The sequence below is a fragment of the Triticum dicoccoides genome, chromosome 5A (assembly GCF_002162155.2).
Source record: "Triticum dicoccoides isolate Atlit2015 ecotype Zavitan chromosome 5A, WEW_v2.0, whole genome shotgun sequence".
Lineage (NCBI taxonomy): Eukaryota > Viridiplantae > Streptophyta > Magnoliopsida > Poales > Poaceae > Triticum > Triticum dicoccoides.
In genome coordinates this window covers 104,023,662-104,092,677 of record NC_041388.1, presented here as the reverse complement: position 1 = coordinate 104,092,677, position 69,016 = coordinate 104,023,662, and the positions used below count along the sequence as shown (strand labels likewise).

At 43.0% G+C, this 69,016-nt stretch overlaps 1 protein-coding gene and 1 long non-coding RNA gene across 4 annotated transcripts; both read left to right on the top strand.

Moving 5' to 3' along the window:
- The first annotated feature begins 16,904 nt into the window (after positions 1 to 16,904).
- On the top strand, positions 16,905 to 21,124 carry LOC119299784. Of its 3 annotated transcripts, XR_005146267.1 has the most exons (6): positions 16,905 to 17,316; positions 17,681 to 17,728; positions 17,964 to 18,155; positions 18,273 to 18,387; positions 18,558 to 18,765; positions 20,784 to 21,124. It is a non-coding gene; the product is annotated as an uncharacterized LOC119299784 (long non-coding RNA). The 3 variants fall into 3 exon arrangements; XR_005146265.1 differs by lacking the exon at positions 17,681 to 17,728; XR_005146266.1 differs by having other exon boundaries at positions 17,681 to 18,155.
- Positions 21,125 to 48,113: 26,989 nt separating this feature from the next.
- Positions 48,114 to 53,253, top strand: LOC119299253. Its single transcript, XM_037576504.1, has 5 exons — positions 48,114 to 48,636; positions 48,759 to 48,822; positions 48,934 to 49,272; positions 53,002 to 53,090; positions 53,205 to 53,253. The coding sequence occupies exons 1-5, from the start codon at positions 48,233 to 48,235 to the stop codon at positions 53,251 to 53,253; spliced, it is 945 nt and encodes a 314-aa protein (XP_037432401.1). The 5' UTR covers positions 48,114 to 48,232.
- Positions 53,254 to 69,016: the final 15,763 nt, after the last annotated feature.

Genomic DNA, 69,016 nt, shown 5'->3' with positions numbered 1-69,016 from the left:
TTCATCCGGGGTGCGTATTCTCTGAATTTACCTTTGAGCTGTCACGATACGCTTCATCCTCGGAGTCATTTCTCCTCCAATGCATGCAAGATATGATGTGTACTAGTGTGAATGTGCTACGAGGGAGGAATCTACAGGGTTGCAAAACGGGCCACCGTCTGCACGTCTGAGCTGGTCAAGCGTGCACCGGCCGGGCTCCATGCATGGGGCGATCGATCAATGGCGCTGGCGCGCGCGCACATCTGCCGATCGACACACACAGTCACGCACGCTGCTGTGCCTTTTCGCTTTGCTGGTTCACTTTGTCGCGTTCAGCGGACCACAGGATCAGGTGTCAGGGCGGAGGGGACACAGGCTCTCTGCTACAGGAGTACGTACGTACGTTCGCAGGAGCCTTGGCCCGTCCGTCGCGTCTCGTCGGGGAGATCACAGAGGCAGAAATCACATATTTGACCTGAGGTCCAAATCATATCACAAATTGACCTCGTTCCAAAAAAAATTCACCTAACCCTTTGTGTGGCGCCCGACAGCTAGGCGCCACACACTACTATGCAGCGCCTCTCTATTGGGTGTCGCACCTCGTGCCAGTGTGGCAGCCCTGGTCAGTTGCGGCCCCACAGACAGCACTGCAGCGCCTCAGACTTAGGCGCCACACTTGTAATGTGCAGCGCCTAGCTCTTGGGCGCTGCACAGTCTGTGTTCCACTTAGACTGGCCCCACCCTCTCTCTCATCCCACCCCCACCCCACACACCCCATCCCACACAAACCCTTAGCCTTGCGCCTCTCCTCTCTTCCCCTTTCCCCCTCTCAAATCCTTCTCAAATCTTGCAAATCCGAAGTATTTGACCGTGGATTTCGAAGCCAACCCCTCCCTTAGGGAGGTAATCTCCTTCGAACCCCTCGTTTTCATCCATAGGAATTGTCACATTTGCTCAAATATTGCTACTTTGAGGAAACCCTAGTTTTGGCTTGGATTTGCAAATTTGTATTGAATCATGTTATGTTTTTTTGCTAATTTGGGTTGGTTAGGCTTTCATAGTATGCTAGGGTTAGAGTTATGTGTGTTTCATGTTGGTGTTAGGGTTATGCTATGGTTAGGGTTGTGGTTATTGTTAAGTGGGGGTTAGGGTTATTAATTCATATATATGTTATGGCATATGTATTTTGTGCAAATATTTTTTGTTAAGTACTTACTTGATATATGTGTGCTTTTTATTATTGTAGGGATGGGGAGAACATGTGTTTATGTTCATCATGTGGATAAAGAGGCTTTTTTGAAAGGCAATGTTGAGCCGGACCCGGATGAGCTTGACATGGTGTTTGAGAGTAGTCCAAGCTATGCGGAGCTCTTGGACCAAGTGAGGAAGGATTTGAATTGGATGGACCCAAGTGACGTTGTTGAGTTCGTGGGAAGGCATAATGTTGGTTTTGGAATGCACATCCGTTGGAAGACAATGCGTGTGAACTCCGAGCAACGTTGGGTTGCATACAAGGAGACGGTTGCCGAATCTCTAGACAAGGCTCTTGAGTTATTTGCCTCCAAGAAGGTTGAGTCTACTTTGAATTTGGACTTGAACCGGAACCCCTCCCCGTTGGCTGCTAGCACTCCACCACCCATGAACCAAGATCAAATGAGTGAACCTCATTTCACGCAACAAGATTGGCCAACATTGAGCCCGACTCCAAACAACCAAAATGAAGGTTTTGAAGAGGAGAATGATGAGTACGAGGAGGATGACAACGAAGTTGATCTCCATGACAACAATGTGGGTGATCTCGACCAATATCATGTGCAAGAGACAATGGACCAATCCATCCCTTTTTCCCGTGCATATGCATCGGACTCGGATGACGATGGTCCCGATGAAGAAGTTGATGAGGAGGGGTTCACACCGAAGGAGGCCCACGCATTCAAGAAGGTATTCGGGTGGGATCACAAGACACCATTGTTCAAGGATCTTAGTCTCGCGGATGAAGCCGTTGTGGATGGTGGCAAATGCATATCTCTTGGAGCTAGGCCAAGTTCTCACCGTGATTTGGAAGACGGCAAGAATGGGATATATCCCGGTTGTGAGTTTCAATCCTTTTTGAAATTGAAGATGTGGCTCGACAACTACTCGGTTACGCATTATCGTCCACATAAAGTGGCCAACTCGGACGTCAATGTGCGTTACACGGTCAAATGTGAAGTGCCAAGTTGTCCATGGATTGTGCGTGCAAGGCCATGGAAAGGAGGTCCCACTTGGCGCACAGTGAGTTGTCTACCAAATCACATGTGCCGGCACAAGAATGCGGATGGCAAGCTTGTGTACCAACAACACAGACAACTCACGTCCGAGTTCATCGCTTATAGGCTTTCCAGCCAAATATCCACACTTCCAACAATGAGCATCAAGAGTGTCATTGACCTTGTGAAAGCCATCTTTCATTACAAGGTGAAGTACGGCAAGGCATGGAAGGCAAAGCAAGCCGCATTCAAGATGTTGTATGGCAATTGGGAGGAAGCATACAACCGACTCCCTAGGTTGTTGTTAGCTATGGCCACTACAAATCCAGGCATGGTTCACGTGGTTGAGCCTCATGGGCACCAAACATTGATTCACAACGGGAGGACCGTCCGAGTATTTGGCCGTGCATTTTGGGCCTTTGAGCAATGCATGAGGGCTTTTGAGCATTGTCGGCCCGTCATCGCCATTGATGGCACGTTCTTGACCGGACAATATAAGGGCACTTTATTGGTTGCAATAGCAAGTGATGCCAATAACCGGGTGTTGCCTTTGGCTTTCGCTTTGGTTGAGGTGGAGAACAATGATAACTGGGAGTGGTTCTTGCGTCAATTGAGAACAAGGGTATTACCGGCTGAAAGGGAAATTTGTGTCATATCGGATCGCCATCCAGAAATTCTCAATGCGGTGGTGGTTGACATTCCCGGACATAGAAAGTTGCACCATCGATGGTGCATGAGGCACTTTTATGCAAACTTCTATAGGCCATGTGGTATCAAGGAGTTGGCCGATGATCTTCAAGATTATTGTCTCGCTTTCACCAACAAGCGGTTTGCCACATTGTTCAATGCATTGCTCAGACACAAGAAACTTGACCCCGGTGGTCATGAATTTCTCAGTAAGAACATTATCGAAAGGAATATGTGGGCACGTGCTTTCGATGAAGATGGCCGGAGGTACGGTCAAATGACAAGCAATATGGCAGAATGCTTCAATAAGGTGCTCAAGGGTGTACGTGCATTACCTGTGACGGCAATAGTTCAATACACATTTGACAAGATGAATGGATACTTTTTGAAGTATTCAATGGAGACGGATAAGCAGATTGCTGGTGAGAACAAGGATAAGCACAAGTACTATTTCCCACCAAAGGTTGAAGAATGGTTGGACTTTCAATCACGAAAGGAAGACTCCCAAGAAGCTGTACTATATGACGATAACGAGTGGAAGTATGAGGTGAAAGAGCCTGGAGGAACCACAAATGATGGCCACCAACACGGATGCCGCGCTTTCAAGGTCTCCCTAACACGGTGTGATTGCAGCTGCATGAGGCCATCGTTGCTTCATCTCCCATGCTCGCACTTGTTAAATGCAGCCCGTGTTAGGAATGTGGACGTCAATCACCCTCTTACAGTGAGGGAGTCCGAGTTCTCAATCATGACGGTAAAGAATACATGGGCTCTCCGGTTTCAGCCATACTTGGACCAATCACAATGGCCGGAGTATCATGGAGTTCAACTATGGCCGGACCCGAAATTGAAGGTCGTTAGACGGGGAAGATGTAAGACAAAGCGTCTTAGAGGTGACATGGACGGATGGGGCCGTGGTGGCGGTGGAGAATACGGCACCGGCCAATTCCAAGAGCCTCGTGAGCAATCCCGTTGTGGGGACTGCAGTCATGGGGGACACAACACAAGAACTTGTCCCAAATCAAGAAAAAGATCAAAGAAAAATGATGCAAGCACAAGCCAAGCAAATGATAGCCAACCAAGTCAACCAAGGAGTAGCCAACCAAGTCAAACAAGCCAACAAGGCACTAGGCAACAAAGAGGTCGTGGTGGTGGTAGAGGTCGTGGTGGTGGTAGAGGCCGTGGTGATGGCCTAGGCCGTGGGGATGGTCTTGGCCGTGGTGAAGGCCTAGGCCGTGGTGATGGTCTAGGCCGTGGTGGTGGTGGTAGAGGCCGTGGTGAAGGCCTAGGCCGTGGTGATGGTCTTGGCCGTGGTGAAGGCCTAGGTCGTGGTGATGGTCTTGGCCGTGGTGGTGGCAGAGGCCGTGGTGGTGGTCTAGGCCATGGTGGCGGTAGAGGCCATGGTGGCGGTAGAGGCCATGGTGGCGGTAGAGGCCGTGGTGGTGGTCTAGGCCGTGGTGGTGATCTTGGCCTTGGCGGCGGCCGTGGTGGAGGAATGTTCACTTGGCTCAATGGACCATTGCCGTATGTGACTTACTATGATCTTGTTCTTTTGGATCAATGCTTGTGTTGTCATTTTGCATTGTGTGACTAACTATTATATTGACATTTTCATAGTATGGAAACAATGAAGGGGGTGGAGGACACGGAGGCGAAAGGTGAGCTCCCTTGGTGGCCGGAGGAGGGAGAAGAAGAAGAAGAAGAAGAAGAAGAAGAGAGGAAGAAGAAGGGACAAGGACCATGACCTTTTCTATGAACCAAAATGTGTGCTACTATGTGATATGAGACGTAAATGACTATGCCTTTTTGGCTAAATGTTTGTGTATGACTATCTGATTGGACAACTCTATTGCTATGTGTGTATGAGTATGTGATTTGGACTACTACATGTGATTTGGATATGATTATGTGCCATCTATGTGAATCACAAAACATAAAAATCACTTTGTATATGAAAACAGCAGATAGTGCAGCGCCTAAGGCCGAGGCGCTGCACATTACAGTGCAGCGCCCCTCCCTTAGGCGTTGCAGACTGACTTAGCAAATTTTCGGGTGCAAAAGCTCTTGGAATGCTTCTGTTGCTCTCTGGACTGGGATGTCCAGCCGTGCAGCGCCTAAGGGAGAGGCGCCACACACCATAGTGCAGCGCCTCTCCCTTAGGCGCTGCACTGCTGGACATCCCAGTCCAGAGAGCAACAAAAGCGTTCCAGGAGCTTTTGCACCCGAAAATTTGCTAAGTCAGTCTGCAGCGCCTAAGGGAGGGGCGCTGCACTGTAATATGCAACGCCTCACTCCTGGGCACTGCACAGTACAGAGCAGCGCCTATCCCTTGGGCGTTGCACACTCACTTAGCATTTTTTTGGGCAGAAAACATACTGGAAGCTTCTGTTGCTCTCTGGACTGGGATGTCCAGAAGTGCAGCGCCTAAAGAGTAGGCGCTGCACTATGGTGTGTGGCGCCTCTCCCTTAGGCGTTGCACGGCTGGACATCTATTTGCTGCACTCACCCCCCTCCCACCCATCCCCACCCCACACACCCCCACCCCCACACAAACCCGAAGCTCAGTGCCTCCCCTCTGCCCTCCTCTCTCCCCTTCTCAAATCCTCCTCAGATCCGGAGTATTTGACCGTGGATTTCGAAGCCAAACCCTCCCTTAAGGTAATCTCCTCCGTTCCCCTCGTTTTCATCCATAGGAATTGTCACATTTGCTCAAATCTTGCTACTTTGGGGAAACCCTAGTTTTGGCTTGGATTTGCAAATATTTGTTGAATGATGTTAAGTTTCTTTGCTAATTTGGGTTGGTTAGGCTTTCATGGTATGCTAGGGTTAGGGGTATGTGTGTTTGATGTTGGTGTTAGGGTTATGCTATGGTTAGGATTGTGTTATTGTTAAGTGGGGGTTAGGGTTAACCAAGAATTATCGGTTTTGTAGGCATGGCTTCATTCGGTTCCATGACGAGGCCACCGTGTGCTAACCAAGAAGACATGCCGAACAAGTGGGAGGACGCATCTTTGGACAAGGTGAAGGAGAAAGATGCCAACATCCCGCCATGTTGGTGTGGAGATGTTTGCAAGGTGAAGGTATCCACCGACCGAAATAAATCATGGACGGAAGGGCGGAGATATTTTGTATGCCCGAACTATGCTTATGATCGTGCACTTCCAACTAACGCCTATGACCAACCACCGGTAAGCTCAAGAAGTAAAATGTTACTATCAAATGTGTGTCAACACTAACAAAAATTTTGTATGCGGTCACCGCCTCCTCTATGCAAGTACTTCACGTGGATAGATCTTGAAGTGCCAGAAGATGTCAAAAAGGACCAATACCAAGATTGTCTTAGGCGGCAACGACGGTTCAAAGAATCGTTTTGAAGAGGCTTGGAGGAAGAGCGTCGTCAGAAGGAGAGGATGGAGCGGAAGAAACGAGACGAGGAGAGGGCACGCCAAGCGAAACTTGCTCATGAGGAGGAGAGGGCAAGAAAGCTTGCAAAGGCTCGCGAGGCGCAAGAGGAGGACTCGGCCCGTGGCAAGAAGGGGAAATGGCCTCGCTCTACTCAGTAGGGACTTCGGTTCGGTGCACTCGTCATGAACTTGTGAGGGCATGTAAGATGTTGGTGAACTATTTTCTAGGGCAAGCTACCGTTTGTCATTTGTAATGAATGTGTCGTGAACCATGTCGTAGTTCGAATTGTCTTAAGTTATGAACTCGTCGGCATAAAATTTTTGTTTGTTCAAATTGTTGTGATGATGCAGTCATTGTAAGTATTATGATGTTCCGGTGAAATGAATGTGCTGTCAACTCTGTTTTTGCAGTAAGGTGCAGCGCCTAGGCTTTAGGCGCTGCATAGTACAGTGCATCGCCTGACTGTCAGGCGCTGCAGTGTTGTTAACTGCCAAACTGCAGAAACATATTCCGTTTTGGCAAATACAAATACTGAACAATTCAACTGAACAAAGACAACATCATTTAGGACAAATACTGAACAAAGACAACTAATAATTTGAACATCACATCTTTTAGGACAACACAAATACCACAATAGTAAGAGTTCACCAACATATAACATAACCAAACAAGTTCATCAACCTAACGAAACGGCTACAAGAGAGCACTTCCATAGTAACAAACACTAATGCCTTCCGCGCGTGTTCCTGGTGCCACGCTTGTAGGCAATCTTCTTCTTCCTGGATGGACGAGCCTCCTCTTCCTGCACTTCCTCCTCCGCCTCATGATCCAAGCTAGCCATCTGCGAGGTCCCTACGACCACCTTTGGGTTGCCTCTGTTGTCAAAGTCGTTGGGCGTGTACCGGCGTCTGGGCTGCCTAGGGTTGAACACATATGGGGACCGGAGTTGAGCGTCCGCCAAAGTCATGTCATCATCAAGCTCATCGCCCTATCACACAATCAAACAATATGGTGAAGACCGACGTCGTAATCAAGTGAGAATCACATCTAAAGGATTAGTCATAACTCTTGGGTGACCGCACCCTCATCATCCTGATAAGCATATGAGGAACTCACATCGTCCCTCTGATGGTGAGATGAGGGGTCTGATGGTGTACCAGACCTAGAGGCAGATGGTTCATCAATTTCGGGATCACGGCAACCGAGAAGATTCAATAACCGCCTTAACTTCCTGGCCTGACGCTGTAACATGAATAAGTGTGGAAGATATGAAACTCCGCAACATAGACTACCTCTCATAGTGAATGCGATTTGTACCTTGAGGAATGCTCGTAGTGGACCATCATCATTGCCTTTTCCAACCAGTGTTTCCTCCAGAATAGACTGGCTCTCATCAGCTGCTTTCTTGATCTCGGTGCGCTGCGGATGAGAAAGAATGAAGATGTTAGCCATTCAAACATGTGTAATACGGCCAACGGGAAAGTAAAGAAGAAACACTTTACCACATAGTTAATCACTGGAACAGCAGGGACTCCGTGCCCTACCCTGACATCTCTGTTGTACTTCCCCTTTGATAGATCCTCAAAGTTTACGGGTTCTTCAAGAATATCCTCATTATATGCCGGCGGGCATATCTCAACTCGAGTATTTTCAAGAAGCCATCGTATGTAGTTATCAAAAGCAAGTGGACTATGCTCACGAAGCTTGGCGCGTGCACTGCTACGAGCTTCCTCCACACAAAGCTGGAAGCGGGTAACATACGAAGCATGATGCTTGTCCCAGTCCTTTATCTTCCGCTGCCTTCTCCTGTCCAACCTGCATGGTACAAAACCAAACATTAGCAAAATCAAGGAGTGACGATGCTTAGTCAATATGGTTCATGCTGTCTTACCTATGAAGTGCTTTGTCCGTATCCACCCATTCCGACGGGTGAGGCTGGAACAGACCAAACTGACGAGACACGCGATGTGGCAAATGAAACTCAACAGCCCAGTTGCATATCAGTGGGCACCGCATACGCCAGAGATCCCTATCCCGCAAGCACATCGGGTTGATGGTAAACTCCGGGGTGTACCCAAGTCTGTCATCGGCGCCATATGGCTGCCATTCCACCTATGAAATAGGGCAACAATGCAAAATTGGTGAATTTTTTTTAGGCAAACATGAGAAATGACTGAAGTAATGACCTCGTTACCTGCTCAGGCGTAATCGTGTCCAACTCGGCAACGTACTTCTGGTACATGAGATTGACATCGTTCGTCATCTCGGAAACCACATCCCACTTGTAAGCCCAAGTGGGGCGCCGTAATTCGTCATCTTCATCTTCATACCAAGGATTAAACCTGACGCTCTTCGGGCGTCCAACAGGCAGACGCTCCCAGCTCCATACAGAAAGTAGAAGCATATTACCACCAATGCCTGCACTATCTGTGATCCTGCAACACGCATCGTCCAGCTGCATATGAAAGAAAAACAATGTTAACTTGACAGCAAGCTTGCATTGCTAATGAAGAAATGAGTTGATCACAAAACAGACCAACTACCTGTCGGTACAAGTAGGCAAGAGTCGCTGAACCCCAGCTCCATTTGCTATCGAAGACGGTCAACGCCTTCAGCCACATCCATGGAGCGTTCTTGCCAGTGGAGTCAGGAAACAAAGTCCTCGACACAACATACCACATGTAGACACGAGCATGTGTCTGGATCACGTCATCAGTGGCATCCGGAGGGCACGTCGCAAAGTGAGTTTGAATCCACGTGAAAGCAGCTCCGGATGCTTTCCTTTCCTTCTTCTTCTTCTCTTCTCCCTCCTCTACATCAGCCTCAGCCTCGGTAGGAGCCATACCGATAAGAGCAATCATCTGCTCGCGCCACCCATCAGAATTGGTGCTCATACAGAGAGGCATCCCGTCGATAGCAAGACCGGTGATCAACGAGACATCCTCGAGCGTCACGGTCATCTCCCCAGTCCGAAGATGGAAACTATGCGTCTCCGGCCTCCACCGATCAGCAAGAGCGGACACCAGTGGAGCGTTCAGATTTGGTGTGGACCGGCTGACCAACTGAATCCACGGGAGTAGTCCTGCCTACTTGATGTACGGTGTGTACCGCTCATCGTAAGGCATGGCAGGACCAGAGACCCCGTGATACCGAATTTTCAAAGGTTCAAGCTTCTGCAAAAAACAAGTAATGACAAATCTTAGGGCATGTAAATTTCAACTTAAGGCAAAATATTTAGATTACTCGTTATTACCATCTCCTTCTCGCGCATCATGTAGGCCCGGTGTTTCGTGTCGTAGACATCGTCGAGAAGCCAAACCATCCTTACAAAGTTCAAACAATAAACATATATGAGTTCATCTTCATCTCAAATATCGGTATGCACTAAACATCTCAACATCTCCTTCTCACACAATGAATATGTCATATGTGTTCAAATAAACTCAACATCTAATATTTCAAATAAAATCAACATCTAATATATATCTAAAAAACAAATCATATATCTCTACAAAACTCAACATCTCATTGTTATCTATATAAATAGGCATCTCATATATATATATAAACAAAACAATCTAGGGTTTCACTAACAAGAACTATATATTGTGAACTAAGCAACAACACTACGGTACTACCACTATGACTACACATCCTAAATCAAGCAAATCAAGGGTTCCATCAAATCTTGGACAAATCTCTAAAATGGCAACAAATTTACGGAGGAAAAGAAAGGGAACGGAGGAGTTTACCTAGTAGGATGGATTGGAGATCGAATCCACGGATCAAATCTTCAGATCTGAGAGGGATGTGGGCGGGGGGATTCGATGGGGGCGCCGCCGCCGCTCTCTGTCCAGAAAGCGGAGAGGGGGAAGAACTGCCTGGCCGGGCTGGGCCGATGCGCTTGAACACAGACTGTGCAGCGCCCAAGAGCTAGGCGCTGCACATTACAAGTGTGGCATCTAAGTCTGAGGCGCTGCAGTGCTGTCTGTGGGGCCGCAACTGAACCAGGGCTGCCATGCTGGCACGAGGTGCGACGTCCAATAGAGAGGCGCTGCATAGTAGTGTGTGGCGCCTAGCTGTCGGACGCCACACAAAAGGGTCAGCAGAGTGAAAAATTTCGGAACGAAGTCAGTTTGTGATTTGATTTGGACCTCAGGTCAAATATGTGATTTCTGCCAATCACAGATCACCAATCCGCCCCGGGTGGTGGATGTATCTCATGTAGTATGCGCGCTCGCTCGCAAACGGGTGGGGCTGGGATGCGGGAGTAGCCCACGCGCCAGTGCCATGGGTAGGTTGGGAGAGGGGAGTCTGCGGCTCTGCGCTTGCGACTGCGAGCATATCCTCCTCGGTAGGCGCGCGGGGAGGATGATGCCGATGACGAAAGCCGGTCGTTGCTTTGGCTGGCAAGTTGGCAATGCATGACCGGGCTGGATGCATGCATGGACGGATGGATGGGTTTGATGGATCGATCGGGATCAATATGCTTCGAAGGTGATAATTCATGCATTCTTGTGTTTGATTTGAAGTACTACCGTTTGACAGTCACCTTTATTTTTATATTTTCCAAACTTACAGTGGAAACTAAGGGGCTGTTTGGTTCTAGGACTAGCATTGCCACACCTTATCACACATTTTTGTCAAGCTTGCCTAAGGTTAGTTCATCAAAATAAGAACCACAAGTTGGCAAGTCTAAGGGAATCTTACCACACTTTTTGTGTGTATGCCATATGGGGTCCAAATGTGGCTTGCCTAAGGTGTGGCATGAACCAACCACTCACCTAAGTTGGTTAAACTTGTCTAACCTTTATTGTGGCAATCTTTGGCTAAGTTAGTCACAAACCAAACAACCCCTAAATGCGCCTACATGTGGTATAAAAAGATGGATACGTCCGGTGGCGAGAATATGCAGAGGTGCCGAACAGTGCGTTCTAGCGAGGTACAGCTTGTACGATGCAAATTGATGGCCACCATGTTGTGGCCTCAATTATCCCTCCGCGACTCCATTTGCCTGGTAACGAATGAAAAGCTACGTACGCATGACTTGAAAAACATCACAAACAATTCTCAGTCGTTTCTCAAATCAAACGGCCATTCTGACCAAGATGCATGCCTGCCCTGGTAACCGTATACCTACGTACGTGCTCCAACCACCCAGCTGCAGCGCGCGTCCCTGGTTAAGGCTGCAGGTCCAGAGATTCCACTGCGGTGGCAGAGCTGCTGCGCGCGGATGCCGCCGCATGGCATGGCGCCAAAACGACCGGGCCGGGCTTGAGCGCGCGTGGATGCATGGACAGACCCATCCACGGTGCACGTCCGAACGTTGCACACGACCGCGGTGGTATCTTGTACGAGCAGGAGCAGCCATCATGCACGGAGCGATGCACTGCCAACGCATGCACTTCGAATTGCCAGCGTTCCTTCATGCATATACTGATTTTTGCCTCTTCATATTTACTACGCCTAGCAAGGTAAATACGTGTCTTGGATGTCCGTTTCTCACCCGACGACCACTACACTGGCCTTGTATCTTTGCCCATATGTACGTTGCTACTGGTATATGGATGATCTCTTGTACCTGCGAGCTCCTGCACATCCGAGACCGACCTGACCTGCCGTGGCACGGCATTGGCGTGCCTGAACTGGCAGACAAAACCTGCTCCTACCAAAGCCTGGACAGCCCAGCGCGACCTGCATGCACGCAATGCAAATGACGCCAGCAGGAGGGCACAAAGCAAGACAAGGGCATCGTGAGGCCATCAGCTCGCGCGCGCGATGGCCTCTTCCCTCTCAAAAGACAACGGGGATTATACCTGGCCAAACCTCGGGCCGGGCCGGGCCTAGCCAAGCCCGAAGCAAAAAACCTAGGCCCGGGCCCGGTCCAAACGCATAAAAGCGGGCCAGGCCCCTTCAGAAAAGCGCAAAAACGACGGGCCCGGGCCCGGCCTGGCCCGGCCATCACGCTCAAAATCTAGGCCCGAGCCCGGCCCGGGAGCAGCGTCATGTCGGGCTTCTCATGGCCAGGACTAGTGGGGACTACTACTAGTACTTTCGTAGTTCTACCCAATGATCGATCAGAATGTATAGGAGATTAGACATGCCTCAAAAAAAAAGGAGATTAGACATGCCTCTCCTAGCCGGAAAGTATGAGATGATACCAGTCCTTACATCCTACCATGATACCAACTTGTAAAATGCAAATTTAAACATATCAGAATTGTCTAGCCCGATAGAAAGACACCTCCTGTCTCCCCTGCCTCCCTGGTTGCACGTGCGTGAGACTCCGGAGGCCCCCCTAACCCTAGTTCAGCAGCCCCTAGATCCAATTCCCCGACCGATGGCGCTGGCGGTGGCAGCTGCACTCGGACGACGAAGACGGCGGGTGCTGGCTGCGTCCCACCGATAACCCCCCTTCATGCAGAGTGGGACTTCTCCGGGGTAGCCATGGTGGTGGGGAGGCAGTGGCGCCTTTCGGTTGGTGGTCACTGGAGGACAGTGGAGAGCGCGACGGAGCGGCGCATCCGGGCGAGGTGCGCAGCAGGGTGGTGGAGGTGGGTGGTGCGCCGGCTCTGATGGTGGCGGCGGCGCAAGCTCAGCAATGGAGGCGGCGACGCCGAGGAGATCCTGGCGGGCAGCGGGAGACTGGGCGCCTCCGTGGGAGGGGCGTGCGGTGATGCCTCGAAGGTGTTGGCGCGGGATTGATCGGAGGTGCAGGTCAGATCTGATCTGGTGGCAGTCCCCTGGTGCGGGTGAAGGCCGATCTGGTAGATCTGGCCTTGCACGACATGGTTGGATGTTGTCTACATCATGTCATTATTCTTATTGCATTACTCCGTTTCTCCATGAACTTAATACACTAGATGCATGCTGGGTAGCGGTCGATGTGTGGGGTAATAGTAGTAGATGCAGGCAGGAGTCGGTCTACTAATCTTGGACGTGATGCCTATATAATGATCATTGTCTGGATATCATCATGATTATTTGAAGTTCTATCAATTGCCCAACAGTAATTTGTTTACCCATTGTATGCTATTTTTTCCGAGAGAAGCCACTAGTGAAATCTACGGCCCCGGGTCTCTTCTTTATTATATTTGCCTTCATGATCTATTTTTATTTGCTTTTATTTTCAAATCTATTAATTCAAAAACAGAAAAATACCTTGCTGCAATTTTTATTTTATCTCGTGTTCCCGCGAGATCTATTTATCCAATCTACTACAATTTTACCTATCTTTTAACCCGTGAGGGATTGGCAACCCCTCTCTTACGTCGGGTTGTAAGTATTTGTTCTTTGTGTGCAGGAGTTGTTTACGTGGTGTTGCGTGGTTCTCCCACTGGTTCGATAATCTTGGTCTCATCACTGAGGGAAATACTTACCATAGCTGTGCTGCATCATCCCTTCCTCTTTGGGGAAATACCGACGTAGTTCAAGCCGCATCACCACTGCCAAGTGCCAGTTGTAGTTTTCTCCTTGTTTTTGGTTTTCTAAATTTTTTTATCAAATGGAGTTTAAACTCTACGAATATTTTTGACAATTTTTTCTGGACAAGAGAAACCCTACAAGCTTCAAGAGGAGACCAGACGAGAAGCGAGGAGATGGTAAGGCAACATGACACACCCAGGGGGTAGGCGCGCCTTGATGCCTTATGGGTCCCTCGTGGCTTCATCTGACATAATTCCACCTCTATAAATTCTCCAAAATCGAGAAACCAACACAGAGCCACCCCAAACACTTTTTTCACCGCTCCAAGTTTCTGTTCTTCCGCGATCCTATCCGGAGGCCTTTTTCGGTACTCTGCCGGAGGGGGAATCGATCACTGAGGGCTTCTACATCATCCTTGTTGCCTTCCGATGATGCGTGAGTAGTAGACCTACGGGTCCATAGATAGTAGCTAGATGGCTTCTTCTCTCTCTTTGATCTTCAATACAATGTTCTCTTTGATGTTCTTGGAGTTCTATTTGATGTAATCTTCTTTTGCGATGTGTTTTTGAGATCTGATGAATTGCGGGTTTATGATCATATTATTCATGAGTACTAATTGAGTCTTTTCTGAATTATTTCATGCATGATTATTATAGCTTTATATTTCTCTCCGGTCTATACGTTTGGTTTGGCCAACTAGATTGATTTATCTTGCAATGGGAGAGGTGTTTTGTGATGGGTTCAATCTTGCGGTGCTTAATCTCAGTGGCAGAAAGGGACATGACACATATTTGTATTGTTGCCATTATGGATAAAAAGATGAGGTTTATTCATATTGCTTGGATTTACTCTGTCTACAACATGTCATCTTGCTTAAGGCATTACTCTATTCTTATTAACTTAATTAATACCCTAGATGCATGCTGGATAGTGGTCAATGGGTGAAGTAATAGTAGTAGATGAAGGTAGGAGTCGGTCTACTTGTCTCGGACGTGATGCCTATATACATGATCATTTCCTTGAATATCGTCATAACTATGCGCTTTCCTATCAATTGCTCAACAGTAATTTGTTCACCACCGTATGTTATGTGCTCGGGAGAGAAGCCTCTAGTGAAAACTATGGCACCTGGGTATACTTTTATCATAAATAAAAGCATAAAAATACCTTGCTGCACTTCTATTTATTTTATTTTGTTTTGCAATTTATCTCTTTACGTGTCACTACGAGATTTGATCCTTGTAAATAACCGACGAGGGGATTGACAATCCCCTTGTTTGCATTGGGTGTAAGTATTTATTTTTGTGTGTGCAGGTCCTGCTAACGAGGTTTTGTGTGGTTCTCCTACTGGATTGATAATCTTGGTTCTTAACTAAGGAAAATACTTATCTCTACTATATTGATTCATTCTTTCCTCTTCGATGAAATCCCAACACAACTCAGAAGTATAACGTATTGATACACATCATTGACAATGCCCAAGAACTATACTTATTCATAAACACAGAAAATACCATCATACATAATTGCCTCTAGAGCATATCTCCAACACAGGCTACCCGTACGTTTGAGGCGAATATGTGGGATTTAGCTGTAGATGCTCTTACTCACTGTTGCTTGTATTTTGTGGATCAGAAGATGGAATTGTTGTTTAATATGTGTGTGTAACTCATGGGTTGTAGGTTTGCTTCTTGCTTGGTGGTGTAAGTTGAATACACATATTGGACTTCTAGTTGTAGAAAAAGAAAACTTATATGTGTATATGCCTCCAACCGTTGTAAATTTAATGATGTTAGGGTAACTTCAATGCCGCCCATTGAAACGGCCTGAAACGTCGGAACAACCTTGTTCAGAGGCTTTTTGCCATTCAACACCATGCATCAAATGTTAACGGCCGGCCTGAATTCCTAGGAAGCAAACTAGGGAAGTTTGGGATGTCTAGACGTGTGCTACGTTGGCGTCTGACTACAGTGTCCCAACCAAGGCCACTGTTGCATGTTCCGCTCCAAAACCCTCGCCAGACATTCATGACACTACGGAGCAGATGCATGATAACCCACAAGTATAGGGGATCGCAACAGTTTTCGAGGGTAGAGTATTCAACCCAAATTTATTGATTCAACACAAGGGAGCCAAAGAATATTCTCAAGTATTAGCAGCTGAGTTGTCAATTCAACCACCCCTGAAAACTTAATATCTGTAGCAAGGTATTTAGTAGCAAAGTAATATGATAATAGTGATAACGGTGGCAAAAGTAACGGTAGCAGTTTTGGTTTTATAATGATTGTAACAGTAGCAACGGAAAAGTAAATAAGCAAAGAACGATATATGAAAAACTCATAGGCAATGGATCAGTGATGGATAATTATGTCGGATGCAATCAATCATGCAACAGTTATAACATAGGCTGACACATAACTAACTCCAGTTCATCAATGTAATGTAGGCATGTATTCCGAATATAGTCATACGTGCTTATGGAAAATAACTTGCATGCCATCTTTTGTCCTACCCTCCCGTGGCAGCGGGGTTCTATTGGAAACTAAGGGATATTAAGGCCTTCTTTTAATAGAGTACCGGACCAAAGCATTAACACATAGTGAATACATGAACTCCTCAAACTACGGTCATCACCGGTAAGTATCCCGGTTATTGTAACTTCGGGGTTAACGGATCATAACACATAATATGTGACTATAGACTTGCAAGATAGGATCAAGAACTCACATATATTCATGAAAACATAATAGGTTCAGATCTAAAAATCATGGCACTCGGGCCCTAGTGACAAGCATTAAGCATAGCAAACACTACACCACGACACCACAACGGCGACATATCTGTTGGTATAGCTGCGCATTTCCGACGCATTGTGTGCCCAAAAGAATGCCGACACAAAAATCATTAAGGTTACTCAACATTTTCAATGATCAGTGTGTCGGTAATGTCTAACAGTTTATCAGTGTACTATGTGTCAGCATATGTTTTGATGGTCGTTGGATTATGTGTCGCTAATGCTTAACCACAGGAAAAGTGTCGGCGTAGTTCAAGACTGGCCCACTTATTTTCAGCTGCGCGGCACAGGCCCAAACTATCGAGCGGAAAGCGGCGCGAGAGAATGTGATGGCCGAAACATATTCCGGTAAATCTCATACCCCCACCCCCCACATCCCACTTCTCTCGCAGAGTCACGGCACACACATTCAACCTAAACCTAATTCACCGCCGCCGCCGCCACGGACCTGCCCGTCGATCTGCTCACGCCGTCGCTGGTTCCCGCGTCGCCGGCCTCCCTTCCAAAGTCGCTGCCCCCAACCAGCGCGCGCCCGCTGGTCCCCTGGCGCCTGGCCTCCCTTCTCTTATCCAGCAATCAAGGAGCAACAGCGCCGTCCGTCGCGCCGAGTAGCAGCAGCATCGTCCACCGGCAAGGAGCAGTAGCGTGCAGCGCCTTCCGGCATAAAGGATCCGCCGCGCCGACTGCTGCTTAGGTGCCACCGACTGTTCTTCTTCCTCCACGGAGACGCCTCTCCCGGTTGATTCCCCTTGCGCCGCCTCCAGATCTCAACAGGTAACTTCTTGTACATTTCTTTAGTGTTTAAAACCCAGTTAGATATGTGCTTTAAAAGCCTAAGCATTCAAAAGACTACAGAAAGAAAGATCTGTGTAGGGTGAAGCCTGAAACAACATCATTCTGCATTTATGAAATTGAAATATGAAGTTTCTCTGTAAAACTGATATTTGTACAAAAATATGGCCCTTTCCTTCATAAGACAGACATTGCCTATAACTACAGATATATGTTTTGCCTGGACACAATATTGCCAAGGTCTCGTCCAATATTAATTGATATCCTGAGCACAAATGTGTGTCAGCAAAACTAATAGATTCAAGTTAGCAGTTAATTGTTTCTCACCTCCTATATTTGGTTGCAGATGGATCTGTCAGTAAGTTGAAATTCAGTGGAGTTGGTTCGGTATTCGGTACTTTCAGTCAATTGCAAGTTGTAGTTATATATGTCAATTACATCCTGATGATAAAATAATAAAAGGACAATGTTTCATAAAGCAAGTGGGAATATGTAAACTGAATGTCGGGTTATCACTTGATCCGACCACTTTAATTAAGTTGCAAAAGCACTAGAATCTATCATAATTCCTAGTTGGATGTCATATTGTGCTGTCTATAATTATTTGATATGACTATTATTTGGAGCAGAAAATATGGCATGTAAAAGAGGAGGAAGAGAACTCCCTGCGTATTATGAACAATCGAGGTCCGCAAATATTGCAGAAAACGAGAGGAAGATGAGAGGTCTTATAAATCTGAAAAAGAATTTAGCATTGGGAGAAAACAGAAGGCAGATTGCGGAAGTAGGTAGCTTATCACAGCCACCCAAGAAAAAAAAAGGTACTATACTTTCCTTGTTTACATTTAACACTTCCTCTTAAAAGGGCGTGAAATAAGAAGGATTTTAGCATAGGGAGAAATACATCGTTTCACACATATTTCTGCTTTATTGTCTAGTCAATGAACTCCACATGTGAAGATAGAAATGGAGGACATAACCTGCGTTCAGACTACGAAGATGTTGAAGCTCCCAATTACGAACCCATACAGGATGGCTTGGAGGACAGTCAAGGTATTCTCAAATACTTCTGGAGTTTTAGAGCTCATATTCACATCTATATTTAGGCTCGCACGGCTAGAGGCAACAAAATAATTTAAAGTTGACAATGCTACCGGGTATAAATTGTTAGACTGCACCGTTGTCTGTTAAGCATCATGTTCAACAATATGTGTTATTTGCAGGTGAAAATATGAGGAGAACAAGGGGAGGAAGCAAGCTCCCTGCATATTACAAACAATTGAGGCATGCGAATATAGCAGAAAATAGGAGGAAGCTGGAAGCTCTTATAGAACTGAAAAGGAATTTAGCATTGGTAGAAAAGATGAGACATGTTGAGGAAGTAGGAAATTAGCTATGGGAGAAAACAAGAGTCATCATTGCAGAGTTTAGGTATTATTCTCGTCAACTTCCCCCATGAGATGCCAAACTTCTAATTTTTTTGGTGTGCCTCTAGTTTTGCATCAAAGAGATAAATATCAAATTGTGTTAATTTCTGTAGTGTTTGTTATGATAGGTAGCGGAAAAGAGTTGATTCATCAGTTCTGCAGTTGTTCCCTTTCACTACTATGTGTTGTTTCATGCTTGGTTTAAAATGAATGGGGTTTCAATGGGAAAACGGGTGCTTAGTTTGAACAAAACAGTATATAGTGTGTAGCAGCACCCACATTATCATGAAAATAGTATCAAGTTCAGAGCCTTAACCACAGAAACTAGAAAACCAAATTAATTCATCTTATGTTTTAGTACTCCCTCTGTTCAGTCTTGTAAGACGTTTAAGACAGCTGAAATTGAACTGTTTTGGTTGTTGTCTTATAAATGTCTAGAACGTCTTACAAAAGTGAACGGAGGGAGTACATGTTTTCTCATAAATGTATGCTATAGTACGTAAGCACATTCCTTTTAGAAATTATTCCAGCAAGATGGCTAGCTGCTAGTATCTGTTTGTTCTTGAGAGAAGCTTAATTCATTCAGTACCACAAAATAGGATTACACTTTGACTCATTGTTTACAGAAGCATAGGTGCTTTAGTATATTGAGTTGATGATATGGTGACTTTGAATCCTACAGCAAAATTAAAAAGAAGTCGATTTTTTGCAACTTCAGAGAAAAGACATAGGTCCCTCGAAGGCACATGGTACTTGACATCACTACCTTGGCAGACTTCTGAATGAACACTTTCAAATCACGCAATTTAGTACTGCGATATGGTGTAAGCTGGTCCTTGCACGGGGGAGGACTCAGATGTTTTTCCAATTAAGATAGAAAGCTTGTATTCTCATTTGTCCTGGAAAAGAAGGCATAATGAAAACGGAAGGAAAGAGAGATTTTATATTTATGCGTGGCTTAAAGTAACTAACGGAAGGATAGTACTAAGTTAGTGTAGAATCATAAAATATGTGACATAAGAAATTTGAAAATGATAGAGAGATTATCTCCAAGAGATTATCTCCATAACATGCAGAGCAAGTTTAATTTGCACATCTAGTTGAAGTTTTTATGCTACTCCCTGGAGCTACATCTTCCTTCCCATAAACATTAGTATCATCTTAGTTCCCAGGTTGCTTCACCTTTCCTGATTTAGTGTTTTGCAAAATAGAGTCAAATTTGTCTGTTTGCTCGCGATGGCTCTACCTTCCAGTTTGTTTTTAATGGTGGCATAAAACAAGGAATAATACATACTCCCCCCGTCCCAAAATAAGTGTATCAACTTTGTACTAGCGCTAGTACAAAGTTGTACCAAGGTTAAGACACTTATTTTGGGATGGAGGGAGTATAATGGAAGCTTTCTTAAATTAGTGTTGGTTTAATAGAACTATGTCATTCTGAAGTATGTAAATCTAGAAAAATGCCCACCTTGAGTGCTTTAATAGTTTCTGACTTTGCCATTCTTTTTTCGATCCAAACGGTTGTCACTTTTGGTGTAGATTTCTCTTCAGAAAAATGTCTACTTAATGACGGCAACAATGCCTAGTGTATTTATTTGGTAGTGATGACTGATGACTTCAACCATTTCAAGATAGAAATAATGGCCCACATATAATTGAACTGCCTATAGAACGACTGCCTAATTCAATTGCACAGGAGGTTCTGCTGCTGTAGTTCATTCCTTCTTTTATATTGTCGAAGTCAACAGTTCTATTATGCAAATCCATAAAACAATAAGAACCTTATTCATGATGCCTTAGAACAGATTTGATTTGTTATCGGTGAGTGCATAGATTTCTATAGTTGGCCATATGATATGCTAGGTGCTACCCAACTTCTGTTGATGTTTTGATAAGGATATCTTTTGTAACCTGTTTGCGGTACATCCTCTACTTTTCAGATCATTAGAATCAAGCGCAACTCACAAATTTGGACAAATTCTCATTTTCTAAGATTGCTCAAACGTGCAAGTTCTTTTGTAGGGACAAAGTGAAGAAAGTACCAACTCAACCAGTTGATCTAAGATGTTCCAGTGAGGCGGTGATCGCTCTTGTTCATAACATGGTTGACACATTTTGTTCATATGGAAGTTGATGTCAGCTTGGGATTGAAGACTTTGTCTCTTCCATAATATATTGTAGTAGTGTTCAAACATCTGGTGCGTTAGGAACTTGGCCATCATATTGTGCAACAGACCACTGCCTAAATGTTGACTTATGTATCTCCTTACTGGTTTTAACTTGAGTGAAGAAACTAGAATCTTCTATGTATGTTGAATAAATGCATTGATTAATGGTATCTTGTGATGAGTATAAGAATGCAATTGTTTGTATATGTATTGGGTACTGAACATGAAATGAATATTATGAATTTAATTTCATGTTGATATGGTAAATTCGTAATTGTGCTGAAATGTAGACCATGAGAGCAAGTCTGTCGCCAAAAGTTTGGACGTTGCATTGTGTGTCGGCGTAGCATAATGTCAGATGGACCGTCGGTATAGAATTGTCTGTCGGTGTAGAATGTCTGTCGGCATAGACCTAACCTATCCCATCATATTTTCTGTCGGAGTAGATTTGTCTGTCGGTGAAGACCTTTCCCGGCAGGACTATAGGCGACAACACCTTTCTGTCGGGAAAGGTCTTTGCCGACACAAAATGTGTCACCTTAGGTGACATATACCGACAGAATGTTTGACGCTTCTTTGAGTGTCGTGGTGTAGTGAAATTCATAGCAACATCAATCTCAGAACATAATGGATACTAGGTATGAAACCCTAACAAAACTAACTCGATTACATGATAAATCTCATCCAACCCATCACCGTCCAGCAAGCCTACGATGGAATTACTCACGCACGGCGGTGTGCGTCATGAAATTGGTGATGGAGGAAGGTTGATGATGACGATGGCGACGGATTCCCCTCTCCGGAGCCCCGAACGAACTCCAGATCAGCCCTCCCGAGAGAGTTTAGGGCTTGGCAGCGGCTCCGTATCGTAAAACACGATGAATCCTTCTCTCTGATTTTTTTCTCCCCGAACGTGAATATATGGAGTCAGGATGGACGTCGGTGGAGTATCAGGGGGCCCATGAGGCAGGGGCGCGCCCAGGGGGGTAGGTGTGCCCCCACCCTCGTGGATAGGGTGTGGGCCCCCTGACATTGATTCTTTTGCCAGTATTTTTTATATATATTCCAAAAATAATCTTCGTTGATTTTCAGGTCATTCCTAGAATTTTTATTTCTCCACAAAAACAACACCATGGCAATTTTGCTGAAAACAACGTCAGTCGGGTTAGTTCCATTCAAATCATGCAAGTTAGAGTCCAAAACAAGGGCAAAAGTGTTTGGAAAACTAGATACGACGGAGACGTATCAACTCCCCCAAGCTTAAACCTTTGCTTGTCCTCAAGCAATTCAGTAGACAAACTGAAAGTGATAAAGAAAAACTTTTACAAACTCTGTTTGCTCTTGTTGCTGTAAATATGTAAAGCCAACATTCAAGTTTTTAGCAAAGATTATGAACTAACCATATTCACAATAACATTTAGGTCTCATGTTACTCATATCAATGATATAATCAACTAGCGAGCAATAATAATAAATCTTGGATGACAACACTTTCTCAAAACAATTATAATATGATATAACAAGATGGTATCTCGCTAGCCCTTTCTGAGACCGCAAAACATAAATACAGAGCACCTTTAAAAATCAAGGGCTGACTGGAAATTGTAATTCATGGTAAAAGATATCCAGTCAAGTCGTACTCAATGTAAACTAACAATAATACATGCAAATGATAGCGGTGCTCTCCAACTGGTGCTTTTTAATAAGAGGATGATGACCCAGCATAAAAGTAAATAGATAGGCCCTTCATAGAGGGAAGAAGGGATTTGTAGAGGTGCTAGAGCTCGGATTTGAAATAGAGATGAATAATATTTTGAGCGGTATACTTTCATTGTCAACATAACAACCGAGAGATCTCGATATCTTCCATGCTACACACATTATAGGCGGTTCCCAAGCGGAATGGTAAAGTTTATACTCCCCCACCACCAACAAGCATCAATCCATGGCTTGCCCGAAACAACGGGTGCCTCCAACTAACAACGATCCTGGGGGAGTTTTGTTTGCAATTATTTTGATTTGATTTGAGCATGGGACTGGGCATCCCAGTGACTAGCCATTTTCTCGTGAGTGAGCAGCGGAGTCCACTCCTCTTGAGAATAACCCACCTAGCATGGAAGTTACAGACAACCCTAGTTGATACATGAGCTATTCGAGCATACAAAACCGAATTTTTGTTTGAAGGTTTAGAGTTTGGCACATACAACTTTACTTGGAACGGCGGGTAGATACTGTATATAGGAAGGTATAGTTGACTCATATGGAATAACTTTTGGGGTTTATGGAATTGGATGCAAAAGCAATATTCCCGCTTAGTACAAGTGAAGGCTAGAAAGAGACTGAGAAGCGACCAGCTAGAAAGCGACAACAGTCATGAACATGCATTAAAATTAATCAACACTGAATGCAAGCATGAGTAGGATATAATTCACCATGAACATAAATATCGTGGAGGCTATGTAGATTTTTTTTCAACTACATGCATGAACATTTGCCAAGTCAAGCCATTCGAATCGTTCAAAGGAGGATACCGCCCCATCATACCACATCACAACCATTTTAATAGCATGTTGGCACGCAAGGTAAATCATTATAAACTCCTAGCTAATTAAGAATGACATAAGCAACTATAATCTCTAATTTTTATTGCAAACATGTTTCATTCATAATAGGCTGAATCAGGAACGATAGACTAATCATATTTACAAAAAACAAAAGAGGTCGAGTTCATACCAGCTTTTCTCATCTCAACCACTTCATCATATATTGTCATTATTGCCTTTCACTTGCACAACCAAATAGTGTGGATAATAATAATAGTGCACATGCATTGGACTAAGCTGGAATCTGCAAGCATTCAATACATAGGAGAAGGCAAGGTAATATGGGCTCTTTGTTAGATCAATAATAATGCATATGAGAGCCACTCAACATTTTCATCATGGTCTTCTCCTCTCGACCCCCCAAAGGAAAGAAATAAACTATTTACACGGGAAAGCTCCCAACAAGCAAAAGAAGAACGAGAAATCTTTTTGGGTTTTCTTTTTAATTACTACTACTACATGCATGGAAAGTAAACTAGCTAAAAGCTACAACTAATTGTTTTTGATTTTTCTTAAGGTTTTTCAAACGCACAAGAAGAAAGCTTAAAAGGAAATTAGACTAGCATGGATGATACAATGAAAAAGTATGAGCACCGATAATTGGCATGAGTGTGTGAACATGAATGTAATGTCGGTGAGAAATACGTACTCCCCCAAGCTTAGACTTTTGGCCTAAGTTGGTCTATGCCCAGGGATCAAAGTGGCCCTCTCCGGTATATGGAGGAGTGTCCTCTGGGTGCCACTGGTTGGTGATCTCCTCCGGATCCCACTGATAAACAAACTGACGGTAAGGATCAAGTGGAGGCTCCGGCTCAGGCTCTGCAGCTGACATCTGGCCTCGGTACGCATGAATGGCCTCAGGCAAAATGAGGCGCGTGCCTGAAAATATGTTAAACAAAGAGGGCGCATGCAAGGTAATAATCTCACAATAATTTTTATCAAAAGTCAATTTATATTTAAGTATCTTCTTCTTATCCTTAACAATAAACTCATGTGCTACCATAATCTTATAATCTAAAACAATAGGAGGCAGCAACTTTTTTTCTTTCTCATAATGCCTGATAGGTATGTTAAAGTGTGCAGCAAGGCGCGAGGCAAAGATGCCTCTGAGGACGGGGCCCTTTGTATGGTTCAGATTTAACCGTTTAGCAACAATAGCGCCTAAACTGAAGGTAGTATCACGAAACAAGGCATGGCGCAAAATAACAATATCAGGAGCACTAAGGTTTCCATAGTTCCCACAACCAATTAAGCATCTACTAGCAAATATTGCAAAGTAACACAGAACAGGAAAATGAATGCTAGTGATTCTTACATCGGAAACTTTCCTCATTTCTCCTACAGCAATCATATCAATAAACCCTTCCACATCGTTACGATGCGGTTCCTCTACGCTGCCCACAAAGGGTATCATACAGACCCGGTAGAAATCAAATTGTGACATCTCCTTAAACTCATCATATAAATAAAAATCCACCGAAGGTGGCAATCTTCTAGCATGGAAATGAAATTTTTTCACAAAAATATTGGTGAGTAAGAGATACTGTTCACGTTGGTCGTGGAGGAAGTCGGTGAGGCCTGCATTCTCAGCCAAATAATAAAAATCTTCATAAAACCCGGCTTCTCTCAAGAACTCATCACAAGGCTATTCACACGGCCAAACTTCCACAGTACGAAGGAGATTATACTTGGGCTTCTTGTTCTCTTCACTTTGCTTATCCTTCGAGCTTCAGCTCGATGAGCCCCTCAAAAATCTCTTCATCTTTTTCTGATTTTTTTTGAAATTTTTAGTAACTTAAAATAAAAGTGAACCAAACTCAACAAGATTGATAGCAACTACTCCTACAAGTGCCTAGAGGCCATATCATGCATTAAAACTACTTTTGACCACATAAATTTGACATGCAAGCTCAAGAACAGGGTCACCTAAGCAGCAAAAATTTGCAATAAATAAAGCACTAGAACAAAAACTAATTGGACCATTAGAGGAGTCACATACCGAAGAACAATCCCCCAAAGCAGTTTTGTGAATGGAGCTTTGAGCAAGGAGATCGAAAATGGCAGCAAGATGAGCTAGAACTCGGGTTTGAGCTGGTGAGTGATTTTTTCTGGAGCAAGACGAAGTGTGTGGGTGCAAGGATAAGTGGAGGGGACCCACGTGGGGTCCACGAGGCAGGGGGGCGTGCCCAGGGGGGTAGGGCGCAGCCTCCACCCTCATGGGCACGTGGTGGGTCGCCCTGGTGTGTTCTCAGTGCCAGATATTCTCAAATATTCTAGAAAAAATCATATTAAATTTTCAAGGCATTTGGAGAACTTTTATTTTCGGGGTATTTTTTATTGCAAGGTTAATTCAGAAAACAGACAGAAAATACTATTTTTACTTTATTTAAACTAAATAATAGAAAGTAAAAAGAGGGTACAGAAGGTCGTGCTTTCTAAATTCATCCATCTCATGCTCATCAAAAGGAATCCACTAACAAGGTTGATCAAGTCTTGTTAACAAACTCTTTTCGAATAACATGAAATCGGAGAATTTTCGAATAACACTAGGTTACCTCAACGGGGATGTGCATGTCCCCAACAATAAGAATATCATACTTCTTCTTGATAGTAGGAAGAGGAAATTTAAAACCTCCAATAGTAATAGATGGAATTTTTCCAATAGAATTGATACTGTGGACTTGAGGTTGTTTCCTCGGAAAGTGTACTGTATGCTCATTACCATTAACATGAAAAGTGACATTGCCTTTGTTGCAATTAATAATAGCCCCTGCAGTATTCAAAAAGGGTCTTTCAAGAATAATGGAATCAAGAATAACAAAGGCCGTTAAAATAGTAACATTTGCAACCATTTGATTTATCAACCATTTGCAAAGATACTTTAGTACGTGTCAACTTATTCAAATCAAGTCTATGATATAAAGAGAGTGGCATAACACTAACACCGGCTCCAAGATCACATAAAGCAGTTTTAACATAGTTTCTTTTAATGGAGCATGGTATAGTTGGTACTCCTGGATCTCCAAGTTTCTTTGGTATTCCACCCTTAAAAGTATAATTAGCAAGCATGGTGGAAATTTCAGCTTCCGGTATCTTTCTTTTATTTGTAACAATATCTTTCATGTACTTAGCATAAGGATTCATTTTAAGCATACCAGTCAAACGCATACACAAAAAGATAGGTCTAATCATTTCAGCAAAGCGCTCAAAATCCTCGTCATCCTTTTTCTTGGATGGTTTAGGAGGAAAAGTCATGGGTTTCTGAACCCATGGTTCTCTTTCCTTATACTTTTATCATATATAAAAGCACAAAAATACCTTGCTGCATGATACGTCTCCAACGTATCTATAATTTTTGATTGCTCCATGCTATATTATCTACTGTTTTGGACATTATTGGGCTTTATTATCCACTTTTATATTATTTTTGGGACTAACCTATTAACCGAAGGCCGAGCCCAAAATTGTTGTTTTTTGCCTATTTCAGGGTTTCGAAGAAAAGGAATATCAAACGGGGTCCAAACGGAATGAAACCTTCGGGAACGTGATTTTGTCAACGAACAAGACCCAGGAGACTTGGACCCTACGTCAAGACACAAAAGAGGAGGCCACGAGGTAGGGGGCGCGCCTACCCCCCCAGGCGCGCCCTCCACCCTCGTGGGCCCCCTGTTGCTCCACTGATGTACTCCTTCCTCCTATATATACCTACGTACCCCCAAACGATCAGATACGGAGCCAAAACCCTAATTCCACCGCCGCAACTTTCTGTATCCACGAGATCCCATCTTGGGGCCTGTTCCGGAGCTCCGCCGGAGGGGGCATCGATCACGGAGGGCTTCTACATCAACACCATAGCCCCTTCGATGAAGTGTGAGTAGTTTACCTCAGACCTACGGGTCCATAGTTAGTAGCTAGATGACTTCTTCTCTCTTTTTGGATCTCAATACAATGTTCTCCCCCTCTCTTGTGGAGATCTATTCGATGTAATCTTCTTTTTGCGGCGTGTTTGTTGAGACCAATGAATTGTGGGTTTATGATCAAGTCTATCTATGAACAATATTTGAATCTTATCTAAATTCTTTTATGTATGATTGGTTATCTTTGCAAGTCTCTTCGAATTATCAGTATGGTTTGGCCTAGTAGATTGATCTTTCTTGCAATGGGAGAAGTGCTTAGCTTTGGGTTCAATCTTGCGGTGTCCTTTCCCAGTGATAGTAGGGGCAGCAAGGCACGTATTGTATTGTTGCCATCGAGGATAACAAGATGGGGTTTTCATCATATTGCATGAGTTTATCCCTCTATATCATGTCATCTTGCTTAAGGCGTTACTCTGTTTTCGTTAACTTAATACTCTAGATGCATGCTGGATAGCGGTCGATGAGTGGAGTAATAGTAGTAGATGTAGGCAGGAGTCGGTCTACTTGTCTCAGACGTGATGCCTATATACATGATCATACCTAGATATTCTCATAACTATGCTCAATTCTGTCAATTGCTCAACAGTAATTTGTTCGCCCACCGTAGAATACTTATGCTCTCGAGAGAAGCCACTAGTGAAACCTATGGCCCCCGGGTCTATCTTCATCATATTAATCTACCAATACTTAGTTATTTCCTTTTGCTTTTATTTTGCTTTTATTTTACTTTGCATCTTTATCACAAAAATACCAAAAATATTATCTTATCATATCTATCAGATCTCACTCTCGTAAGTGGTCGTGTAGGGATTGACAACCCCTTATCGTGTTGGTTGCGAGGATTTATTTGTTTTGTGCAGGTACGAGGGACTCCCGCGTAGCCTCCTACTGGATTGATACCTTGGATCTCAAAAACTGAGGGAAATACTTACGCTACTTTGCTGCATCATCCCTTCCTCTTCGGGGAAAACCAATGCAGTGCTCAAGAGGTAGCAATAAGGATTTCTGACGCCGTTGCCGGGGAGGTCTACGCAAAAGTCAATGTACCAAGTACCCATCACATACCCTTATCTCCCGCATTACATTATTTGCCATTTGCCTCTGGGTTTCCTCTCCCCCACTTCACCCTTGTCGGTTTATTCGCGCTCTCTCTCTATCCTCCTCTTTCCCATTTGCCTCTTTTTGCCCGCTTGCTTTTTGTTTGCTTGTGCGTTAGTTCGTTTGCTTGTCGTTGTGGCTAGTCCCTTATCTTCTCCGTTGTCCCCTGAGTTCGAAATCTTTCACTTCAAACAAAGACTAGGAGAAAACTTAAAAGATGCCTGGTTGAGAATAATGGAGTCTTATCGCAATTGTACCTCTGATATAAACCTGAGAATTTTGCTTCGCAATTTTTATGTTGGATTAAATATGTCTCATAGACAACTCTTGGATTGCGTTGCCAAAGGCAATTTTATTGAAATCGACCCCATATTGCGCTTGAAATTGTAGAAGGTATAGTGGGAACAATACCTCAACAAAAGGAGCCTCGTCCTACTCAGGAAGAGACACAAGTTTTGGAAAAAAATTGTGAAGTTACTAAAATCTTGCAGAAGTCTCTTGAACCTCTTAAGAACGTTAGTGGAAATATTCACCACATGAATATGTTGATTACCCTTTGCAATAAGCGGTTGGATTCGTTAGATCTAAAAATTTCAGAATATGAAGGGAAACGTAAAGAACCTCCTGGATTCGAGCTTGATTCTGCTAAAAAGTTTAAAACCAAAGATGGCAATACCTAGATCTATCATTGCTTGTTATGCCTAGCTAGGGCCGTTAAACGATAGCGCTTGTTGGGAGGCAACCCAATTTTATTTTTATTCCTTGATTTTTGCTCCTGTTTAGTAATAAATAATTTATCTAGCCTCTATTTTGGTTGTGTTTTTTGTGTTTAATTAGTGTTTGTGCCAAGTAGAACCGTTGGGAAGACTTGGGGAAAGTCTTGTTAAACTTGTTGTAAAAAACAGAAACTTTAGCGCTCACAAGAACTGCTGTCATTTTTATTTGGAAAGTGCTATTTAGTTAATTATTTTTGAAGATGATTAATAGATAAATTCCTCACGTCCAGCAATTTATTTTAGAATTTTTGGGGTTCCAGATATTGCGCTAGATACAGATTACTACAGACTGTTCTGTTTTTGACAGATTCTGTTTTTCGTGTGTTGTTGCTTATTTTGATGAATCTATGGCTAGTAAAATAGTTTATAAACCATAGAGACGTTGGAATACAGTAGGTTTAACACCAATATAAATAAAGAATGAGTTCATTAAAGTACCTTGAAGTGGTCTTTTGTTTTCTTTCGCTAACGGAGCTCACGAGATTTTCTACTTTGAGTTTTGTGTTGTGAAGTTTTCAAGTTTTGGGTAAAGATTTGATGGATTATGGAACAAGGAATGGCAAGAGTCTAAGCTTGGGGATGCCCATGGCACCCACAATATAATCTAAGGACACCTAAAATCCAAAGCTTGGGGATGCCCCGGAAGGCATCCCCTCTTTTGTCTACTTTTATCGGTAACTTTACTTGGAGCTATATTTTTATTCACCACATGATATGTGTTTTGCTTGGAGAGTCTTTGTATGATTTGAGTCTTTGCTTTTTATTTTACCACAATCATCCTTGCTGTACACACCTTTTGAGAGAGCCATACATGTTTTCGAATTTGTTAGTATACTCTATGTGCTTCGCTTATATCTTTTGAGTTATATAGTTTTGCTCTAGTACTTCACTTATATCTTTTAGAGCACGATGGTGGATTTGTTTTATAGAAACTATTGATCTCTCATGCTTCACTTAGATTATTTTGAGAGTCTTAATAGCATGGTAATTTTCTTAATATCCTAATATGCTAGGTATTCAAGATTAGTAAAATTTTCTTATGAGTGTTTTGAATACTAAGAGAAGTTTGATGCTTGATGATTGTTTTGAGATATGGAGGCACTAATATCAAAGTCGTGCTAGTTGAGTAGTTGTGAAATTGAGCAATACTTGTGTTGAAGTTTGCAAGTCCCGTAGCATGCACGTATGGTAAACATTATGTAACAAATTTGAAACATGAGGTGTTATTTGATTGTCTTCCTTATGAGTGGCGGTCGGGGACGAGCGATGGTCTTTTCCTACCAATCTATCCCCCTAGGAGCATGCGCGTAGTGCCGAGGTTTTTGATGACTTGTAGATTTTTGCAATAAGTATGTGAGTTCTTTATGACTAATGTTGAGTCCATGGATTATACGCACTCTCACCCTTCCATCCTTGGTAGCCTCTTCGGTACCGTGCATTTCCCTTTCTCACATTGAGAGTTGGCGCAAACTTCGCCGGTGCATCCAAACCCCGTGATATGATACACTCTTTCACACATAAACCTCCTTATATCTTCCTCAAAACAGCCACCATACCTACCTATTATAGCATTTCCATAGCCATTCCGAGATATATTGCCATGCAACTTTCCACCATTCCGTTTATCATGACACATTCATCATTGTCATATTGCTTAGCATGATCATGTAGTTGACATAGTATTTGTGGCAAAGCCACCATTCATAATTCTTTCATACATGTCACTCTTGGTCCATTGCATATCCCGGTACACCGCCGGAGGCATTCATATAGAGTCATCTTTTGTTCTAGTATCGAGTTGTAATCATTGAGTTGTAAATAAATAGAACTGTGATCATCATCATTTTCTAGAGCATTGTCCCAAGTGAGGAATTATTAAAAAAAAGAGAGAAAGGCCATATAAAAAAAGGAGAAAGGCCAAATAAAAAAATGAGAGAAAAAGAGAGAAGGGACAATGTTACTATCCTTCGCCACACTTGTGCTTCAAAGTAGCACCGTAATCTTCATGATAGAGAGTCTCTTGTTTAGTCACTTTCATACACTAGTGGGAATTCTTCATTATAGAACTTGGCTTGTATATTCCAACAATGGGCCTCCTCAAGTGCCCTAGGTCTTCGTGAGCAAGCAAGTTGGATGCACACCCACTTAGTTTCTTTTGTTGAGCTTTCATACATTTATAGCTCTAGTGCATCCATTGCATGGCAATCCCTACTCCTTGCATTAACATCAATCGATGAGCATCTCCATAGCCCATTGATTAGCCTCATTGATGTGAGACTTTCTCCTTTTTTGTCTTCTCCACATAACCCCCCTCATTATATTCTATTCCACCCATAGTGCTATGTCCATGGCTCGCGCTCATATATTGTGTGAAAGTTTATAGGTTTGAGATTACTAAAGTATGAAACAATTGCTTGGCTTGTCATCGGGGTTGTGCATGATGAGAGCATTCTTGTGTGACGAAAATGAAACATGACTAAACTATATGATTTTGTAGGGATGAGCTTTCTTTGGCCATGTTATTTTGAGAAGACATAATTGCTTTGTTAGTATGCATGAAGTATTATTATTTTTATGTCAATATGAACTTTTATCTTGAATATTTCGGATCTGAATATTCATGCCACAATTAAGAAGAATTACATTAAAATTATGCCAAGTAGCACTCCGCATCAAAAATTCTGTTTTTATCATTTACCTACTTGAGGACGAGCAGGAATTAAGCTTGGGGATGCTTGATACGTCTCCAATGTATCTATAATTTTTGATTGTTCCATGTTATAGTATCTACTGTTTTGGACATTATTGGGCTTTATTATCCACTTTTATATTATTTTTGGGACTAACCTATTAACCGGAGGCCCAACCCAGAATTGTTGTTTTTTTGCCTATTTCAGGGTTTCGAAGAAAAGGAATATCAAACGGAGTCCAAACAGAATGAAACCTTCGGGAACGTGATTTTCTCAACGAACAAGACCCAGGAGACTTGGACCCTACGTCAAGACACAAAAGAGGAGGCCACGAGGTAGGGGGTGCGCCTACCCCCCAGGCGCGCCCTCTACCCTCGTGGGCCCCATGTTGCTCCACAGACGCACTCCTTCCTCCTATATATACCTACATACCCCCAAACGATCAGATACGGAGCCAAAACCCTAATTCCACCGCCGCAAATTTCTGTATCCACGAGATCCCATCTTGGGGCCTGTTCTGGAGCTCCGCCGGAGGGGGCATCGATCATGGAGGGCTTCTACATCAACACCATAGCCCCTCCAATGAAGTGTGAGTAGTTTACCTCAGACCTACGGGTCCATAGTTAGTAGCTAGATGGCTTCTTCTCTCTTTTTTGATCTCAATACAATGTTCTCCCCCTCTCTTGTGGAGATCTATTCGATGTAATCTTGTTTTTGCGGTGTGTTTGTTGAGACCAATAAATTGTGGGTTTAAGATCAAGTCTATCTATGAACAATATTTGAATCTTATCTAAATTCTTTTATGTATGATTGGTTATCTTTGCAAGTCTCTTCGAATTATCAGTTTGGTTTGGCCTACTAGGTTGATCTTTCTTGCAATGGGAGAAGTGCTTAGCTTTGGGTTCAATCTTGCGGTGTCCTTTCCCAGTGACAGTAGGGGCAGCAAGGCACGTATTGTATTGTTGCCATCGAGGATAACAAAATGGGGTTTTCATCATATTGCATGAGTTTATCCCTCTACATCATGTCATCTTGCTTAAGGCGTTACTCTATTTTCATTAACTTAATACTCTAGATGCATGCTAGATAGCGGTCGATGAGTGGAGTAATAGTAGTAGATGCAGGCAGGAGTCGGTCTACTTGTCTCGGACGTGATGCCTATATACATGATCATACCTAGATATACTCATAACTATGCTCAATTCTGTCAATTGCTCAACAGTAATTTGTTCACCCACCGTAGAATACTTATGCTCTCGAGAGAAGCCACTAGTGAAACCTATGGCCCCCGGGTCTATCTTCATCATATTAATCTACTAACACTTATTTATTTCCTTTTGCTTTTATTTTGCTTTTATTTTACTTTGCATCTTTATCATCAAAATACCAAAAATATTATCTTATCATATCTATCAGATCTCACTCTCGTAAGTGGCTGTGTAGGGATTGACAAGTGATAACCCACAAGTATAGGGGATCGCAACAATTTTCGAGGGTAGAGTATTCAACCCAAATTTATTGATTCAACACAAGGGGAGCCAAAGAATATTCTCAAGTATTAGCAGCTGAGTTGTCAATTCAACCACACCTGAAAACTTAATATCTGCAGCAAAGTGTTTAGTAGCAAAGTAATATGATAGTAGTGGTAACGGTAGCAAAAGGTAACAATAGTAAAAGTAATGTTTTTGGTATTTTGTAGTGATGATAGCAATAGCAACGGAAAAGTAAATAAGCAAAGAACAATATATGAAAAGCTCGTAGGCAATGGATCAGTGATGGAGAATTATGCCGGATGCGGTTCATCATGTAACAATCATAACCTAGGGTGACATAGAACTAGCTGCAGTTCATCAATGTAATGTAGGCATGTATTCCGAATATAGTCATATGTGCTTATGGAAAAGAACTTGCATGACATCTTTTGTCCTACCCTCCCGTGGCAGCGGGGTCCTTACGGAAACTAAGGGATATTAAGGCCTCCTTTTAATAGAGTACCAGAACAAAGCATTAACACATAGTGAATACATGAACTCCTCAAACTATGGTCATCACCGGTAAGTATCCCGATTATTGTCACTTTGGGGTTAACGGATCATAACACATAATAGGTGACTATAGACTTGCAAGATAGGATCAAGAACTCTCATATATTGATGAAAACATAATAGGTTCAGATATGAAATCATGGCACTGGCCCTAGTGACAAGCATTAAGTATAGCAAAGTCATAGCAACATCAATCTCAGAACATAGTGGATACTAGGGATCAAACCCTAACAAAACTAACTCGATTACATGATAAATCTCATCCAACCCATCACTGTCCAGCAAGCCTATGATGGAATTACTCACGCACGGCAGTGAGCATCATGAGATTGGTGATGGAGGATGGTTGATGATGACGATGGCAACGGATTCCCCTCTCCGGAGCCCCGAACAGACTCCAGATCAGCCCTCTCGAGAGGTTTTAGGGCTTGACGGCGGCTCCGTATCGTAAAACGCGATGAATCTTTCTCTCTGATTTTTTCTCCCTGAAACACAATATATAGAGTTGGAGTTGGAGTCGGAGGAGCTCGAGGGGGGCCACGAGGTAGGGGGCGCGCCCTAGGGGGGCAGGCGCGCCCCCACCCTCCTGGACAGGTGGTGGGCCCCCTGGCCTTCATCTTTTGCAGGTATTTTTTATATTTTCCAAAAAGTTGCTCCATGAAGTTTCAGGTCATTCCGAGAACGTTTGTTTCTGCACATAAATAACACCATGGTAATTCTGCTGAAAACAACGTCAGTTCGGGTTAGTTCCATTCAAATCATGCAAGTTAGAGTCCAAAACAAGGGCAAAAGTGTTTGGAAAAGTAGATACGACGGAGACGTATCAACTCCCCCAAGCTTAAACCTTTGGTTGTCCTCAAACAATTCAGTTGACAAACTGAAAGTGATAAAGAAAAACTTTTACAAACTCTGTTTGGTCTTGTTGTTGTAAATATGTAAAGCCAACATTCAAGTTTTCAGCAAAGATTATAACTAACCACATTCACAAAAACGCATAGGTCTCAAGTTTACTCATATCAATGGCATAATCAACTAGCGAGCCATAATAATAAATCTCGGATGACAACACTTTCTCAAAACAATCATAATATGATATAACAAGATGGTATCTCGCTAGCCCTTTTCTGAGACCGCAAAACATAAATGCAGAGCACCTTTAAAGACCAAGGACTGGCTAGACATTGTAATTTATGGTAAAAAAGATCGAGTCAAGTCATACCTAATGTAAACTAACAATAATGAATGCAAATGACAACGGTGCTCTCTAACTGGTGCTTTTTAATTAGAGGGTGATGACTCAACATAAAAGTAAATAGATAGGCCCTTCGCAGATGGAAGCAGGGATTTGTAGAGGTGCCAGAGCTCGTTTTTGAAACAGAGGTGAATAATATTTTGAGCGGTATACTTTCATTGTCAATATAACAACCTAGAGATGGCAATATCTTCCATGCTACACACATTATAGGCGGTTCCCAAACAGAATGGTAAAGTTTATACTCCCCCTTCCACCAACAAGCATCAATCCACGGCTTGCTCGAAAAAACGAGTGCCTCCAACTAACAAGAGTCCCAGGGGGAGTTTTGTTTGCAATTATTTTGATTTAGTTTGCATAAAGCATGGGACTGGGCATCCCGGTGACCAGCCATTTATCTCGTGAGTGAGGAGCGGAGTCCACTCCTCTTGAGAATAACCCACCTAACATGGAAGATACGGACATCCCTAGTTGATACATGAGCTATTCGAGCACACAAAACAAGATATTTATTTGAAGGTTTAGAGTTTGGCACATACAAATTTACTTGGAACGGCAGGTAGATACCGTATATAGGTAGGTATAGTGGACTCATTTGGAATAACTTTGGGGTTTATGGAGTTGGATGCACAAGCAGTATTCCTGCTTAGTACAGGTGAAGGCTAGCAAAAGACTGGGAAGCGACCAGCTAGAGAGCGACAACGGTCATGAACATGCATTAAAATTAATTGACACCAAATGCAAGCATGAGTAGGATATAATCCACCATGAACATAAATATCGTGAAGGCTATGTTGATTTTGTTTCAACTACATGCGTGAACATGTGCCAAGTCAAGTCACTTAAATCATTCAGAGGAGGATACCACCCTATCATACCACATCATAACCATTTTAATAGCATGTTGGCACGCAAGGTAAACCATTATAACTCATAGCTAATCAAGCATGGCACAAGAAACTATGATCTCTAGTTGTCATTGCAAACATGTTTATCCATAATAGGCTGAATCAGGAACGATGAACTAATCATATTTACAAAAACAAAAGTGGTCGAGTTCATACCAGCTTTTCTCATCTCAGTCAGTCCATCATATAACATCATAATTGCCTTTCACTTGCATGATCGAATGATGTGAATAATAATAATAGTGCACGTGCATTGGACTAAGCTGGAATCTGCAAGCATTCAATAAACAGGAGAAGACAAGGCAATATGGGCTCTTTTGTCAGATTATCAATAATGCATATAAGAGCCACTTCAACAATTTAATTATGGTCTTCTCCTATCGACCCCAAAGAAAAGAAAAGAAATACAACTATTTACACGGGAAAGCTCCCAACAAGCAAAAGAAGAACATGAAATCTTTTTGGGTTTTCTTTTTAATTACTACTACAAGCATGGAAAGTAAACTAATTAAAAGCTACAACTATTTTTTTGTTTTTCTTAAGGTTTATTAAACACACAAGAAGAAGGCATAAAAAGGAAAATAAACTAGCATGGATGATACAATGAAAAAGTATGAGCAACGACATCTAGCAATGAGTGTGTGAACATAAATGTATTATCGGTGAGAAATACGTACTCCCCCAAGCTTAGGCTTTTGGCCTAAGTTGGTCTATTGCCACAGTTGGCCTGGCTGATATCCGTAGTAGAAGTTGGGGTCATACTGAGATGAAGAAGACTCTGATTGCCACTAGTTGGCAATCATCTCTGGATCCCACAGGTAATTAGACTGTCGTGGAGGATCAACTTGTGGTTCCGACTCTGGCTCTGTGGCTGATGTAGGGTTCTGGTGAGTGTGAATGTCCTTCGGCGAGACGAGGTACTTGCCTGAAGATAAATCAATAAGGAAGGAGCAGGCAAGGTGATAGTCTCAAGATGATGTTGATCAAAGAACAGTTTGTATTTCAGCTCCCCTTCCCTATTCTTTATAATAAAATCATGTGCTACCATACTCTTATAATCTAAATAAACACGAGGCAGCAATTTTTCTTCTTTTTCATAGTGCCTAATAGGTATATCATAATGTGCAGCAAGGCGTGAAACATAAATACCATCAAAGATGGGTCCTTTTGTACGGTTAAGACTTAACCGTTTAGCAATAATACGGCCCATACTAACAGAGTTATCATGGAATAAGCCATGGAACAGAATAAAAATATCAGGAACACTAAGGTTTCCACAGTTTCCGCGACCAATTAAGCAACGACTAGCAAATATTGCAAAGTAGTGTAAAACAGGAAAATGTATGCTAGTGATTCTTGCATCGGAAGCCTTCCTAGTTTCCCCTACAGTGATAGTATCAATAAAACCTTCCACATCCTTGCGATGTGGTTCCTCTAAACTACCCTCAGAAGGGACCAAACAAACCCGGCAAAAATCATAAAGTGACATCTTCTTAACCACATCATATAAATGAAACTCTACTGAAGGAGGTGATTCCCTAGGATAATAGTAGAAGTTTTGCACAAAAGTATTGGTGAGTAAGAGATACTGTTCGCGTTGGTCGTGGAGGAAGTCGGTGAGGCCTGCATTCTTTGCCAATTCATAAAAATCCTCATAAATCCCGGTTGCTCTCAAGAATTCATCGGAGGGCCATTCACACGGCCTAACCTCCGCGATGCGAGGCAAATTATATTTAGGCTTCTGTGCCTCTTCATTTTTCTTTTCCCTTGAGCTTCGGCTCGATGAGCCCCTCAAAAATCTCTTTATCATTTTCTGGAAAATTCTGAAATTTTTAGTAACTTCAAAATGAAAGTAAACCAAACTCAATAATATTGATAGCAACTACTCCTACAGGTGCCTAGAGCCTATATCATGCATCAAAACTACTTTTGACCATATAAATTTGACATGCAAGCTCAAGAACAGGGTCACCTAAGCAGCAAAAATTTGCAATGAATAAAGCACTAGAACAAAAACTAATTGGACTAATGGAGGAGTCACATACCAAAGAACAATCTTCCCAACCAGTTTTGTGAGAGGTGCTTTGAGCAAGGAGATCGAAAATGGCAGCAAAACGAGCTTGGACTCGGGTTTGAGCTGGTTATTCGTGTTTGTGGGAGGAAGAAGAAGTGTATGGGTGAAAGGATAAGTGGAGGAGGGCCACCGTGGGCCCACGAGGCCGGGGGCGCACCTAGGGGTAGGGCGCGCCCTCCACCCTCGTGGGCAGGTGGTTGACCCCCCCTGCTGTGTTCTTAGTGCCAAATATTCTCAAATATTATGGAAAAAAATCATATTTTAATTTCAGGGCATTTGGAGAACTTTTATTTTCGAGGTATTTTTATATTGCACGGATAATAAGATAACAGACGGAAAAATATTATTTTTATTTTATTTAATATAAATAACAGAAAGTAAAAGTGGGGTACAGAAGGTTGTGCCTTCTAGTTTCATCCATCTCATGATCATCAAAAGGGATCCACTAACAAGGTTGATCAAGTCTTATTAACGAACTCATTCCGAATAACATGAAACCGGAGTAATTTCGAATAACACTATGTTACCTCAACGGGGATATGCACATCCCGAATAATAAGAATATCATATTTCTTCTTGACAGTAGGAAGAGGAAATTCAAAACCTCCAAATATAATCGATGGAATTTTTCCAATAGAGTTAATACTATGAACTTGAGGTTGTTTCCTCGGGAAGTGTATCGTATGCTCATTACCATTAACATGAAAAGTGACATTGCCTTTAGTGCAATCAATAATAGCCCCTGCAGTATTCAAAAAAGGTCTTCCAATAATAATAGACATACTATCGTCCTTGGGAATATCAAGAATAACAAAGTCTGTTAAAAGAGTAACGTTTGCAACTACAATAGGCACATCCTCACAAATACCGACAGGTATAGAAGTTGATTTATCAGCCATTTGCAAAGATATTTCAGTAGGTGTCAACTTATTCAAATCAAGTCTATGATATAAAGAGAGAGGCATAACACTAACACCGGCTCCAAGATCACATAAAGCAGTTTTAACATAGTTTATTTTAATGGAGCATGGTATAGTGGGTACTCCTGGATCTCCAAGTTTCTTTGGTATTCCACCCTTAAAAGTATAATTAGCAAGCATGGTGGAAATTTCAGCTTCCGGTATCTTTCTTTTATTTGTTATAATATCTTTCATGTTATTTAGCATAAGGATTGGTTTTGAGCATATCAGTTAATCGCATAGGCAAAAAGATAGGTCTAATCATTTCAGCAAAGCGCTCAAAATGCTCATCATCCTTTTTCTTGGATGGTTTGGGAGGAAAAGGCATGGGTTTCTGAACCCAAGGCTCTCTTTCTTTGCTATGTTTCCTAGCAACAAAGTCTTTCTTATCATAACGTTGATTCTTTGATTGTGGGTTATCAAGATCAACAGCAGGTTCAATTTCTACATCATTATCATTACTAGGTTGAGCATCATCATGAACATTATTATTAATATTATCACTAGTTTCAGGTTCATTACCAGATTGTGTTTCAGCATCAGAGATAGAAATATCATTTGGATTCTCAGGTGTTTCAGTAATAGGTTCACTAGAAGCATGCAAAGTCCTATCATTTTTCCTTTTCTTCTTTTTAGAAGAACTAGGTGCATCTATATTATTTCTCTAAGAATCTTGCTTAATTCTCTTAGGATGGCCTTCAGGATATAAAGGTTCCCGAGTCATTCTACCACCTCTAGTCATAACTCTAACAGCATGATCATTATTCTTACTATTCAATTCATTGAGCAAATCATTTTGAGCCTTAAGTACTTGTTCTACTTGATTGGTAACCATAGAAGCATGTTTACTAATAAGTTTAAGTTCACCTTTGACATTAGCCATATAATCACCCAAGTGTTCAAGCATATTTGAATTGTATTTCAATTGTCTACCAAAATAAGCATTAAAATCTTCTTGCTTAGCCATAAATTTATCAAACTCATCTAAGCATGGGCTAGCAAACTTAGTAAATGGGATTTCAGCTTTATCATATCTATAGAGAGAATTTACCTTTACTACCTGTGTCGGGTTATCAAGACCATGAGTTTTCTTCAATAGGTAGAGGAATAAGACCATATGTTTCTTCAACAGGCGGTAAATTAAGACCGTGTATTTCTTCAATAGGAGGTAAATTCTTAACATCTTCAGCTTTAATACCTTTTTCTTTCATAGATTTCTTTGCCTCTTGCATATCTTCAGGACTGAGAAATAGAATACCCCTCTTCTTCGGAGTTGGTTTAGGAGTAGGTTCAGGAACTGGCTCCAGAGGTGTCCAATTATTTTCATTTGCCAACATATTATTCAATAGAATTTCAGCTTCATCCGGTGTTCTTTCCCTGAAAACAGAACCAGCACAACTATCCAGGTAATCTCTGGAGGCATCGGTTAGTCCATTATAAAAGATATCAAGTATTTCATTTTTCTTAAGAGGATGATTAGGCAAAGCATTAAGTAATTGGAGAAGCCTCCCCCAAGCTTGTGGGAGACTATCTTCTTCAATTTGCGCAAAATTATATATACCCCTTAAAGCAGTTTGTTTCTTATGAGCAGGGAAATATTTAGCAGAGAAGTAATAAATCATATCCTGGGGACTAGCACACAACCAGGATCAAGAGAATTAAACCATATCTTAGCATCACCCTTTAATGAGAACGGAAATATTTTAAGGATGTAAAAGTAACGAGTTCTCTCATCTTTAGTGAATAGGGTGGCTATATCATTAAGTTCAGTAAGATGTGCCACAACAGTTTCAGATTCATAACCATGAAAAGGATCCGATTCAACCAAAGTAATTATATCAGGATCAACAGAGGATTCATAATCCTTATCAGTATCACAGATAGGTGAAGTAGCAAAAGCAGGGTCAGGTTTCATTCTAGCATTTAGAGATTGCTTATTCCATTTAGCTAATAACCTTTTGAGTTCATATCTATCTTTGCAAGCTAAAATAGCTAAAGAAGCTTCTTGATAAAAAAACATAACCCTTAGGAATAACAAGTGATTCTTCATCATCACTTTCATCAGTATTATCAGATTCAATATTTTCAATCTCTCTAGCCCTAGCAAGTTGTTCATCAAGAAAATCACCAAGTGGCACAGTAGTATCAAGCATAGAAGTAGTTTCATCATAAGTATCATGCATAGCAGAAGTGGCATCATCAATAACATGCGACATATCAGAACGAATAGACAAAAGTAGGTTTAGGTGTCGCAAGCTTACTCAAAACAGAAGGTGAATCAAGTGCAGAGCTAGATGGCAGTTCCTTACCTCCCCTCGTAGTTGAGGGATAAATCTTGGTTCTTGGATCATTCAAGTTCTTCATAATGATAAGCAGATATATATATCCCAAGTGACTCAAAGAATAGAGCTATGCTCCCCGGCAACGGCGCCAGAAAATAGTCTTGATAACCCACAAGTATAGGGGATCGCAACAGTTTCCGAGGGTAGAGTATTCAACCCAAATTTATTGATTCGACACAAGGGGAGCCAAAGAATATTCTCAAGTATTAGCAGCTGAGTTGTCAATTCAACCACACCTGAAAACATAATATCTGCAGCAAAGTGTTTAGTAGCAAAGTAATATGATAGTAGTGGTAACGGTAGCAAAAGGTAACAATAGTAAAAGTAATGTTTTTGGTATTTTGTAGTGATGATAGCAATAGCAATGGAAAAGTAAATAAGCAAAGAACAATATATGAAAAGCTCATAGGCAATGGATCAGTGATGGAGAATTATGCCGGATGCGGTTCATCATGTAACAATCATAACCTAGGGTGACACAGAACTAGCTCCAGTTCATCAATGTAATGTAGGCATGTATTCCGAATATAGTCATACGTGCTTATGGAAAAGAACTTGCATGACATCTTTTGTCCTACTCTCCCATGGCAGCGGGGTCCTTATAGAAACTAAGGGATATTAAGGCCTCCTTTCAATAGATTACCGGAACAAAGCATTAACACATAGTGAATACATGAACTCCTCAAACTACGGTCATCACCGGTAAGTATCCCGATTATTGTCACTTCAGGGTTAACGGATCATAACACGTAATATGTGACCATAGACTTGCAAGATAGGATCAAGAACTCTCATATATTGATGAAAACATAATAGGTTCAGATCTGAAATCATGACACTCGGGCCATAGTGACAAGCATTAAGCATAGCAAAGTCATAGCAACATCAATCTCAGAACATAGTGGATACTAGGGATCAAACCCTAACAAAACTAACTCGATTACATGATAAATCCCATCCAACCCATCACCGTCCAGCAAGCCTACGATGGAATTACTCATGCACGGCGGTGAGCATCATGAAATTGGTGATGGAGGATGGTTGATGATGACGATGGCGACGGATTCCCCTCTCTGGAGCCCAGAACAGACTCCAGATCAGCCCTTCCGAGAGATTTTAGGGCTTGGCGGCGGCTCCGTATCATAAAACGCGATGAATCTTTCTCTCTGATTTTTTTCTCCCCGAAACAGAATATATAGAGTTGGAGTTGGAGTCGGAGGAGCTCCAGGGGGCCCACGAGGTAGGGGGCGCGCCCTAGGGGGGCAGGCGCGCCCCCACCCTCGTGGACAGGTGGTGGGCCCCCCGGGCTTCATCTTTTGTAGGTATTTTTATATTTTCCAAAAAGTTGCTCCGTGAAGCTTCAGGTCATTCCGAGAATGTTTGTTTCTGCACACAAATAACACCATGGTAATTCTGCTAAAAATAGCGTCAGTCCGGGTTAGTTCCATTCAAATCATGCAAGTTAGAGTCCAAAACAAGGGCAAAAGTGTTTGGAAAAGTAGATACGAGGGAGACGTATCAACAACCCCTTATCGCGTTGGTTGCGAGGATTTATTTGTTTTGTATAGGTACGAGGGACTCGCGCATAGCCTCCTACTGGATTGATACCTTGGTTCTAAAAAACTGAGGGAAATACTTACGCTACTTTGCTGCATCATCTCTTCCTCTTCGGGGAAAACCAACGCAGTGCTCAAGAGGTAGCACTGCACTTCTATTTATTTTATTTTGTTTTGCAATTTATCTCTTTACGTGCCACTATGAGATTTGATCCTTGTAAATAACCGACGAGGGGGTTGACAAACCCCTTGTTTGCATTGGGTGTAAGTATTTATTTTTGTGTGTGCACGTGCTGCTAACGAGGTTTTGTGTGGTTCTCCTACTGGATTGATAATCTTGATTCTTAACTAAGGAAAATACTTATCTCTACTGTACTGATTCATTCTTTCCTCTTCGATTAAATCCCAACACAACTTAGAAGTAGAACGTATTGATACACATCATTGATAATGCCCAAGAACTATAGTTATTCATAAACACAGAAAATACCATCATACATAATTGCCTCTAGAGCATATCTCCAACACAGGCTGCCCGTACGTTTGAGGCGAATATGGGGGCTTTAGCTGTAGATGCTCTTACTCATTGTTGCTTGTATTTTGTGGATCAGAAGATGGAATTGTTGTTCAATATGTGTGTGTAACTCATGGGTTGTAGGTTTGCTTCTTGCTTGGTGGTGTAAGTTGAATATACATATTGGACTTCTAGTTGTAGAAAAAGAAAACTTATATGTGTATATGCCTCCAACCGTTGTAAATTTAATGATGTTAGGGTAATTTCAATGCCGCGCATTGAAACGCCCTAAAACGTCCGAACAACCTTGTTCAGATGCTTTTTGCCATCCAACACCTTGCATCAAATGTTGACGGCCGGCCTGAATTCCTAGGAAGTAAACTAGGGAAGTTTGGGACATCTAGACATGTGCTACGTTGGCGTCTGACTACAGTGTCCGAACCAAGGCCACTGTTGTACGCTCCGCTCCAAAACCCTCGCCGCACATTCATGACACTCCGGAGCAGATGCATGTTAACCCAGAAGTATAGGGGATCGCAACAGTTTTCGAGGGTAGAGTATTCAACCCAAATTTATTGATTCGACACAAGGGAGCCAAAAAATATTCTCAAGTATTACCAGCTGAGTTGTCAATTCAACCGCACCTGGAAACTTAATATTTGTAGCAAGGTATTTAGTACAAAGTAATATGATAATAGTGGTAACGGTGGCAAAAGTAACGGTAACAGTTTTGGTTTTATAATGATTGTAACAGTAGCAACAGAAAAGTAAATAAGCAAAGAACAATATATGAAAATCTCGTAGGCAATGGATCCGTGATGGAGAATTATGTCGGATGCGATCAATCATGCAACAGTTATAACATAGGCTGACACAGAGCTAACTCTAGTTCATCAATGTAATGTAAGCATGTATTCCGAATATAGTCATACATGCTTATGGAAAAGAACTTGCATGACATCTTTTGTCCTACCCTCCCGTGGAAGCGGGGTCCTATTGGAAACTAAGGGATATTAAGGCCTCCTTTTAATAGAGTACCGGACCAAAGCATTAACACATAGTGAATACATGAACTCCTCAAACTACAGTCATCACTGGTAAGTATCTCGATTATTATCACTTTGGGGTTAACGGATCATAACACATAATATGTGGCTATAGACTTGCAAGATAGGATCAAGAACTCACATATATTCATGAAAACATAATAGGTTCAGATCTGAAATCATGGCACTCGGGCCCTAGTGACAAGCATTAAGCATAGCAAAGTCATAGCAACATCAATCTCAGAACATAATGGATACTAGGGATCAAACCCTAACAAAACTAACTCGATTATATGATAAATCTCGTCCAACCCATCACCGTCCAACAAACCTACGATGGAATTACTCACGCACGGCGGTGAGCATCATGAAATTGGTGATGGAGGAAGGTTGATGATGACGATGGCGACGGATTCCCCTCTCCGGAGCCCCGAACGAACTCCAGATCAGCCCTCCCGAGAGAGTTTAGGGCTTGGCGGCGGCTCCGTATCGTAAAACGCGATGAATCCTTCTCTTTAATTTTTTTTCTCCCCGAACGTGAATATACGGAGTCAGGATGGACGTTGGTGGAGCATCAGGGGGCCCACGAGGCAGGGGGCGCGCCCAGGGGGGTAGGCGCGTGCCCCACCCTCGTGGACAGGGTGTGGGTCCCCCTGACGTTGATTCTTTCGCCGGTATATTTTATATATTCCAAAAATAATCTCCATTGATTTCAGGTCATTCCGAGAACTTTTATTTCTGCACAAAAACAACACCATGGCAACTCTGCTGAAAACAACGCCAGTCCGTGTTAGTTCCATTCTAATCATGCAAGTTAGAGTCCAAAATAAGGGCAAAAGTGTTTGAAAAAGTATATACGACGGAGACGTATCAATGCAATTGCGTGGCCTCCTACCATATTCATGTCGGTCCGACCGACGTGACCAGACGATTTATCAACACCGCTTCAATGATGATGCAGCGATCGAGAAGCCTACTCCAGCAAATGAACCTGCATTAAAGCGGCTGGTTCGCTTCCCCGGCTATTTAAAGCATGCATGTTTGCCAGAAACCGTTTCTCCTCTCCTACGCACACCATTGCCATCCTCCTCTCCTCTCCTCTTAGTCGCACACCCAGCGATGGGCAAGCCCGACTACTGGTTCTCGGCGCCAGTGGGTTGATCCATAGGAAGCTCTTGATCATGGCGCCACCACCCATGGTCTCTAGGCTCGTCGGCATCCACCACTCTAATGATCAAGGAGGAGGTGGAGCTCTACGATGACGATGAGTAGTAGCAGCAGTCACCCCTCTCTGCTGAGGCCCACACACACGGACGATGATTTCGCGGGGCACAGAGAGCTGTTGCTCGAGCGATCGCGATCGGGCGTTGCCCTCGCTGCCGCGCAACCACGACATCCAAATTAGACATTGCGTCAAGGAGGAGCTGCCCTCGGCATCGCGTAACTATGACGTCCATATCAGAGGTCGCGTCAAGGAGGAGCTGGGATCGCCACCGCAGCCAGGCCAACCGCTTTGTTGGACAGACGTCCTTGCCGTGCCGTTTTCGACATGACAAGGAGGTGGTGCCATCGTGTCCCGTTGCCAGTCCGATTGTGAGTGGCACCCGGTGAAGAAGGAGGATGAGGATCCCGATCGGATGATCGCCAACGCGCGCAGCCGCCTCCTCTTCTCGCACCATGACGACGACCCACAAGGTAACAGTGGAGGAGGTGCGAAAAGCCGAATGGCATTCGGTACGTCCAATTTGTCGTCGGACTGGGTCCGCGCCGACCCGGACCTCACCTTGGCCTCAACCAAGGATCGGTCCAGGATCATCGGGCAGATCCACCCCGCTGCAGGCACCAGATTGATCAGCGCGGTCTTTTTGAATTTCGCCATTCCTTTTGAATTGTCGGTTTGCATTAGCGCGAACTCGTTTGGTGCACGAGCTTACATAACCGACTCTTATATAACTGTCCGCCAACACATTTGACACATTTTGAGTTTGTCCGTGGACATTTGATACTCCCTCCGTTCCTAAATATAAATATTTTTTAGAGATTTCACTATGGACTACATAAATATTTTTAGAGATTTCACTATGGACTACACGGTTTACCTCTCTTTTCAATTTGGCAGTACTATTCGCAGCCAAACTGTGGCATCCGGCAGTAATAATATTGACCCCCACCCCCCACCCCCCACCCAAAAAAAAGACCAGAAAATCACACCAGTGCAGACGGAGAAAGCCCTGGCGCAGGATAAGTTTTGCTTTTCTAGTTTGGGTTGGCCCACCCAGATGGGTGGGCACCGGAGAGGGCGGGTAGCAGTGTACATAAAAGCGATCGAGCGGTGCGCACGGCAGGGGTGTTTGTGTGAGCGAGCGGGAGGGCGGAGAGGCATTTTTACGGGAGCAGCAGGCCCGGCGAGGGTTTCCGGGAGGTCGGCCGCGCGCATGGGAGAGGTGAGCACGCGAGCGAGCGAGGCCTTGCGTCGCCAGCATTGCTGCGTGTTGCTGATTTGTTTGCGCGCGTTCGATTCCATCGATTTCTTCGGGGTACGACATGATTATGGCCTTGCGGTTTCGGGCGTGGCTTCCCGATATGAGCTCTCGCGAGTGCGGCGGTGCTGTGGTTTCGCGTGGTTTGTTTTTGGTGCTTCTGCTGCCGGGTTGGTTCGTTGGTTTCGGGGCATGGGGTTGGGGTTTTCCCCTACCTACGTACCTTTTTTCCGGTGGGGTTTTGCAGAGGTTTTGTCCCCGTGAATGTTTTGCGCGACCTGGTCCGGGTTTCTCGCGGTTTCATCACGCTCCCCCGTTCCAGTTTTTGGAGATCCACCGGCTGCTGTCTTCTCAACCGAGATTCTCCCGAGTTCGTCTTGCTTGTGCTTGTTTTTCCTTTACAAAATATATATCTGGTTTCCGTCCATTGGTGGTGGGTTGTTGCTTTTGCTCCGTCGTTGCAAACGCTGGAGGTTAATTAGAAGCCGATTTCCTTCTCAGAGCTGTTCATGTCTTCTCCATACCGCGCTATTTTGTCCGATTCCTCCGCATGCGCGTGCTCCTGCAGCATCCGGGTGTTGCTTAATTTGGGGGTTTTCCCCCCTAGTTTTTGAAGTTTTTACATCAGATTAACAAACGCAGAGGGGCGTGGTCTTCTTCTTCTTTGTGCCGTTTGAGATGAGGTCATGTTTATTCCCTTCCGGCTTTGCTTTTTCTTTTTTCTTCTTCTTGGGCGATTTGGTTTGACGAGGCGCCGGTGCAGGGAGAGATAATAATAAGAGAGGGGCTGCAGACTGGTTATGCTACGTTGGCTGCATTGTCCAAATAATCCGCCACTCCATGTATTTACGCGTCAGCCTCTTCATTTTTTGGGCCTGTTTTTTCCTCATTACCACGTTGTTTTCGATCGGTTTTCGTCTTGGTTTGCGCTGTGTTGAATTTGAATCAAGCGCGATTGATTTGTCACTTCCGAAATTTTGATCCGATTTGGTGCTTGGATTGTGCAGAGCTTGAGCGAAGAGGGTGACGGGACGACGGACAAGATGGGCAAGCAGGATGACGACGTCTCCCGCGCCATCGTGGAGGACGACACCGCGCTCCTCCTCGCGGCGGTGGACAGCATCAAGAAGGCGGCGCTGGGCCGGCTGCGCAACGGCTCCGACGCCGCCAGGATCCTCGATCAGGAGATGTCCAACAGGCTCCTCCACCTCGCCTGCAGGCACGACGCCGTCGAGTGTGCCAGGCTCCTCCTCGACGGGGAGTACGGGATCACGCCGGCCTCCGTCGACGCCAGGGACCAGCTCACGCGGACGCCGCTCCACGTCGCCGCCGACGTGCACTTCAAGAGGTGCATCCAGCTGCTCCTCTCCAGGAACGCCCGGACGGACGTCAGGCTGCTCGACGGCACACGCCTCGTCGCGCTCGAGGTCGCGCTCATGAGCAGAAGGTGCGTCAATGGCATGGCACCAACTGCGTGCTACTAGTATTTGCTAGTACTGATGATTGTTCATTTGGTCGATGCCATTTGAGATCAAACTGACAGCAATTCCCTCCGTGCTTTCTCTTCAGGGTTCAAGTTGATTGGTCACAGGACAACTCGGTCGAGGATCTTCTGGCTTATCTGCAACAAAAGGTTTGTCCCATCACTAAACTCACACACAGCTCCAAACTTCTGTTACATAGTTGATACTAGACAGGATCAATTTCTCATGCCAAACTGCAACTTGCCTGAATGTGTGTGCAGGATCTGAACGCGGTGAGGCTTCTGGCAGAGAAGACCAGGGAGGTTGGGGAGGTGGCTTACAGATACGCCATGGAGGGGCGTGTCTCTGCACTCGCAATGCTGCTCCTGGTGGCTGAGGAAAGGATATGGGTGATGGTGAGCGTGGTGATTGATGGCGTCAGGACAAAGAGATCAATCTACAACTCTGTTGTGGATGAGGTTCTGTCGATTGGAGAGGCTTCAGCTAGAGTGGGCAATGAAATGAGGAGGAAAGCCTTGCTCTGTGAGATTCAGCTGCTTAACCAATTTGGGGCCACGTCGTGGAGGGACCGGAAAGTTGACAGGAGAAGCTTGCCCCCTGTACTACCGATTGCTGTTAGTTTCATGTTACACTTAAATTGTCACTATTCCCAAACTTTGCAATGCATTGAGGGCATCTCCAGCCGTTCGGCCCCCCAGGGCGCCTAAATAGAGCGGCCTGGGGGCGTGCCGGCGCTAGTTCGGCCCCTGGGGGCGACCTAGCTCCCAGTCACGCCCCCAAGCGCCGGCCCCAGGATGCGGGAAATTTAAACTTGGTCGTTCCTGCTCTTAAAAGACGCCACAAATCCGGCAATCGGACGTAGTCTGGTGTTACAAAAAACAGAGCGCCGCACGCTGCAAGTTCGCGTGCGCAATGATTCACTCGGCGGGGTCAGCTCCAGGCGTTGGCGGAGTCGGCGTGCGCGGGCTCGGCGGTGTCGGAGCTGCTTCGGTGCTGGGCTGTGTCGGCGCGGCTTCGGCACTGCTGGGCGGCGATGTAGAGGCGTCGTTCGGGCTTGGCGTCCGTGTGGTCGTGGGCGCGGGAGCTTGCGTCGTCGGCGTCGTCGGCGTTGCCGTCTGCATCTGTTTCAGGATGAGGCCGTGCTCCGCCATGTACCACGCCCTGAGCTACTCGTCGTTGCTCTGGAGCATGTCCACCCCGCCCATCAGAAAAGCCATGTCGGTGTTCCTCTTCTTCGCGGCGACGTTCGTCCGGGGCAGGTCGAGCTTGATGGCGCTGTTCTTCATCAGAGACGACCACCGCGCCTTGGTCTTCTCTTCATGTAGGACGGCCCGGGCCTGGGCGTCGGTGAGGCAATGCTCGATGGACTCCTGCACTCGCGCGGTTGCCGCGTCGGCGTTTTTCCCCTTCTTTGCCAATTTGTGGCCGTCCGGCCGCCCCTCTGATGCGCCCAGAGTCGTCGCGTCCGGCTTGTATGTCTCCTTGGCCTTGTCGAGGGTACGTCGGACTTCCGCCCACTTCTCGCACTTGTCAATGCGTTTGTAGACGTGGAGGTGCTTGAAGTCGGCGTCCTGGTTGTCGCGCCGATACATGGTGAACATACGCAGCAGCTGCGCGGAGGAACAAACAGTTGGCAGGCGTTGACGACGAAGAGATGCGGGCGAACGGAGTGCGTACCTGATCCTCAACGCTGGCGCCGCTCTCCGGGCGAGCCGCGACCTCCTCGACGATTCCATGCCATTTGTTGCACGCCAATTGGATACGCCCCCAATGGTTCGCCATCGCCTTGGAGCCGCGCTGCATGTAGACGCCTTTGAAGTACGGGTCGACGAGCTTCCGCTCGTCGAACTCGGCCTTGATGCGCTCCCAGTACGTCTCGAAGCTCTGGTTTGTGCCGGTGGTCGGGTCGAGGCAGACGACTTTCCATGCTTCGGCGAGGCATTCCTCCTCCTTGGATGTCCACTTGATGCGCGCTTCGCCTGTCCTAGCCGCCCGCTTCTTCTTCTGGCGCCCCTTCGTCGAATCAGGAGCTGGCTCCTCCTCCTCCCCGTCCTCGTCCTCGTCCTCCTCCTCGGGTTCCTGCGCTTCGTGCGCGTCCTCGCCGTAGACGTAGCCGAGCTCGGCCTCCATGTCGCCGCTGAGATCCACTACCTCGTCCTGGGTGGCGAACCCGGGAGACGCGGCGGCCGCGGTCGATCCTGTCGCGATGATGTCATCCATGTCGGCTCCTATGTCGTCCGTGTCACCGAGGTGCGAGAAGGGCAGTGGCCCATGGCGGAGATGGGGCGTCGGTGTGGACGCGTAGGCGGCGGGCGGCGAGTAGTTGTATGGAGGGTACTGCACGCCGACGAAGGCGGGCGAGGGTGTGCGCGTCGCGGGGTGGCCATGGGGGAAGGTCATGTTTGGGTTGAACCCCCCGTGCACGTCGCCGTCGGCGTAGCCGGGCAACGACGATCCCCATGGAGATCCGACGCCTTGCTGTCCCCAGGGCGCGTACTGGGCGTGGCTGACGACGGGTGGATTCATCATCCCCGCGTGGTCGACCGATGAGGAAGACGCCGCCGCACGCGCCGCGTTGTCGCGGGCCTTCTTGGCAATGGCCCTGTTCTGCCGGTCGGCGGTGACTGCGTCGCGTCGCTGAACTTCCACCCTCCACTCGGCGTTCGACATGCCCGGTGGCTTCGATGGCGGCGCCCTCGGCTTCCTCTGCTTCGGCTGGGCCACGTTGCCAGTCGTGGTTGCCGCCGCGCGCGGCATGGCGTACTTCTTCGGCGGCATGGCGACGACTGGAAGGCGAGCTGGAGGGGGTTTGGCGGGAGAAAGGGAGGGAATGGCAGGAGGAAGGCGAGCGAGCGGAGGAGATGCGAGGGAAAAGCGTCAAGAAGCGGCGGGAAAAGGTCCTCGGGTCGCCGCCAGGGCGGGCCCACGCGCCTTTTTCGCTTGTGCCGGCTCCCCAAGCGCCCCCCAGGGCGCTGGGTTCGGCCTGGATCCGCCGGCACCAGTTTTGGCCCGAGCCGGCGAAAAACGGGCTTCTGGGGGTGCGACTGAGCCGTTTTTTTGGCGCCGGCGCGGCAAAATCGCCTGGGGAGGGCCTGTTGGGGGCGCGGCTGGAGATGCCCTCAGTATTCATTGTCTTTAGTTTGAGGTTTACACCGATTATTTTTCCCTTTTCAACACCGCTAGATTTGCATTGCACATGAAATGAGTTGCTATGACTCTTATGAAGTTTAATTGAGTAATCAGTGTGTGTAACTGAGGTCTACGCCTTATTTTTTGAAAAGATTTTTAGATTATACATGAAGTGAGTATTATGATTATGATCGACACCCTTTGTTTGTATAATCAAGAAGCAGCTCTGCACTTTCTTATGTTTGGTTGATGCAATATTGCTGTAATCATGCAACTGCAACTTATATATATGGAAAAACTTACAATGACTGAGTGTTCAGTGTCTTTACTTTGTGGTCTACACAGACTTTTTACCCTTTGAAACACTTCTAGATTTGCATTGCACATGAAATTAGTTGCTAGGACTGCTCTGTGGTTGATGCAATATTGCTTTAATCAGTGTGTGTAACTGAGGTCTACGCCTTATTTTTCGAAAAGACTTTAAATTATACATGAAATGAGTATTATGATTATGATCGACACCCTTTGTTTGTATTATCAAGAAGCAGCTCTGTGGTCTAAACAGGCTTTTTCCCTTTTAGATTTGCATTGCACATGAAATTAGTTACTACGACTGACATGAAGTTAAGTGAGTAATCATTGTGTGTAATTGAGGTCCATGCCTTATTTTAGGAAAGAATCCTAAAATAATACATGAAATGAGTTACCATGTTATAATCCACACGCTTTGTTTTTACGTATTAACTAGAAGCAGCTCTGCATTTTCTTATGTTCAGTTGATGCAGTAGTGCTGTAATCGTGCAACTGCAACTTATATATAGAAAAATTTACAATGATTGAGTGTTCAGTGTCTTTACTTTGTGGTCTACACAAACTTTTTTCCTTTTAAACACTTCTGGATTTGCATTGCACATGAAATTAGTTGCTAGGACTGCCATGAAGTTTAGTGAGTAATCAATGTGTGTAATTGAGGTCCACACCTTATTTTATGAAAGACTCCTAAAATCGTACATGAAATGAGTTACTATGATTATGATCTATACACTTTGTTTTTAGGTATTATCTAGAAGCAGCTCTGCATTTTCATATGTTCAGTTGATGCAATATTGCTGTGAATCGTGCTACGCCTAACAAGCTGCAATTTATAAAGCTGCATCTTATACACATGAAAAACTTGCAATGATTGGTTCCTTGTGTAGGCCGGAGATATGAATGTTACAAAGATGCTTCTGATGGGGGATGTTGATGTCAATGAAACCGACCCCGAAGGAAACACGGCACTTCACTGGTGCCTCAGTAGTAGCTCAAGCACACAGGAGCCAAGGTGGTCTTTTCAAAATTCTGCTCCATTAACAGCTAAATTATAAGATGGTGTCCTTAGTTGTCTTCTGTCTTTGTGCAGGATGCTCCTGCTGAAGATGGTGCCGGAGTTTTCCAGGGGAATAAACTAGGTCTCACACCAGTGAACAGTACTGCAGCTAAGGACAATTACAAGGCTCTTCAGGTAGCCTTGTTACTTCCTTTTCAAGTGCTTAATAATACCACTGTGGCTAATTGGCATTATTGTGTTTCTTTGCTCTGCAAGTCACTTCTGCTTCATGAACAAGATTGCGTTGATATACCTTCCAAGACCAAAGAAACCCCATTATTCCTTGCAGTGACAAATGGTTCTTTGAACTGTGTACGACTTCATTTGCGCTATGGGGCTAACCCCAAAACCCAGAACCTATGGTGAGCAGTATTTCTGAAGAATTCTTGTATTCAATGACTTGGTTGACTTACTGTGGCGTGATTCTTTGGCGTTGAACAGAAAACAAAGACCAATAGACGTGGCGACATCCCAGGACATGCAGTTCTTTCTCAACTCTGCAAATGTGGTACCAAGTAAGATGATTTTCTAGGATATTAAAACATTTGACTGAGTTCACAAAGAGAACATCTCTTATGTAAATAAAAGCACTACATTTGTCGTTAGTTTTGTGTATCTCTTATATGTAAATAAAAGCACTTCACTTGTCCTTAGTTTTGTGTTTGATTCTTCAACCAAAGCACATGTTCTGCTATAAGATCACATTCTGTTATGTTCTCTTGTCTGATCTGTTTCATTTCACTAGAAGGAATTTTATTATTTGAACTATATAAAGATTGGTTAGATACTTTTGGTTGTACTTATGTTCATGGACATCAAGCAAACTGCATTCTCAACTGATTTTTGTTCCTTTTTAGTGAACCATGGCTCAACGGAAAAGAACCATGCGATGAAAAAAGAAAGGCATAAGGAGCTGCTGGATGATGATTTTGACGATTATGACAACGGCGATTATTATGGAAGGTATTTCTTATATCTGTACACGATTACCTGCAATGTAGAGAAAGTGCTGCTCATGTGAAAGTTAAAAATTAAGATATTACTTTGAATATCATTGCAGCTATGTTGTGCCAAAGGCGTTAGTAGGTCACGGGGATTTTCGTTCCAGCAATTTATCTACCCAAGGGGCTAAAAGTAAGAGCCACAGTGCCCCGAAAGAAGGTCCCAAATTATCTCAGGTAATCTAGATATCCTCTATCTGTGTTACCAAGTGACTTTGTTTTGTTTACATGGCCTCCTTACAACGCATTTTATTTATAGCATAATGAAATTAATCGCCCAAAGTTTTTCTCTTTTAAACACCCCTAGGTTTGCATTGCACATGAAATTAATTGCTATGGCTGCTATGAAGTTCATTCGAGTAATCAGTGTGTAATTGAGGTGTATACCTTAATTTTCGAAAATACTCTTAAATTTTACATGAAATGAGTTACCATCATTATGATCTACACACATTGTTTGTATTAGCAAGAAGCAGCTCTGCATTTTCTTATGTCTGGTTGATGCGATATTGCTGTATTCATGCAGCTGCAACTCGTATATGAAAAAACGTACAATGATTGAGTGTTCAGTGTCTTCTCTTTGTGGTCTACACAGACCTTTTCCCTTTTGAACACCTCTAGATTTTCATTGCACATGAAATTAGTTGCTACGACTGCTATGAAGTTAAAGTGAGTCAAGCAGTGTGTGTAATTGAGGTCCACACCTTATTTTTGAAAAGACTCTTAAAATAATGCTTGAAATGAGTTACTATGATTATGATCTACATGCTTTGTCTGTATCATCAAGAAGCAGCTCTACATTTTCTTATGTTCGGTTCATGCAATATTACTGTAATCATGCTATGCCTAACAAGCTGCAGTATATAAAGCTGCAACATACATATGAAAAACTTGTAATGATTGATTCCTTGTGTAGGCCGGAGATATGAATGTCAGAAAGATGCTTCTGATGGGGGATGTTGATGTCAATGAAACCGAACCTGAATGTAACGCCCCGATCTAGATCGCAGGCGATCCGAGTAGGCTGCATAGTTCTCGGCGACGAGTGCGGTGGGGCGACGGGGTCGAGGGCGCGGCGCAGGAACGACGGCCTCGGCACGGGACGAGGAGGTGGCCGAGGCACGGGGGGCGATGGCGGCGTCGGCGGAGACCTCATGCAGCGGTGGATGGCGACGGGGGCTTCGGCGGCGGCAGGATCGAGCGGTGAGCGCTAGGGCGCTCCCAATCCAGATCAGGCGGGAGGAGGGGGAGTGAGGATCATGGGGAGGGGGGAATGGGTGAGTGGGGGTGGGCTAGGGTTTCCGTGTGGACCGGGTAGGGTGTAAGTAGGGGTGGCCTGGGCCGGCCTGGAGGTCCGATGGCTTGCTGGGCCGAGGCCCATTTGGGGGGTCTTTCTCCTCTTTTACTTTTGTGTTAATTTTCTTTTATTTATTTCTTTTCTGTTTTCACTTATCTCTTAGGTTTATTTAGTTTTATTAATTAGTGCATTAGATCATAAATTGGTAGTTCTAGTTATACCTCAACCGCATTAAATTGGGAACTTTAAATAAAGTAGTTTTCATTTGTTTTTAATATTTTCAAAGCGTTTAAAGAATGTTTTGTTTCTATTTTGTTCATCTTAGAGTTTTAAACATTTTATAAAAGTGTGATTTGTCCACCATAAATACCTATGCATTATTCGGCACAACCCAAACATTTTAGTTTTAATGTTTGAAACCTTTTACGTTTGACTTGATTTTGAATTTGAATCGGTTTCGAACTAACGCGAGATTAGGAACATTAACCGTGGTGACGTGGCATCATTAACATAGGTTTACTGTAGCTTAATTATCCGGACGTCACATGAACGTTAGTAGTTGCAGACGCTTGCTAATAGTTTCAATCATAAGTGCATAGAATTCCAAGTCAAGGATGACATGCTAGCAGTGGCCTCTCCCACATGAAACTTGCTATCGGTCTAGTAAATTAGTCAATTGCTTAGGGACAATTTCGCAAACTCCTACCACCACTTTTCCACACTCGCTATATGTACTTTATTGCTTCTTTATCTAAACAACCCCTAGCTTTTATTTACACTCTCTTTATTATCTTGCAAACCTATCCAACAACACCTACAAAGTACTTCTAGTTTCATACTTGTTCTAGGTAAAGCGAACGTCAAGCGTGCGTAGAGTTGTATTGGTGGTCGATAGAACTTGAGGGAATATTTGTTCTACCTTTAGCTCCTCGTTGGGTTTGACACTCTTACTTATCGAAAACTGTTGCGATCCCCTACACTTGTGGGTTATCAAGACCTCTTTCTGGCGCCGTCACCGGGGAGCAATAGCATGGGTGAATATTCTCGTGTGTGCTAGTTTGCTTTATCACTAAGTAGTTTTTATTTTGTGGTCTTGTTTTCTATCTTTAGTTATGGGTAGGAAATGCAAAATACCAAAAAAAATTAGTTGTACCTACTGAACCAATGGTTGAAGAACCACTCAAAATCTATCACACTCCTGAAGCTTTTTACTTGGATCATCTTCGATCCCTATGTGCTCGTGCTGAAACCCCAACTAGCTTAGTTGAGGGAAAATCCTTAGATGAGCATGCTTGTTATGTGCGACACCGTATATCTGAAAAGGGAAACATTTACTGGATCAAATTCATCGTTTGCAATGCTATGCTTGGAATTTATGTGAAATATATGATATTACTTGTTGTTCTGAAAACCCTAAGAAACACCTTCCCTACCAATGTGAGTTTATTGATAATGGAATCGTATCTCCGTATGCTAAGGGTGTTTATAATTACTATGATGTTCAACAAATTGAAGAATTTGTTGCTTTTAAGGGTGCTTATGAAATTGCTTCTTTGATTGAAACGCATGATGCTACTCTTTACAAATCTGAAAATTTTGCCATACTTGAATATTGTTATGATAATTATGGTTCCAATGCCTATGTTAAACCATATATTGAGGGCTCCTCCGCTGTCCAAGAAGAGATTAATATTTTGCAGGAGCCTATGGAAGAAGAAATTGATGAAACTATGAGCTCATTGGATGAAAAAGATGATGAGGAGAGCGAAGAACAAAAGGAGGAAGAGCGGATTAGCTACCCGTGCACACCTTCTAATGAGAGTAACTCTTCAACTCATACATTGTTTAATTTCCCTTCGTGCTTACTGAAGGATGATTGCTATGGTCATTGTCATGATCCCGTTGATTCGCTTGAAATATCCCTTTTTCATGACGCTTGCTATGCTTGTGGCCAATATGCCAATATGAATTATGCTTATGGAGATGAACTTGCTATAGTTCCTTATGTTAAACATGAAATTGTTGCTATTGCACCCACACATGATAGTCCTATTATCTTTTTGAATTCTCCCAACTACACTATATCAGAGAAGTTTGCACTTATTAAGGATTATATTGATGGGTTGCCTTTTACCGTTACACATGATGATTTTGATAGATATAATATGCATGTGCTTGCTGCTCCTACTTGTAATTATTATGAGAGAGGAACTATATCTCCACCTCTCTATGTTTCCAACACGATAAAATTGCAAGAAACTGTTTATACTATGCATTGGCCTTTACTATGTGTGCATAGGTTGTTCTTGTATGACATGCTGACGCATAGGAAGAGAGTTAGAATTTGTTGTTGCATGATATATGCTGCTTTGTGCTCACTACTAAATGCCAAATCATTGCTAATTCAAATTGGCTTTGATATACCTTGGGATCTGGGTGGATACATTACTTGAGCACTATATGCCTAGCTTAATGGCTTTAAAGAAAGCGCTGCCAGGGAGACAACCCTGAAGTTTTAGAGAGTCATTTATTTCTGTTGAGTGCTTTTGTAAAGTTTAAAACAAAATAAATAAATAGGGGAACCTAAAACTTTTTCAAAAAGAAAAGCGAAAGTGAGAAAGACGAGCATTGTTAAAATGGGAGCTAGCCTTGAACTTTGTTCATGGCCATGGAAACTTTGTGACCCTTGATTACAGAAACTTTTCAACAAAAATAATTACCCCCTTGTACATGTCCATTGTATTATAAAAATAATGTGCTAAGGTTTGCCTTTAGTAGGATGTTTACTTTGCTTGTTGGTTTGTGCGGTGCAGAACATAAACTTTGGCTGTAGTGCGTGATTTTACATTTTTTACTGGAACGTAAAAAGGTTCTGAAACTTTTTGCACTGTATTTCTATACAAATTGTTTAATTATCCTAAGTTTGGTAGAATTTTTGGTGTACCAGAGGTACGGTTAATGTTGAGATTATTACAGACTGTTCTATTTTAGACAGATTCTGTTTTTGATGCATAGTTTGCTTGTTTTGATGAAACTATCAATTTCTATCAGTGGATTAGGCCATAAAAAGGTTATATTGCAGTAGCTAGAATGCAAAAACAAAATATGAATTGGTTTTCAACATTACTTAGAGTAGTGATTTGCTTTATTATACTAACGGATCTTACCGAGTTTTCTATTGAGTTTTGTGTGGATGAAGTGTTCAAACATCGAGGATGCCTCGATGTGAGGATAAGAAGGAGAGGCAAGATCTCAAGCTTGGGGATTCCCAAGGCACCCCAAGTAAATATTCAAGGAGACTCAAGCGTCTAAGCTTGGGGATGCCCCGGAAGGCATCCCATCTTTCTTCAACAAGTATCGGTATGTTTTTGGATTCGTTTCGTTCATGCGATATGTGCAAATCTTGGAGCATCTTTTGCATTTAGTTTTCATTTTTATTTTATGCACCATGCTAGTATGAGATAGTCCTTGGTTGATTTATAGAATGCTCTTTGCACTTCACTTAAATCTTTTGAGTATGGCTTTATAGAATGCTTCATGTGCTTCACTTATATCATTTGAAGTTTGGATTGCCTGTTTCTCTTCATATAAAAAACCGCCATTTGTAGAATGCTCTTTTGCTTCACTTATAATTGGTAGAGCGTGGGCATATCTTTTGCAGAAAGAATTAAGCTCTCTTGCTTCACTTATATCTATTTAGAGAGATGACAGGAACTGGTCATTCACATGGTTAGTCATAAAATCCTACATAAAACTTGCAGATCTCTGAATATGATATGTTTGATTCCTTGCAATAGTTTTGCGATATAAAGATGGTGATATTAGAGTCATGCTAGTGGGTAGTGGTGGATTAGTAGAAATACTTGTGTTGAGGTTTGTGATTCCCGTAGCATGCATGTATGGTGAACCGTTATGTGATGAAGTCGGAACATGATTTATTTATTGATTGTCTTCCTTATGAGTGGCGGTCGGGGACGAGCGATGGTCTTTTCATACCAATCTATCCCCCTAGGAGCATGCACGTAGTACTTTGTTTCGATGACTAATAGATTTTTGCAATAAGTATGTGAGTTCTTTATGACTAATGTTGAGTCCATGGATTATATGCACTCTCACCCTTCCACCATTGCTAGCCTCTATAGTACCGCGCAACTTTTGCCGCTACCACAAACCCACCATAAATCTTCCTACAAATAGCCACCATACCTACCTATCATGGCATTTCCATAGCCATTCCGAGATATATTGCCATGCAACTTCCATCATCATCATATACATGACTTGAGCATCATTGTCATATTACTTTGCATGATCGTAAGATAGCTAGCATGATATTTTCATGGCTTGTCCGTTTTTTGATATCTTTGCTATGCTAGATCATTGCACATCCGGGTACACTGCCAGAGGCATTCATATAGAGTCATGTCCTTGTTCTAGTATCGAGTTGTAATATTGAGTTGTAAGTAAATAAAAGTGTGATGATCATCATTATTACAGCATTGACCCAGTGAGGAAAGGATGATGGAGACTATGATTCCCCCATAAGTCGGGATAAGACTCCGGACTTTACAAAAAATAAAAGAGGCCAAAGAAGCCCAAACAAATAAAAAAGAGAGGCCAAAGAAGCCCACCAAAAAAATAAAAAAATGAGAGAAGGGGCAATGTTACTATCCTTTTACCACACTTGTGCTTCAGAGTAGCACCATGTTCTTCATATAGAGAGTCTCTTGAGTTATCACTTTCATATGCTAGTGGGAATTTTCATTATAAAACTTGGCTTGTATATTCCGATGATGGGCTTCCTCAAACGCCCGAGGTCTTCATGAGCAAGCAAGTTGGATGCACACCCACTTAGTTTTCCGTCTGAGATTTCATAAACTTATAGCTCTTAGTGCATCCGTTGCATGGCAATCCCTACTCACTCACATTGATATCTATTGATGGGCATCTCCATAGCCTGTTGATACGCCTAGTTGATGTGAGACTATCTTCTACTTTTTGTCTTCTCCACAACCACCATTCTATTCCACCTATAGTGCTATGTCCATGGCTCATGCTCATGTATTGCGTGAAAGTTGAAAAGGTTTGAGAACGTCAAAAGTATAAAACAATTGCTTGGCTTGTCATCGGTGTTGTGCATGATTTGAATATTTTGTGTGGTGAAGATGGAGCATAGCGAGACTATATGATTTTGTAGGGATAACTTTCTTTGGCCATGTTATTTTGAAAAGACATGATTGCTTTATTAGTAGGCTTAAAGTATTATTGTTTTTATGTCTAATGATAGACTATTGCTTTGAATCACTCATGTCTTAATATTCATGCCATGATTAGATTACATGATCAAGATTATGCTAGGTAGCATTCCACATAAAAAATTATCTTTTTTATCATTTACCTACTCGAGGACGAGCAGGAATTAAGCTTGGGGATGCTGATACGTCTCCGTCGTATCTATAATTTTTTATTGTTCCATGCCAATATTATACAACTTCCATATACTTTTGGCAACTTTTTATACTATTTTTGGGACTAATATGTTGATCCAGTGCCCAGTGCCAGTTCCTGTTTGTTGCATGTTTTATGTTTCGCAGAAACCCCATATCAAACGGAATCCAAACAGGATAAAAACAGACGAAGAATATTTTTGGAATATTTGGAGAATTTGGGAAGAAGAATCAACGCGAGATGGTGCCTGAGGTGGCCACGTGGCAGGGGGGCGCGCCCCTAACCCTCCTGGGCCCCTCATAAGGCGGTTGCTGCTATTCTTTTGCCACAAGAAAGCTAATTTTCAGAAAAAATCTCAGCGAAGGTTTCAGTCCAATCGGAGTTACAGATGTCCATATATATACGAAACGGTGAAAGGGCAGGCGAAGAGAACGCACAAACAGAGAGAGACAGAGAGACATATCCAATCACGGAGGGGCTCTCACCACTCCCATGCCATGGAGGCCAAGGACCAGAGGGCAAACCCTTCTCCCATCTAGGGAGGAGGTCAAGGAAGAAGAAGAAGGGCCCCCCTCTCCCCTTCTCTTCCGGAGGCGCCGGAACGCTGCCGTGGCCACCATCATCATCATCGCGATCTTCACCAACACCCCCACCATCTTCACCAACATCTCCATCACCTTCCCCCCTCTATCTACAGCGGTCCACTCTCCCGCAACCCGTTGTACCCTCTACTTGAACATGGTGCTTTATGCTTCATATTATTATCCAACGATGTGTTGCCATCCTATGATGTCTGAGTAGATTTTCGTTGTCCTATTTGTGGTTGATGAATTGCTATGATTGATTTAATTTGCTTGTGGTTATGTTGTTGTCCTTTGGTGCCCATCATATGAGCGCATGCGTGGATCACACCATAGGGTTAGTTGTATGTTGATAGGACTATGTATTGGAGGGCAAGAGTGACAAAAGCTTCAACCTAGCATAGAAATTCATGCATACGAGATTGAAGGGGGACCAATATATCTTAATGCTATGGTTGGGTTTTACCTTAATGAACTGTGACGCCCCCGATTCAATCATACACTAATCATACACGCAAACGTGTACGATCAAGATCAGGGACTCACGGGAAGATATCACAACACAACTCTACAAATAAAATAAGTCATACAAGCATCATATTACAAGCCAGGGCCTCGAGGGCTCGAATACAAGAGCTTGATCAGGGATGACATGCTAGCAGTGGCCTCTCCCACATGAAACTTGCTATTGGTCTAGTAAAGTAGTCAATTGCTTATGGACAATTTTGCAAACTCCTACCACCACTTTTCCACACTCGCTATATTTACTTTGTTGCTTCTTTATCTAAACAGCCCCTAGCTTTTATTTACGCTCCCTTGATACGTCTCCAATGTATCTATAATTTTTGATTGATCCATGCTATATTATCTACTATTTTGAATGTTTATGGGCTTTATTATACACTTTTATATCATTTTTGGGACTAACCTATTAACCCAGAGCCCAGTGCCAGTTTCTGTTTTTACCCTGTTTTAGGGTTTCGAAGAAAAGGAAAATCAAATGGAGTCCAATTGACCCGAAACTTCACGGAACTCATTTTTGGAAGGAAAGAAGCCAAGAAGACTTGGAGTGCACATCAGGGGATCTGTGAGGAGGTCACGAGGCAGGGGGGCGCGCCCACCCCCTGGGCGCGCCCTCCACCCTCGTGGGCCCCTCGTGCCCCCCTGACGTACTTCTTCCGCCTATATATCTCCATATACCCTAAAAACATCGGGGAGCACAATAGATCAGGATTTCCGCCGCCAGAAGCCTCCGTAGCCACCGAAAGCCAATCTAGACCCGTTCCGACACCCTGCCGGAGGGGGAAATCCCTCTCCGGTGGCCATCTTCATCATCCCGGTGCTCTCCATGACGAGGAGGGAGTAGTTCTCCCTCGGGGCTGAGGGTATGTACCAGTAGCTATGTGTTTGATCTCTCTCTCTCTCTCTCTCTCTCTCTCTCTCTCTCTCTCTCTCTCTCGTGTTCTTGAGATGATACGATCTTGATGTATCGCGAGCTTTGCTATCATATTTGGATCCTATGATGTTTCTTCCCCCCTCTACTCTCTTGTAATGAATTGAGTTTCCCCTTTGGAGTAATCTTATCGGATGGAGTCTTTAAAGATTTGAGAACACTTGATGTATGTCTTGCCGTGCGTATCTGTGCTGACAATGGGGTACCGCGTGATTCACTTGATGTATGTTTTGGTGATCAACTTGCGGGTTCTGCCCATGAACCTATGCATAAGGGTTGGCACACGTTTTCGTCGTGATTCTCCGATAGAACTTCGGGGCACTCTTTGAGGTCCTTTGTGTTGGTTGAATAGATGAATCTGAGATTGTGTGATGCATATCGTATAATCATACCCACGGATACTTGAGGTGACATTGGAGTATCTAGGTGACATTAGGGTTTTGGTTGATTTGTGTCTTAAGGTGTTATTCTAGTACGAACTCTAGGGCTGTTTGTGACACTTATAGGAATAGCCCAACGGATTGATTGGAAAGAATAACTTTGAGGTGGTTTCGTACCCTACCATAATCTCTTTGTTCGTTCTCCGCTACTAGTGACTTTGGAGTGACTCTTTGTTGCATGTTGAGGGATAGTTATGTGATCCAATTATGTTATTATTGTTGAGGGAACTTGCACTAGCCAAAGTATGAACCCTAGGCCTTATTTCCACACATTGCAATACCGTTTACGCTCACTTTTATCATTAGTTACCTTGCTGTTTTTATAATTTCAGATTACAAATACCTTTATCTACCATCCATATTGCACTTGTATCACCATCTCTTCGCCGAACTAGTGCACCTATACAATTTACCATTGTATTGGGTGTGTTGGGACACAAGAGACTCTTTGTTATTTGGTTGCAGGGTTTCTTGAGAGAGACCATCTTCATCCTACGCCTCCTACGGATTGATAAACCTTAGGTCATCCAATTGAGGGAAATTTGCTACTGTCCTACAAACCTCTGCACTTGAGGCCCAACAATGTCTACAAGAAGATGGTTGTGTAGTAGACATCATCCCTTTATTATCTTGCAAACCTATCCAACAACACCTACAAAGTACTTCTAGTTTCATACTTGTTCTAGGTAAAGCGAACGTCAAGCATGCGTAGAGTTGTATCGGTGGTCGATAGAACTTGAGGGAATATTTGTTCTACCTTTAGCTCCTCGTTGGGTTCGACACTCTTACTTATCGAAAACTGTTGTGATCCCCTACACTTGTGCATTATCAGTCTCCAACAAGTTCTATAACTGCAAGATGGGGGAGAATAGTTCTGTCAGTGAACACATACTCAAAATGTCTGGGTATCATAATCTTCATCCTACGCCTTGTACGGATTGATAAACCTTAGGTCATCCACTTGAGGGAAATTTGCTACTGCCCTACAAACCTCTGCACTTGGAGGCCCAACAATGTCTACAAGAAGAAGGTTGTGTAGTAGACATCAAGCTCTTTTCTGGCGCCTTTGCCGGGGAGGTGAGTGCTTGAAGGTATATCTTTAGATCTTGCAAACGAGTCTTTTAGTTTCTTGTTTTATCACTAGTTTAGTTTATAAAAGAAAATTACAAAAAATGGAATTAAGTTTGCCTCATACGCTTCATCTTTTTAATATCTTTCGTGAGTATGATGGAAAGGATAATTGTGCTCAAGTGCTATAAGAAGAAATCTATTAAATGTTTGGCACTAAATATTTGAATGATGAGCATGATTGCAATGTGGTTAGTATGAATTCTTTGAATATCCATGATACTAATGATGATTGCACTAGTTATGATGTCTCCTATAAACATGTCAATTTTTGTGGAGTACATTGGGTTTGTAAGTACACACCAAATAGGGAAGATATATATTGCAAGAGGCATAAGTACTTAGAAACTAAATTGTTGCAAGAAAGGCTAGATGAATGTGCTGAAAATTTAAATTTTCTTAGCCGTACTTGTGAACTTTGCAATGAACATGATCATTTCAGTACCGAATGCAAATTGTTTCATGATCGTATCGTGTCCAAAAATTGTGATGACTTGATTTCCCTTGCACATCATAATGAACTTAGTTTTCTCTTGGGTTATGAAGAAATGAAACGTATAACTAAGGATATTCCAAAATTTGCCCTTGATAGAGTTCTTCATTCTGATCTAGAGGAAATTTATATGTATTGTGCGGTGAATTGTATTGAAAATCCTTATATTGCCAACTACATAAAGAAAAGAAAACAAATAGAAGATGAAGAGAATACTAATGAAAGGGAAGAAACTTCCCAATACCCTCCTATTATTTCTTATGATGAATTAGGTAAAGAGGAGGAGCCTCCTATTCAACCAATCTCATTAATAAGGAGCTCCAAAAAGAGGATTGAACCCACACATGATGTGGTGAAGAAGAAGAAGAAAAGAAAAAGGAAGAGAGGTAAAAAGATATCTCTCCCAAATAATGCTGCTCCTATTACTAATGTGCCTCTTGAAAATATAATTGTGGAAGATAATGATACTTCTTATGATCTTGAAAATCTTTTTGGCACTTGCTTGGAAGAATATGATAATTGCTATACTATTGGTGCTATCCATACTATTAATGATGAGAGTGATTATGCTTATGATATGAAAAGGAACAAGCTTGGGGATGCTATGTTTGATGAAGATGATGTTTTTGAGAATATATTTGCTGCAATTAATGTTTGTCCCAAGCTTGGCGATGCTACGTTTAATGAAGATGATATTTTTAGTATCCCAAGTTTTGATATGCAAATTTATAATGATGATAGCATGCCTCCTACCTATGATGATTATTGTGATGATACTTATGCTATAAAAAGTAGTGATTATATTTATAAAACTTGTCATGATTATGATTACCCTTTTTCTGAACATTACTCTTTTAATGTGGAAACAATTTATAGTATTCGAGTCTCTTATGATACTCCCACTATTCCGAATGAGAAGGATCTTGCTTATGTGGAGAGTAGTAAATTTTCTATGCTTGTGGATCATGAAAAGAATGCTTTAGGTGCTGGTTATATTGTTGAATTCATTCATGATGCTACTGAAAATTATTATGAGGGAGGAATATATGCTTGTAGGAATTGCAATAATATCAAGTATCCTCTCTATGTGCTTAAAGTTTTGAAGTTATGCTTGTTTTGCCTTCCTATGCTAGTTGATTATTGTCCCCATAAGTTGTTTTATAACAAAATCCCTATGCATAGGAAGTATGTTAGACTTAAATGTGCTAGTCATATTCTTCATGATGCTCTCTTTATGTTTCAATTCTTATCTTTAATGTGAGTATCGTTGAAATCATCATGCCTAGCTAGGGGCGTTAAATGATAGCGCTTGTTGGGAGGCAACCCAATTTTATTTTTATTCCTTGCTTTTTGCTCCTGTTTAGTAATAAATAATTCATCTAGACTCTGCTTAGATGTGGTTTTATGCTTTTAATTAGTGTTTGTGCCAAGTATAACCTTTGGGAAGACTTGGGAAAAGTCTTGTTGATCATGCTGTAAAAAACAGAAACTTTAGCGCTCACGAGAATTGCTGCCATTTTTATTTGAAGAGTGATATTTAGTTAATTATTTTTGCAGATGATTAATAGGTAAATTCCTCAGGTCCATAAATTTATTTGAGAATTTTATGAGTTCCATAAGTATACGTTTGATTCAGATTACTACAGACTGTTCTGTTTTTGACAGATTCTGTTTTTCATGTGTTGTTTACTTATTTTGATGAATCTATGGCTAGTAAAATAGTTTATAAACCATAGAGAAGTTGTAATACAGTAGGTTTAACACCAATATAAATAAAGAATGAGTTAATTACATTACCTTGAAGTAGTGTTTTCTTTTCTTTCGCTAACGGAGCTTACGAGTTTTCTGTTAAGTTTGTGTTGTGAAGTTTTCAAGTTTCGGGTAAAGATTCGATGGACTATGGAACAAGGAGTGGTAAGAGCCTAAGATTGGGGATGCCCAAGGAACCCCAAGGTAATATTCAAGGACAACCAAGAGCCTAAGCTTGGGGATGCCCCGGAAGGCATCCCCTCTTTCGTCTTCGTTCATCGGTAACTTTACTTGGAGCTATATTTTTATTCACCACATGCTATGTGTTTTGCTTGGAGCGTCAATTTATTTTGTTAGCATTTGCTTGCTGTTATTTATAACAATGTTTTTAATCCTTTATTTCAATAAAAGTGGCATTGATAGCCTATACTATGCCTATTTTAGAAGTCCACATGTTGCTGTTTGAAAACAGAAAGTTTACCACTGTTGAAATAATTCCCTAGAAAAGTCAGAATGTGGTAAAATGTTGAAACCTTTTGCATATTAAGGTCTGATAAATTTACTAAAGTGTGAATTTTCTTTCATAATTTTTGGAGCTAGCGAAGTATGGATGTTGCTGCATTCTTTACAGACTATCCTGTTTAGGCAGATTGCTGTTATGTTTGCATTGTTTGCATGTGTTTGCTTCTTTAATGATTCTATTTGAGGATAGGACTATTAAATATGCAGAGGCATTTAGTATGCAATGTTGAATAATAATTTTAGTGATTTTCTACAGTAGAGTATGATAAGGTTTTTGCAATGGTTTATACTAACTTATCTCACGAGTCCTTGTTGAGTTTTGTGTGGATGAAGCTTTTGAGATTTAGGGAGACCGTGATATGAGAGGAATTAAGGAGACACAAAAGCTCAAGCTTGGGGATGTCCAAGGAATCCCAAGATAATATTTCAAGAAGTCTCAAGCATCTAAGCTTGGGGATGCCCCGGTTGGCATCCCACCTTTTTTCTTCAACAACTATCGGTTAGTATCGGTTGATCCTAAGCTTTTGCTTCTTCACATGATGTTTGCTATTCTTAGACGTCATTTTATTTCATTTTGTTTTGCTTGCTGTTTGAATAAAATACCAAGATCTGAAAATCTTAAATGTTAGAGAGTCTTCACATAGTTGCATAATTATTTGAATACTCATTGATCTTCACTTATATCTTCCGGAGTACTTTGTCGTTTGCTCTAGTGCTTCACTTATATATTTTTAGAGCACGGTGGTGGTATAGAAATAGATGAACTCTCATGCTTCACTTATATCATTTTGAGAGTCTTAAATAGCATGGTAATTTTCTTAAAATCCTAATATGCTAGGTATACAAGATTAATAATAAAATTCTCTTATGAGTGTTTTGAATACTAAGAGAAGTTTGATGCTTGATGATTGTTTTGAGATATGGAGGTAATAATATCAAAGTCGTGCTAGTTGAGTACTTGTGAAATTGATAAATGCTTGTGTTGAAGTTTGCAAGTCCCGTAGCATGCATGTATGGTAAACATTGTGTAACAAATTTGAAACATGAGGTGTTATTTGATTGTCCTCCTTATGAGTGGCGGTCGGGGATGAGCGATGGTCTTTTCCTACCAATCTATCCCCCTAGGAGCATGCGCGTAGTGCCGAGGTTTTTGATGACTTATAGATTTTTGCAATAAGTATGTGAGTTCTTTATGACTAATGTTGAGTCCATGGATTATACGCACTCTCACCCTTCCATCCTTGCTAGCCTCTTCGGTACCGTGCATTGCCCTTTCTCACGTTGAGAGTTGGTGCAAACTTCGCCGGTGCATCCAAACCCCGTGATATGATACGCTCTATCACACATAAACCTCCTTATATCTTCCTCAAAACAGCCACCATACCTACCTATTATGGCATTTCCATAGCCATTCTGAGATATATTGCCAAGCAACTTTCCATCATTCCGTTCATCATGACACATTCATCATTGTCATATTGCTTAGCATGATCATGTAGTTGACATAGTATTTGTGGCAAAGCCACCATTCATAATTCTTTTATACGTGTCACTCTTGATTCATTGCATATCCCGGTACACCGCCGGAGGCATTCATATAGAGTCATCTTTGTTCTAGTATCGAGTTGTAATCATTGAGTTGTAAATAAATAGAAGTGTGATGATCATCATTATTAGAGCATTGTCCCAAGTGAGGAATAAATAAAAAAATAAAAAGGGAAAGGCCATAAAAA

Excerpts from the sequence above, each read along its gene's own strand:
- LOC119299253 (XM_037576504.1), top strand. The coding sequence starts at position 48,233 with ATGGGCAAGCAGGATGACGACGTCTCCCGCGCCATCGTGGAGGACGAC. Across the intron at positions 48,637-48,758 it reads GTCGCGCTCATGAGCAGAAG|GGTTCAAGTTGATTGGTCAC; the intron begins GTGCGTCAATGG and ends CTTTCTCTTCAG. Across the intron at positions 49,273-53,001 it reads ACAGGAGAAGCTTGCCCCCT|GCCGGAGATATGAATGTTAC; the intron begins GTACTACCGATT and ends TTCCTTGTGTAG.